We start from the raw sequence: 64731 nt of genomic DNA on the forward strand, positions 1-64731 counted from the left end.
TCAATTTAGCATTTTTACATCAACTGGCAGTTCCATCCATTATCTGAAGATATATATTTATTGTATCTACATTTTTTCACCAAATTCGTTTTAAATATTAATGATGAAATGTAATCCTGATAGTGAAACTGAAGAAACTATTTCCAGATATACATAATAGTCAGAGAAGATAAATTCTAACAATATCATGAAGATTTTATATACCACGTGTATTATTTCTTCATTAGCTTTAAAAACCCATTAGTCTGGACTCTTTTAATCTTAAATTAGTATTTTTATGTCAACTGGCAGAAGTTTACTTATGAAAATGTTCATTCATTAAGGAATTTTGTAATAACTGAGTCAAATAAGGTCAAATGTTATAATAATTTCAATAGCATCCATAGATTTAAGATGTATTTATTATATTCGTATTATATGTTCAAACTGGTCTTTTAACATTCATAAATAAATGCAATCGACGTGGCGAAACGGAATAAACTTGTTCGGATATGCATAACAGCCATGGAAGAACAAATTCAAACAATGTCATGGATGTTCCGCTCCGCCATAACAACTTGTTACAATAATATCGAATGTTGAAACGGTTTGAATTATATGTTCGTTGCACGCAAATTGCACTGGATTGCGGTGCCTCTCTTCCGTTCCCGTTTCGGTTTTGCGCGGCTCAACAAGTGGGGATGAAATTCCGGTTCGGTCGGATGCAATATAAGTTTTGTTTCGACCGTTTCTTATTTTCTGATTCCTATGAAAACACTCGGGAGGGATTGAAAACTAAAGTAGATTTCGTATGTGTTCAGGGGGGACGTATCAAATCGTCGAGAAAACGGCGAAACGGCACTCTATGTTTATATAAATATCCGGCTTATCTCGTTGAAACATACATGTTCTGTTCTATTGCCCTTTTACAATTTTATAAAAATTCAAAAGTTTTTTTTATAAAATACGTATTTTAATAATTTATTGTTTTAGTATGTCATATATTTCAAAATGTTTTAGATATTTAAATGTGTGGTGGTATGTTCTAATTACTAGTTTTGTATTTGTTAATTTATCTCTTTAAATCTTTTTTTGGAAAAACAAAACATATTCTAACCTACAATAACCATAATAATAATAATAATACAACTCAGAATGTTCTATTTCGATATTTCAGATATTTTTTTAAATTGAATCTAGCAATTTCATTTCAGAAGACTTTGTTTCCATATCTCAGGTATTTTATTAAATTTTTTCAAGTAATTCGTATTTACAAATTTATTTTTTATTATCTATAATTTATAAAACATTTACTGAATCTAACGTAACCTTCTGAAAATTTTGATTTAATTCAACTCGGACTGATTTGTTGACCCGTTTCAGTTATTTTGTTTAATTTATTCCAATATTCCTTATTTGTTGATGTATTTTTTAAATATTCTTCCTTTTAGGAATACAAATCTTTAATCTAACTCAAAGCAGAACCTTCTGTTGTTACGTTTCAATTATTTTATTAGATTTATTCCAGTATTTTCCATTTGATAATTTATCACTTTTAATCTTTTTCTTTTTAGGAAAACAAAGCTTTTAGCAAAACAAGATTTATTCCAGTTTTTCATATTTGCTAGTTAATCTTCTTGTCCTCAGAAAAATAAGACTTTATTTACCTCAGTTTAACCTAATCTAATCTATCGTGACTCTTGATTGAACACAATTAAGAGTGCTCTCAAGTTATTTAGTTAGATTTATTTCAGTATTTCATTTTATTCCAATATTTTATATTACTAATTTATTTTCTTGATCTACTTTTTTTAAGGAAATAAGGCATTAATTTAACCTTAAAAAACATAATTGATTTAAACCACCTCAGAATATAATGTTGTCAATTTAAATTTTTTTATTAAGTTATTTATTTAATATTTGCTAAGTTTGTAAAAAAGGAAACACCAACCTAACCCAACTAAAATAACCTATCGTAAACCTTGGATTCTTGATCTAACCCAATTCAGTTGTCACGTTTCAGTCATGTATAAATTTCATTTCCTTAAGATCTCTCACGTTTTCTACGAGTTGGAGTTTTTTAAAAGAATGGCTAAAAAGAGTTTTGTGAATAGTGATTGCTTGATTAGCATTTAACTGGTATAAATTTAATAAAACTTTGTCTATTTACCCGCCATAATTCTTATGTATTCAGTGTAAGAGCGAAAATCGTTTTACAACATCGTCGCAGCAGTAAATTCTCTTACATTATCGTATCCATACTTTTGCTCAGAAACATTAGCATTTCAAATGCGCCCATGTGTAATGTTGTCTAGTTTATACAACAAACATTTATAAATCCCAGTGTTCTGCATCGCAAAGTAGTCGGCCTCGCTAAGAACCTGGAAAGTGGGCGAAGAGCGGAGCTGGAGGAGCCAGAGGAGGAGGAGGAGAAACTGAACTTTTATCTGGGCCCGTCTTTTTTTTTGCGCTTTTTAGTTTGTTTTTCGGACCTCGAGTGCGTGCTGGAACGAGATTTATTAATGGCTATGCAGGTTGGATTCTGTGACAACTAAATGGGAACCATAAAACACACATAATAAAATATGACGCGCACAATGGAAATTTATTGCACCCGTTGCTCCGCATTTCAACTTCTACAACTTTTAAATTCGATGTCGCAGCGCAAAAAATAACCGAGCCCGGTTAACCGTCAAAGAGTTCGGTAAAATGGGAATTGATTCGGACGCAATAAATAACCCGTTCGGCTGTCGTTTACTTTAATTACAATTGTCTCGCTGGCACAGCGTTTTTTTACCGCCGGTGGTTAACAGCGAAAAGTTGGATGTAAAACCTGCGTGTGCTGCGGGTGTGGTACCAAACGATATTAACGTTAACTTAATCCTGCTGGAAAGTATCGGTTACGTGCAACCCGATCTCGCATTATCCCCATCAGCGAAATGTTTACTTATTTAATTAAAGCCGACTTTCAAAGCTCAAACCAGCCCGTTTTAAAGTAAACATCATAATACAAAGGCGATGTGTATTTCTGAATATAAAGTTTATATGGAGGTAAAATGGCTGGAGTGACTTTAAATAAGCAAGTTTGTCACGGACGAACTTTCTTAAGCTTCATATTTTGTAATTCAATAACGTTGTTATTTACAAAACGCACTCTGAAGAGCCATCTTGTTATTTTATGATTAGGCCTGTGCGAAATGGGGTTCTCTGAATTATGTATATAAAGTATCTTATGTACTTAAGGCCTACTTTGTATAAAAATCCTGTAATCAACGCACAACTTTTTTACATACTGTTGAAGGTTGTGTAAAATATCTCTTAGGGCTCAGCTGATGGGAAAGTATTTGCCGATGAGTTCATTTATCTATCGACCGTTTGCCAATGTCGATGGTCTCTATATTGCTGCCATTCAAACGTAAATGACGTAGAAAAGTACTAAAATATTTCAATAGGTCAGCAACCTTTTTATTTCAAACTAATACTGAAAGTTTCTAATAGATACCTATGAGATTTAGGCAATCAAATTTAATTTTTGAGATCACATCGGTTGTCGGATATTATGAGGCTGCCACATAATCATTAACATAAAACTTCCACAAATTTAGATGTCCTGATGGTGTAGGTATTGTATAAAGTACATTCTTTTGTTTTATTGTGAATAGAAATAATTTGGCTGATGTGATAATAACACTGTGCTGTTCTTCATTGGACGTTTATTTTTTTAACAATTTTCCAGTAGTACTGAAAGCTTTCTGAAGGATGGAATAGGCCTTTTTCCAGATGTGGTATAGTTCCGGATTAGAAAATGTTTATTGCGTCTATTGTCCCTTCCAAATAATTGGAGAATCTTACTAAATGGATTTTAATTTCAGATGTAAAATTAATATTTTGACCTGAAGAAATATCTTTATTTTTTTACTTATACGTTTTATCAGAATTAAATAACTAAACAACCATCTAGAGCTGTTAATATTCAAATAATATTAAGGATCAAAATAAAACATACTGAAATTAGTAACAAACTCGATGGCGGAATTTTTGGCTTCAAAAGCCTTTAAAATCAATGTGGAAAAGTTCTGATTAAGGTACAAATTAGCGATATTACAAAGACTAATAAAATTAATTTGGGCGTGGGGGTTTTCAAACTGCGTAAGTGTTAGTCAGTCAACATCATTAATCTTTAGTAAATAAGAAAGTTTGACACATTAATCCAAACCTGGTAATTTTCGGTGCGGCTGAAACTTCGTCGGCTCTAAATAAGCCCTTGAAGGCGTCACGTTAACGGTAAAAATATCGCAAACAAATTTCGCCATGGTTAATAAATTACATTGTTTCATAATTAGTAAAACCACTTCAGTATTCTGTGATGTGGAGTTGTATGTACACATGTTATAATATAGATATTATGTTAGGTATGCAACTATGTGTGCAAACTTCCAAACGGAGTTTAGCAACCTCTCAAAACTTGCGGCCAGCGAATATCATTTGCAGATATTTGATTCACTTAGTTCATATTTCGTTATATTATTATCCCAACATTCTGTGGTTGAGTTCAGCTCCATCTTTCTGTTATATTCATCAACTCTAATGTTAAATTTAATTAATACCAAATGAAGTTTCGTATAAAGTAGTTTTTATCCGAACAAATAAACTTTATTCCTTTGCATTCGATCTAATATTTAATTTAATGTGGCATTAAAACGTTTTAACGCCAAGAATAAAGTGGATAGTGGTGTAATAAATTTAGTCATAAAGAACTTCCTCTCAATTGCAATGTTGATATTTAGAGTGTTGATATTATATGGGAATTTACGATGCACTCGATGCCTTTTGTGTAGCCTATATTAAATTTTGTATTAAAATATTCGAATAAATATGCAACTTCAATAAAATTTGCAATTCAAAGTTCTGGTGAAAAGGCTAGGGAAGAAAGGAATTAGCTTATTAAAAATTATGTTTGTAACTAATAATTTTCTATGTACATACATGAAAATTATAAAATATTTATCATTTAAATTAAAAAAAAAAAAACACGAAATAAGTTTTTTTTATTTTGAATATTTATAAAATCAAATACCTATTTATTGCAAAATTAGCAGTTTAAATTTAAATTTTAAATTAATGAAAAATATTTTTATAATTATTTTTTTTCACCATTAATTAATTTAAAATTAAAAATTCATATAAATAAAGTGGAGAAATCCATATTTCAAACATAATTAATAAATAATAAAAATAAATGAATATAAATAATAAAAATAAATGAATTGTAGTGAGGTATTTTTGAAACTGCAAAATAAAAAAGTAAAAAAGCGTATTAAATATCCACTAGTTAGTATTAAAAATATTTATATGAACTGTCAGTTTAATCATTTCTTCAAATGAACTAATTAAGTTAAGTTTTTAATACATTTTATTTTTAATTTTAAAAAATGTAATGGCGCAAATGACTCTATTTTTAATTACATAAATAAATAATGTAAAATAAATAAAATATATAAAATTATAATAAAGGCATAATTTATAAAAAGTGAGTAATATTAAATTATCCTATAATAATAAAATATGTACACACAACAAATACACATTTGCACGAATTCAGCAAATTTGCATAAAACTTTATTGAATATAAATGGAAATTTTACGTTTAAAAAACTTTTGTAATATTTAATTGAAACGTTGACAATATTTTATGCAGGTGTAGCTTAAGTGCAAATTCATTTCCACCAAACCGCCGTTAAACCGATATCATTAATGTAGCTGACATAATTGAAATAGTTTACGGAAGGAAATGAGTAGCAATTTCAAACTTTCATGTCGTGATTGCTGCACTGAATTTTATACTAAAAACCACAACATCAACGAACAAACAAACAAAAAATATTAATTACGGCAACATTTTTAATCTACCATTAACTTTCGTGCCAAAAAAAGCGCCAGACTTTTTCCATAAACATTAGAATGCAAAAGGAAAAAAATGGAACTTCATCAAAAGCCGCCGTTAAATCGCTATATAGGAAATCGATTTGCCTTTTTTTTTCGTCCCTCCGCGTTTTTAAAACACACCCTAATATTCGGCATCGCATTTTCCTATTTAAATCGGGATACTTTTTTTATATTAATCCGGATTTAATACGGACTCGTTATACTTTAAACGCTTTTAATGGGATTTTATTATTTTTTATGGATTGCGGTTAATTAATTAATTAGTTCACTTTTAAGGATTCACCCTGTTCGTTTGGTTTTTTTGCTGGTATATTTATTTTCGATATAAGCTGAAAAGGGCGGTTTAATAAATGTGCTTTTTTATTGTATTTGTAAAACTTCGGCATTTTGAGTTTTAATCTTTATTGACTGAATGCGCAGTTTTACTTATTTTACAGTTGTCGACTTACCATTTTGTTCAATATTTTTAAGTGCCACCCCCACTATTTTAAAAAATGGCACATATTCTAAAGATATCCACTATTTGGCCAAAACATTAAACATTATTTAAATAAGAAGTTAAGAATTTTTTTTTTAATTTATCAATAAAGGTAACATGATTTACCAATCAGATTCAACTAAACTAAAAACTTTTGTAGTCAGTATTAATATATATTTCATTTCCACTGGTAGTTAATAATTAATTCATTTTAATTAACGGTAATTCTTAATTTGATTTTAAATCTCACATAATAATAGATTAATTCAACATTTAATTTTTATAAATAAATATTCAATTTAGAAATTATCATTAAATTTTCTATTGAAAATGCTATTATCTTGATCGTTAAAAATTATATTAAGCCTATTGACTTTCGTTAAACCAATGTGGTAAATAGTTTGATCTGTTTGGTCAAAACGCATTAAATTCTTTTTAATTAAGATTTATTTTTTTTTTTATTTTTTCAATATAAAATAAATATCATATATGGTTTATTGTCCTTCAGTCAGTCAAAACTCAACTGAGAACTTTTGTAATGAGAATTAATTTCATATTTCGTTTCCACTGTAGTTAATAATTCATTTTAATTAAAAGTAACAACTATTTCTATATTAATTGTTACATATTATGTATAATACATTTCATTTAATTTCAGTTTTATAATTGAAAATCCTGTTTAAAGTTATATTAAATTTTCTATTCCAATTTTTTAATTTATTTCGTAATTTCATTTTATAATTGTAACTTTATTTCATTTGAGCTAAACATAATGCAGTATTAATTTCAATTTTATTTATTTATTACTTTAGTCTCATGGTGAATTATTTATTATTAAAAGATTGTGGTTAAATGATTCATACATTGAATATGATAATTTATAACATCTGGCTAATGTAAAAAAAATCTATGTAAGATAAAGTAAACAAACTCTCTTACAAAACCAATGTGGCATTTTACCTTTTTTATTATGTTGGAACTACTTTAATTTAAGATATATTATTTTAAAAGGATTTTAATAAAAATATATTCTGAAGATAACTAAATTTCTTAAATGCACGTTTAAGTTGATATATTAAAATGAAAAATTTAAGCCCTTTAGACATTTTCAGAAGCATTTTCCACATTTTTTCAGCATCACATTTTTTTATAATATATTTTTCTATAATTATTCGACTAGTCGTTTCTAAGTCGTTTCTGAGAGATAACTTCACTATATGGCCAGACACATTAAATTTTATTTTTAATAATAAATAATAAAAATTCCTGAAATAATGATTGTAACATAAATATAAATCATTTGAACTAAATTTAGCACAGTATTAATTACAATTTTATACATTTATTGCCGTCTCAAGGTGAATTATTGCTAAAAGATTGCTAGTTAATAATTTATATCGTCAACATTATCCACATCAGTCTGCCCCGCAGCAGTTTTTTATCATTCATATGAATTTATCAAGATTGGAGGGAGAACCGCAGGAACATCTCCACATAAACCATCTCGTACCTTCATTATGTTTCACGACTTTTAATAAAGCGAGAAGATAATGGTTTATGAAACATTCAAAAGTCGAGACATTAAAAAAAAATTCTTAATGAACAAAAACGAAATTCACTGTTTAACATACAAAAGGGGTTTTCGACGGCAAAAAAATGTTGTAATGGCCGTATCCATTTTCGCATAAAATAAGGAACGTCCTTCGAATTCAATTTTGGACCTGTCGTAAATGCGCGTTTACTTGGAGAATATTAGATACAAGATAACGTGGTTGTACGGCTCTAATTACAGTTACAAGGCTTTATGCTATCGTAAATAATTCGCATTGCATCAAATATTAAATCCGATGTCTGTTATTAATCTAGACTGTCTAAAGTTTACAGTTATATTGTTTTATTTACTTTTTTATTTGTTGTTTTATACAAGAAGCATTTAATATTTCTAAAATTTAATAAAATCAGAATGATCACCATGGTTGATCTTTCGATATATTAAAGGTAACATCTACAAAAGATTACATTATTTTTTGAAATTTTAAAGGCAAAATTAATTACAGTTTCTAACTGAAAAAAATGCACATATTATCTTGAAATTTAAAGGAGATGTATATTTTATTTTTTGAGGTATATCTTATTTTTTGAGGTATACCTATGAAAAAAGTGCCTTTAGAAAGATTTTACAGTTTATCAAAAAAAAAAAAAAAAAATTAAATAAAAAATTACTTTCGTAATTTACAAAATATTAGAGTCTTATAAGTTAACGTTGGTTAAAACTGAGTTATGAACAGAAAAGTTAAAGAGATTTTTCCATGTTGAATGTAACACAAAGAATAAATGATAACAGAGTTTCAACTCCACAGTTAAATTGTCTTAATTTACATCTTTTTAATACACAAATTGATTCAATGTTTGGAGTTTTACGGTGTAATTTTTCATAAAAACGGCCGGAGCATTTCAATACAAGAAAAATAACGGCTGCGTTTCACGAACATTTTTACGATACCATAAAGCGCACGGAATACATCTATTCAGAGGCATGAAATTATATTTGCAGGATAATTCTGATATAAACGGTGTATGTAAATTTTTAAGTAGTACTAAAGGCTGTAACATCATACACAAGTAAGTAGGTAAAATTTGCTACATTCGTAAATTTTATTTTGAAACAGTGTAGGCGATAAAATGGAATTTCACGAAAGCCACTTATTTTGAAGGGGGGCGCGGTGTGGTTAGCAATCGAATAACATCCGTCTATGGCAAAAACATTGTGTGTGATGTGTGATGCGGCGCTTTCATTCCTGACTTAATTAAATTGGAAAACGAGTCTCCAAAGTGCACCGCGATATTTTGTGAATATTTTAGTGAGCTCTTGACATATTTTCATTAGTGCCTGTGTATATCAAGAATTCAGTAACTCTGCGACGTGATAAATTGGTTAAATAAATCTGGGCAATGTTGCATACCCGCCATAAATTTGATAAGCTATCAGAACAATTTATTTACCTCCGATGTTCCTACCGATAAATAGTTTGAATTTTACAGGTGCATGATAAGTTATATGGTTTATTGTGTTTTACGAAATTTATGCAGGTTACAAAGTTTAGTTAACACACGGATTTTGGTTGTAAAAGTTTCTAATCTACTCTAAACAATATCGGTGTAAATGAAGCACGTGCAAAAATTATTATGGACAAATTGTAGCAAAATTATTGATTTGCACCTAATTACTTTATATTTATCTTTTATTGTTGTCTATTTTTTAACCTTATAATTATAAATATGAAATTAATAAATAAAAATTAATTACAAGAGGATTTTTATTCTAGAACAGAACAGTAGAAAAAATTAAAATATCAGTCACGATGTTAAAAATATAGTATCCAAATTTTTTGATTTCCATATTTTTAAAGGAAATTTATAGTCAAAATTAATAATCCTTGGCAAATATGTTAATTAAATAATTAATTTTGGTTGAAATTTTTTTCCAAAATAATCAAAATTATAATTTACATCTCAGAATTTTTTTGTGAAAAGTCTTTCAAAAATGTATATATCAGAAATTTTGAGATTTTTAATAAAAATTGAGAAATTAAAACTAAATTCTTCAATAAATTTATCAATTTTAGAAAATTCTTTCAAAGATGTGTAATTACTGAAAATTTATGTAAATATATTGATAATTCTTTTTATCATAAAATATCTAATTTTTGGAAGTTTAAAGTAAGTAAGTAAGTTTTTTAAAGTAAAAATTAACGAAATTCTCAAACATTATTAATTAAGGAACTAATTTGAATTTTTCTTTATGTTTAGCCTAAAATTTTGTAATTTGTCAATTTTAACGAAAATTTATCATAATATTTTATGGTTTTTAAATAATATAAATAAATTTTGAAAATTGAATCGTTTTAAGTAAAAATTAAAATTCTATTTGTCCTTCTCAAACTGGTAAATCTTTTCGAAAATTTCTAAATTCCTTTTTTTTAATGGAAATTGAGTGTTTTCAATTGAATTTTTCGTTAAATTTATCATAAAATTGTTTTATGAATTTTTGAATAAAAACTTTCATAAAAAATTTCAAAAAAATTCTCGAAAATTTTCAATTTTATATCATGTTTAAGAAAAAATTAAACAGTTTAGAATAATCAGAAGAAATATGTTGTAAATTAGTCTAATTTCTGAAATTTTTTTTTTTTATTTTAAGTAAATTTAACTGATAAACTGAAATTGACCTTAAAATGTAAATATTTTCCAAAATGTTTAATTTCTGCTTATTTTTAAATGAAAATTGAATTTGCCATTAAATTATCGTAACATTTTTCAATTTTGGAGGAAACTAATAAGAAACTAGTTTCATTTCTGGAATTTATTTGATTTTTGAATAAAATTTTAGATGAATTTTTGCTTAATCTTCTGAATTTTTGTCTAAATCTCTCTTAAAAATGTATATTTTCTGAAATTTATCATTTTTTATTATTTCTAAATAAAAATTGACCATTTTGAGCTAATTGGATAAAATATATCGTTAAATTATCCAGTTTCTGAAAGTTGTATTAATTTTTAGTAAAAATTGACAAACTTTAGCTGAATTTTTTTTTGACTGGCAATTTAAAAAATGAAAAATTAAGTTTCAGTTTGGTTTTAAAAGTTTCTAATCCGCACTAAACAATGCCCGTTCAAATGAACCACGTTCAAAAATTATTACGGCCCAAATCGTCGCATCGATAATTATTTATTTATAATTTAATTAAATGCGTAACGCCATTTGTTTTCCAAAACCGTAAATCAAGTCAACGCTCGTACGGACCTCGATAATTATGAACGTGATGGACAGTCATTACATTTCAAAATGATGGAGTGGTGTGAGTGTTTGTAGCACAACTGGAACGCGATACGCCAGTGAAAAATTGTGTAATGGCAAAAATTTAAATTGAATCGTGATTTGTGCGCGTCCATTAACCCAATAAGATCTTAAATAATTCGTCGGTTCGGTCGAAGAGTTTATTACCAGTTTATCGATCGACGACGAAATATATTGTCGGTGGGGGAGAGTGGGAGAAAAATAAACAAAATTTCCTGCTAATTTCCTGTTCATCCCCCGCGCCATTTTCACACGTTCATTATCGCAGTATTAAAATCACATTATTGCGAAATGTAAAATAATTAACAGAGATAAAATGCAACGCGTTAACAATATTTGCAGCGCTATTCCAGCTATAATTAAATGCGAGTTAATGATTGATGTAATTTTCATCTTTAGTCCTTATTATGCTTAATTACTACAGGGTCACAATTAATCTATGAAAGCTTCACCACTATAGCCATTTTGTTTAGCGTTGAAACAATAGAAGTTGAATTAATCACATTTCTATTGGCTTTGTAAAAAGTTTTATTTCACAATGGTTGAAAAGCTTCATTATGATTTTTTTTTATAACTTAATACACTTTGTATAATTAAGCTAGTTTTGTTTTAATATTTAATATAAAGCTAAATTTATTTATGAGTAGAAAATTTTATTGTGTTTTCACAAACTTAACTGTAACATTTGATTTGTTAACACACAATGAATAAATTATGATTACTAAAATTTTGGTTCATAATATTTATTTTATTTTTTGGATATCCTTACTATGTAAATTTCAATTTTTTATTTTTTTTTTTTTCAAACAAACAAAATAAACTTAATTTTAATATTTATCCTTAGACAAACTGAATCTAGAATTGATTAAATTTAATTTAATTTAATAATCATTTTTTGTATAAACATGTATAACAATATCACACATTAAAAATCAAATAATAATTAATTATTCATTAATTTAATTAATTAATTAATTTATTATTTTTTAATAGAAAGTTATCATATTAACTTTTACAAATTTTTTATAATCTGTCCAAATTTTTAAAAATGATTCCTGTTATTTTAATGATACCTAATAATTATAACCGTTTTTTAAATAAAGATGCATATTGATAATGATTAGCAAGATTTTTTATTTTTACACAAATTTTTTTAATATGTCTTCACATACAACCTGAATGAACGTGATGTGATTTTTTAATTTATTAACTAATTTTTCTTTATGTTTATCCTAAATTTTGTCTTTTGTCGATTTTAGGGAAAATTTATCATATTTTATGGTTTTTAAATAGTAACTGGTAATGCCTTGATTAAATTTTTCCTTGAATCAGTCTATTTCCTAAAATATTCAATATTACATTATTTTTAATTATAAATTTTGAAAATTGACTCATTTTATGTAAAAAAATTTGTCCTTAAAATTCTCAAACTTGTAAATCTTTTCCAAAATTTCTAAATTCATTTTTTTAATGGAAATTGGCAATTTTCAATTGAATTTTTCATTAAATTTATCAAAAAATTATTTTATTTTTGAATATTTCATGTTTTGTGAATAAAAACTTTCATAAGAATTTCTATGTTTAGAAATTTTAAATTTTTATCATCATTATCAAGTCATTTTTTAAGAAAAAATTAAACACTTTAGAATAATCGGATAAAATATATAGTTAATTTCTAAAAATTTGATTGAAAAAACAAACTGATTCTTAAGTTTTATAAATAAAAATGCCTATTGATAATAATTAGCATAATATACTGAAAAAGTTTGAAATACAAAAATCGATTGACTTAATTTATTTTATTCTAAAGAATTAATTTCTAAAGAAATATTCCTATTAATTAATCAACTAATTTCAACATATTTTTTCTATATAATTTGAATAACTTTCATTCATTTATTATTTCGTTTATTATTTCAATAAAAATGATATTTTTAAAATATTTTAAATTTATAATAATTAAATATAAAGTTAATCAATTAATTATTTTATGTTTAATTAGTTTTTTAAATAATAAATATCATTTTTATTACATATAAAATTTAAAATAATAATAATAATAAGCTTTAAATAAGAACAATTTATTTACATAAAATAAAATAATTTTAATTTATTCGGAGTAAATCATTTGTTATTAAGGAATTATTCATCTGTTATAAATATATAATTCGATGTAAACACCAGCACCAAATTATTCAAATTATTGTTGGCGCAAATTTGATTTAAACTCAAACACGGACAAATTGAATCATTAAACAAGTAAATATCGTTCATCCATGCATTATATAATATAATATAAATTCAATACAACATAATAGATGTATTGATGATGATACACCAAACGAAATTCTTTTGCCCGGAAATGATAATTAATCAACCCCCTAAATGAATGCGAACAAAAGTGCCCAACCAAAAGCGTTTTAGTCCCCATTAAAAAAAAAAAAACGAAAAAAACACAAAACGACCGGTACAATGTATCTAATTGCGATTGCTTCTATTTAAAATGCTACAAAATATTTAAGCGACCAACTGGGCTTTCCAATCGCATCCGGTCTTTCATCCGCGATTTACAAAAGCCGGTTTTAATTTATAATCGGCGCGGGTCTCTCGTTAATTTAATCATATGGTAGTTAATTCTCGTTCGGAAAGTTACAATTGCCGAATTCAATCGATGGCCGACATCGATTACGGCATTACGTAATGGAATCAGTCGAAATAAATTCGTACTCGCAAACGGCCACCGCATTATTCGATGTTAATTACTTTGCGCCAGCCGTATAAATATATCAAATGGTCGAAAGATTTTTTTTAGTTGTGCGACTTGTGGAATAAATTAGCGACGGAATATGAAATATTCATGCGGTTAACTGGATGGATTTGTGATTTTCCGGCACCAGAGGATAAACTAACTGATCGATCAATGGAGTTCGTGTATACGATAAACTCTCAAAGCTTTGGGATTTAAATCAGCTTGAGCCGTTGGTCCTGACCTATCTCGGTCAACGCCGTATATCTGTGCGGGATGTATTTATTTCAAATATTGATTCCATTTCGGGTACAGATTATTAAATTGTCCACCGACAATCTGGGACGTTTCACATGTGGTCTCAGACACCGATGCGAGATTAAATTTCCATCGTGCAAAATATCGGGCTCAATCGTGACCGTATTGAAGATGAATTACGGTCGCAATTAGGAACAAAAAGGAGATAAATCATTGTTGAAAATGGCGCAAAAGATTTCACAGAGCGAGGCGTTTCCTTTGAGGCTATTTTGAAATTACTGGCGACACTGGAAGATATCCGTGGAGAGATTTTTACTTTTTACAATCACGTACAATGGTGGTCAAATGATTGAACAATTTTGAGAAATTCATTAATTATTGTTAATATTGTCACCGCTTTAATATATCACAATAAAATAGATTTAATCATGAATTTAGAAACAGCTAGAATTTTGACCACTGGACCCATTTTTTACGTTATCGAGTATAATTTAAAAGTTTATTTTTTAATTCGTTTACGTTGAAACCGTTACGAGGCAGTTCCTAAATAAATAATCATTTCATGGCCGGTTTATCGGAATCCATTATTTTCGAAAAATTATTAAAAATGCAACAAGCGTAAAATTTTATTGGTGCCGTTTTTTTTTCGATGTTGCAACAAGAGTGCCGGACAACGCTATAAATTTAATTTATTTATCAGATTTGATAATCATTATGCCGTAGTTTTTCGCCGATTCAATTAAAAAATGTGAAACAATCCAACTTATTCCTGAACATGAATTTAATTTTTGTTTCAGCTAGAAATGGTCAAAAATTGAATTACACGTAATTATACCATTTTTTTTGTGCAATCGAAAATGGGTTTTGCATGATTTTATTCAAAGTTAAATTGCTGTAAATTTACAATTGTTTCACGAATCATGTAAAATAGAATCACAAAAAATTTCAGTGCAATAGATATTCATAAAATGATTTTTTTGTGCATTATCAAATACCGAAGAATTTTTATTTTAATTGCCATTTATTGTGCAATAAATAAAATTCTCTATTTACATCTAAATTAACAAGTATGTAGCGGATGGATTTTAAAAATTTGTAATAATAAAAAAATAAATGTTTTATTAAATATTTCAATTACAAAATATAAAACAATAACAAAATTCGTTATCTGAAAAAATACGTAAAACTTTTTTTACTTTTCGTATTTAATTATTGAAATATTTTTTAGACAGAAAATCAATTGTGTTAAATTGGTTTAATATATTTTAGGTTCATTTTAGTAAAATTACAAAATAAAATAAAATAAAAATTATAGAGTAGAAAATAGTATCAAAAAATATATTTTTTTAAATATTTAAATTATAAAATATATAATTAAATAGAACTTGTAGAGCTTTTTATGTTTTTCATCTTTCACTGAATTAATTTAATTACTGAAATATTTTTTACTTTGATTTGAAGAAAATAAAATTAAATGAAAATATGATGCCATAAAAAAAAATTTCTGCAGAACATTTTGTTGAATTATTTTTCACCTTGGTTAAAAACATTTGAAACTACTCTTATAATACATATTTTAACTTTATTATTCACCTGTAACATTAAAATTAAACCAACTTTTTGCAGTCAAAATATATTAATATTAATTTTTAGTTAAGGGACTAATTCTTTTATTAAGGCACTGTATGTTGGAGTGAATAATTATTTGTTTTTATTACAATATTCAATTAAGTACTGGAAGGTTTTTTAATCATATGAATAAGTCGCAATTAACTATAATTTTTTATTTTTTTATTCTATATTTCTACACTAGTTAAAAAGAACTTAAATTTTATTAAAAATATATTATTTTTATGAATTAAACAAACAATTTTCATTTATGTTTAACATATTTTTAATTACAATTGATTTACATTTATAAATAAAATATCTTTTTATTAAAATTATTTAGATTGATTATATTTAAATTATTTATTAATTATCATTATATACTAATTAACTTTAATATTCTGCTTTTATAAATATATTTAAACATTAATAATTAATTAATTTTGAATTATTTATTTGGAACTATTGAATTAATAAATACTTAATTTGAAACATTTTCGGAAATACTGTTTTATACTGATTAATAATATATAAAAAATGACTTTTTCAAATAGAGATTTCGACGGATTTAACAGTGATTACTTCGTTTTGTAAAAAACAAATCAAAATGCGATTCGTGAAATTAAATTGTGGTCAGATGAATGTTTTGATTAATTGTTTTTATTTTTAAACTGGGCTACATTAATTACTTGTAATTTACGATTCTAATTTGAGGTTTAATATTATTCATGAATTCCTTTTGGTATCATATTTACATTCAATTTTATTTTGAGTAAATAAAAAAAAATTATTAATTTAAAACTATTTATTTAGGACAATTAAATTAATATTCAATTTAAAAAAATAAAACATCTTATTTTCTAATAAGCTAATGAAAATTAAATTATTTAATTTTTAATTATAAATATTTTATAATTATAAGAGATCATTTAAAAATCAATAATAAATAAAATTATTATTCTTTAAGTTGTAAATATATTTAAACAATATTTATTTAATTATAATTTAATATAAAACAAACGTTCGTTCCATTTGTTTAACGAAACAAAATTAATAAAAACGTTGCAGTCACACAAGAATTTTTGGACGTCTGTTAAAAGGGTGCGAGACCAAATAAATTTCGCGTCATCGTTGCGCCACCCCATTTAAATATTATTCATGAGTATTGGAAAACTGGAAAGAAAACATTTTCGATGAAACACAAAAGCGTTTTATCGGATATGTCAATGGCAGAAAAACATATTTTAGTTGGTTGTTGTTCGCGTCAAACCTACCCGAAATTTGTGTAAAAAAGCCAAATCTAAATTGAAACACCGCAAAACTTTTTCCGGATGTCTGACATCTGCTTTTATCGTACCGTTCATACTGTTGCATACATTAAAAAACCGGTTAACATTTAATTGCTTACTTAATTTCGTTGGTACCACCAATAAATGTTATCAGTTTAATTAAAAAATGTTTTGCTTTGAAATATGGGAATATTGATTCTTCAATTAAAGTGGAGCGCCATTTCCGGATAATAATGGACAACGGATGCGGATCGCTTGATAAATGGAATAAATCCATCTCTATAATTCTCCGTGTTTGTTAAAGCTTTGTGGGTAAAACTTGAGGCAAAACATTTGGTCCAATAATGGCTTCCATCGTGTTCCCATCTTGGAAACGCAATTTGGTGCTGGAATACCGTAACACTATCTGTATGCAAATGATAATCATTGAAATGCCTATCTTACTAACAATTTCCTGTTCAAATCTCCATAACTGTATCGATATATCCAGCCGGATCATAATTAATAACGACCATTTTCCAAGCCTCGCAATATATTTATGCTTCTATTATTCACCGGATTAGCTAATCAATTTTTGATTGCAACAAGGTGTTCGCATAATTGGGACCAGCGTCGATCATCAAAGGATTAACGGCCACGTGACACATTCAATTTTCGTTAAATATCAATTTGGTCACGACCACGAGTTTACGGTAAATTTTGTGCATTGTTTATGATCGAAACAAACAATCGACCGTCGAAGGGCGCTTCGGAATGTGCTAAACGTCAGAAGCACACAATCGAATGAAAGAAGACGCCGGCGAATTTGGTCCTCGACGTCTCTGTCTCTTTTATGGCACGGACGTTGAGATTTTATTGTTTACGCGCCGTTATTTATTTTTTACGGCCGGCTTGGCTGTAATTCTTTAATATGAATGGAAACCACTTGATGAAGTTTGGATTGTGTGCCATAAAAGATATTTTGTTTTTTTTTTTTTACTTTTTCCGCAGCTCATCACCGAAACTGACTTTTTCAAATGGCGGATTTCGACGGATTTTACTGTGATTACTTCGAGCTGTAAAAAACAAATCAAAATGCGATTCGTGGAATTAAATTCTGGTCAGATGAATGTTTTGAAAAAATTAATTGTTTTTTATTTTTAAACTGGGCTAATTACATTCATTACTTTAATATTAATTGGGGTTCCAATTTGGAGCTTAATGTTATTCATGAATTTCTTTCGGAATTATGTTTTCATTTAATTTTATTTTGTGAACTTTAAACCCTACTAATCAATGCTTATTTGGGACTACTGAATTAATTCTCAATTTAAAATATTTTTGGAAATCAATGTTTTATACTGATTAATAATATACATATAAAAATAAATTAATAAATTAAAAAGTAAGTTATTAATTATGTACTAAAAATATATTTAAAAAATAGTTTAATTAATAAAAATATATTTTCTAATAAATTTTAAACAATAGAAATTCATTTTCTATTATATTAAAAAATAAAATTAAATTAAATAAGTTTTTTGTAAGAATATTTTTTAAAATTTAAATATATAAAAAACTATTCGTTATTTTTTTTTAGACATTATTTTAATAATAATTAATAATACAGAGCAAGCAGTACAAATAAAAAATAGAAGAAAATTTTTGAAAAGATTTTATTTAGAATATTATTTTTATTTAATTTTTATATATATATATATATATATATATATATATATATATATATATATATATATATATATATATATATTAAAAAATATTCCTTTTTTAAACATATTATTTTAATATTAATTGATTGAATGGCAAGAAAATTATTTTAAATTTGTTGAAAATAACTATTTTAATTACATTAAGGGTTCAATAAGTAATATTTATTTAAAAATGTAAGGTATCAATTTTTTAAAGTTTTTTTTTATATTTATTATATAATTTATATAATATGCAAAGTAAAAAAAACAGTTAAAATATGAAATTAACGATAATTATATTAATTAATTTATTTATTCAATGTTAATTTCATAATATAAATTGTACAAATAAAAGAGGAAGTAAAAATTTCGAAACGATTTGAAAATCCACTTCATTTTAGTTTTGATCTATTTCCAACCCAGAAACGATATCGAAAATTCAATAAAATACGAATAAATACAAAAGAAAATTCGTTTTATTTAATCGTGAGGCAAAATAAAATTCGAACATTTAACTTTTAAAACTGCACGTTGCAAAATTTCGACAACGAATAATCCAGCGCCATTCGAACATTTTACAACCGGACTTTTTATCCATATTTTCCGGACGAATTTCATTTTGCCCGGTTGTTTACGCCGCTGCAAAAGTATGATGGATTCGGACAAATTCGATTTGAATCTGAAAACTATGTCGAACGCTGATATATTATTGCTAAAGAAGCTGGACTTTTTGTTTGTACGAATGATGACAGTGTCTTCTTAATGGGGGCAACGAATTTATTTACAGTAATTGGTCTGTGTCCTGTCTGGTTGAATTTATCGGTCAATTTGTGATGAACACAAGATTTGTGGGGTGGTCAAAAAATTTGAACAAAAGCCCCGGTCAAATAAATTACACTGACACGTTGCTGAGTTCAAAACTAACGTCTCGTAAGTTAAAGTTTTCCCAATTCATGCATCTCTTAAAATCGTGTGGGAAATCTGCCGGAAGACGTTTGAATACACACCCATAAATTTTATGTTCTTTTTAAATAAGACGCAACGTTCGTACGTACGTAGTACGTGTTAAAGTCGACTCTATTTGTGTCTTCGATCTGCAACTCCCAAACGGTGGGTAGTTCATCTTCCTCGGACTGCTCCGAATGCCTTTTTAACATAAACAAATCCTCTCTACGGATTTGGTGCGCATTAACTTTAACAAACTCGTCGAGCACGAACATTAAAAATGCGAACGTTCGTTTCGGGCTTTATGCGAAACGGTAATATTTCATAGTTTGGTTAAAAAAACAGGCGCTATTGTCATGTCGACATGCTGCATCAATGAATAGCCTACAAGACAAACTGACAGCTCTATATAACACCTGACAGGCACTCCGTGCAAACAAATGTGCATTTTTGCGTGCTGAATCGTTTCTGCGTTCCATTTCGCATTGATCAGGCCACCAGAGGGTGGAAACGAGTCGAAACTAACCGCCGATAGCGTGTAATCTTTGCGGAATCTCGTCTTTAAGCGAAACGAAACTGCACGGGAGTAGAGGACAATAAGCAGGAGTATATAATTTCCTCGAGTGGCTTAATTGAGTTATAACACAACAAAGCGGCTTCCATTCGGCAACTTGTTTGTGTTTCGGTTAATTTGACAAATAAACTATAACTAGGTTAAATCTGGGGTGGCTTCCCGAAACGGGGAATTGTCTAATGTACACGCACGTCTCGCGATTTAAGCGGGTTTATCAACTAGTTTCGGGATCGGAAATAACGCGCCCGACAATTTATTGGTTGTGCAAACGGCCGATCCGATTTGGGCACGCGATGCCGCTCCCAAAAACCCTTAATTGTGTTCATCGCGATAGAAACAAATTTAAATGGAGTTGCGACCGAACACAAAATGGGTACAAACCTGTAAATTTGGATTTTTTTATTGGTAATTTTATTTGACTATGAATATGGTAATAGCCTAAATTTGCATGATATTTTAACGTTAATTATGATGAACTCCCAAAAACTGATTATCTTTTTTAAAATTCACAATCCACTTTATAAGTATACAGAGAAAACAAAAGCTTTTTACGCTCGTTGTATCTATGCAATTATTTTTTTCCCACGTTGTATTTAAAAGAAATTTTGGGCTAAAATGGAGTATTCAACGGTAATTTGTGTAACATTTTTGGACACTAAATAAATGTCAATGAATTAATTAGAAGCTTCATGCAATATTACGACAATTCTCGCTAGTATGGACAATGAGATAAAGTTAGTGAACCCAATGAAACAGTACTTAATAAAATAAACCAATTTATTAAAAAACTTACTCAAAGATGAACTTCTTTAGTTGTAGAAGAGTCATTCTGCTTGTTCATGATAATGCAAGTCCACATGGCACATTGGGGACTCAAAGAAAATGTCAAATGGAAAGTTATATCTCTTTCACCACACACTTCAGATATTTCTCCACACAATTTTTTTATTTTAATATATTTAATATTTTTCTAAATTTATGGCAATAAATGAATTATTGAATGAATTTTGAAAATTTGTACACATTTAATTTTTATTAAAATTTATAAAAGTAAATGGATTATATTTTTTAAAAATAATTGAATAAAGCAACAAATTTTATTTTTTTTACATATTTTAAACAAAGAAAACTAGATAATATTTATTATATTATACATATTTTAACATTTAATTTTTATTAAAAGTTTTAAGAGTTTATTTAAAAATCTTTGAAAATTTTTAATTAAAAAGAACTAGATAATATGTATTAGAAATTAAAAAGAAAAATGCTGTTCCAAACATAAAAATAGAAAAGGGTAATACTCTAAACGATATAGATATTTTATGTACTAAAAATTTCAAAATCAGGAAAAAATGAACAAAAAAGTTATGACAAAAAAATAAAAAACTTATCACTTTAAAATATTTTTATTTTATAATATTTTATATTTTTAAATATTTAATTAAAAAAAATATGGTAGAAAATGAATTAATCTTTTATAAAAAATATTTAAATATATTGTACTTAAAACTTGAAGATCTTACTTTGTAGAATATTTAAGTAATATGTAATTTTATTTTAAGTTTGTGTTATAGAATAATATATAAGTCGAAATAATTTATACAAATTTAATTTAAAGTAATGAATAAAGGAAACGCTTGAAAACAGCAATATAAAATAAAAAACGACGATGAAAACATTTAAATCCCATAATATTATTAAAACTTAATTAAAAATTCCAATTGCTGCAGCTAACTAAACTACATAAACCATTTTTTATTTTATTAAAACTTTTAATTCATGGAGCACGTTAATGGATACAATGCGTTTGAAACAGTTTAAAAATATCGTGAAAAAATTATTATTAAATATTTTGATTAAATAGTTTCGACTTTATCGTTTCAGGATATTATCTGAAATTTAATTAAAAACCTGTAATTATCAGTTTAAGTTAATAGAACAGATTGAAGTAAAAATTCATTTTAGTATAAAATTTAATAACTAATGTATGGAAAAAATTTACTAAAGTTGGCCAAGACGTCTTCCACCCCCCAGGGGAAATAAATGTTTCGAATATAATCAGCGGTTTTTTCGGTGATGTTCTGATTTAAGTAAGTGGCTCGTACATTTCGCGTTTATGGCGCACGGTATTAATTTATTAGTGTTTCGCGGAATGAAAGGGTAGAGGGTGGGCGCCGAAAGTCATCTTTAATGGAACGCAACGGAGTAAGAGCGGGGGGATTTAAGAATCTCACTTATATCAAAAGATATTCCTTCGCGTTGAAACAGCCCAGTTTCCACTTGTCAAAAGCACCGCCATTAAATTCCGTCCAGGGGTTTGCTTTTCATATTCCAAGATCTGCGACACAGTAGTAAACCTTCCATCTCTTCCCAGCCCCCACTTTTCCCAACCAGTTTTATAACTGTGAAAGGGAAAATGTCGCACAACGGCGCCGTTTAAATTCCACGTACATTTCTTACATGCTCTCCCAGTTATTAGCGTCCTACTTTTAGGCATTCAACAAATCATCATCAAATTATTTTGGTTCGAGTGAGCGTAAACTTCGAAATTACAAATTTGTCAGCCATTTAATTTTGATGGCGCTCATATTAAAATTTTTTTATCGTGGACGTGAAACTTAATATTCTTTTATTAAAGTTGCAAATGTAGTCTGTAGTAGATTTTATGAAGGTTTACAATTATTTACGGCAATTTCCCGGCTTTATTTTTATTAACATTCTTAATTAAACAGCGTGATTAGATTATAATTTACAATTTACTTTAACCCCCGAATAAATAATGAAGTTCCCACTAACAAGATTATTAAATATTGAATAGCCTTACGTCCCGAAAATAAAACCCCACTCTCGTGCATACATCAAATGGGGAATAACACAGCAGAACAAACACGGTTCGGATTCAGTACATATTGAAAATTTGATGGGGGCGGTTGCAGGGAGGCAAAAATACAGTGAGAATGGCGAAAGAAAGTAAATGCGAGTGAAAGAGTTCACGTACCGTAATTTGGCAAGATGTCTGCTGCAGGCAAAGTTTGCAGCCTGCATTCCAAATGTCTACAATAAAACACAATTTGAATAATTGCTGACTTTAAAATGTTTTTTAAAAATATTCCGCAAGTTCAGCGGTGACGCTATCGCAAACTTATCGAGTTTCCCTTCCGTCGATGATTGTGAAAAAAGTTAACGCGATCGGAATATATGCATATGTATGCGGACGTCTTTGAAATTATTAATCAGTTACTTCAGTGTTGGGGAATAATTCGATTTATGTATATTACGTCTTGAGTTACTACAAAGTATGCTTCCATTACAATGTGGAAGTTTGATGTTATTGTCCTATTATGCAGTTCCTGCTCAGAATTTGGGTCGATGTCTTTGTTTTTTCGCTATGAATCGGAAATGATATTGACAAAGATCTATAACAAGTTAATGTACAATATTTTAAAATACTTAACTAGAAAATAATATTAAAATGTGGTACATATAATTTTCTATTAAAAAGTGGTTGAATTTACTATTGGTGTTCAGTCAATTCGTTGACGGTATTGTCTTATAATCCATTTCCTACTCAGAAATTGAGTTGACATATTTTTTTTCGTTTGTTTATGAATTAAAAGTGTAACTGACAAGATTTTTTTAGAAGTTAATTTTCAGTATCTTAAACTAAACTAAGAAATATTTTTAAAAAGGAATAAATATAATTATCTATTAAAAACGGATTGAATATATAATATATAATTGCTTTTAGTTAATTCGTTGATAAACTTAAATTAAAGTTAATTTTCCTTAATACTTCACTAAATAGTGTCTCGAAATAGATAAAAACTGATTAATTTATTACTGGCGTTAATCAATTCGTAGATATCTATATTAAAATGTTTGTGTACATTACAAAGTAGAAATTTAATATAAAAAGTTAATTTTCATTAGTTGCACAAATTGCAAGTAATATTTCTGAAAAGATACAAAACGATTTCCTAGTACAAACTGATTGAATTTATTGTTGGCGTTAGCCAATTCGTCGATACCCATAAAAAGTAAGAAAATAAAACTTCCGAGTATTGAGAGAAAATAAAGATATTTTGTTCGAGATCCGCGAAGACAAAAGGTGCATTTCAGTGCCTTTATCACTTCACATGTAACTTTCCTTCCAATTTCCTCTTGCCTTTCGATTTAACCATTATCCAAACAAAACTGGAACACCGAATTGAAAATTCTTATATTCTAAAATCCGACCAGAGTAAAATAGACAAAATAAACAAACAGTTAATCAGCCTAAACTGAAATAAATCCACGTTGTACACGTTGTATGCCTTTTTTAAAATGTATGTTAACACGGGGAGTTTTAAATTGTTAAGTTCACTTTCAACCTGCCATTCAGTCCAGACAAATGGTAATTCAAGTCGAACATCGAACGTTTGTTAAAACGGGTGCTTAAAGTAGTGTTTTAATGAATGTAAATACAAATAATATTGTTCTTCGCATTTCCCTTTAGTTCCATTCAATCTCGTAACCCGGGGGCTATCCAACCATTTTACGCCTGTCATTTGTTTCATTAACTCACAATCGGGATGAATTGTGGCATTGTTTTATTTTAGTTAATTGAGCACGACAGAAATTTTCACCGAAGAATAACAATTGTATTTATCAAAGGGTCTTTTGAATTCTTGCAAAACCGACGACGATTCGGTACAATAAAAAGGTATTTCCCCCCCCATGGAAAACAGTTTGCATTACATCAACCCCATATAATTTAAGCGTGTTGCCGTTCACTATCGTGGCCTAGATTGACTTGTTTTGCGAGCACCGTTCCCAATATAAAAACGGTTAAAATTGTGTAAATCAAAAAATATAGGACAAGCGAGAGAAGTTGCACTACACACACAGACATCAAGGCAGCGATAAAGAATGAAATACGGCAAGTGCTCACAACATCTCACTTCCTTAAGTCTTTATTACAGTGGCTAATTTCTTCTTCGCCACTGAGTTCTAACATAAAGAGTCGTGAAATATTTATGTCGGAACATACAATTTTTCGCATTATACCGAATGTTTATCGCCGCTTTAAATTCGCATCTGTAAGATGGTACGTTTTAAAATGTATGTCCCATGAATGTTTCATCTTAGGAACATTGTTTCCGCGGAGTTTAAACGATTTATTAATGGGGGCTTGGTCAACGGGCATACTAATACAAACACGACGGCTTTTAAGGGCTGGGGGGAGGCGACAAACTAAATAGTAAAATGGGCAACTCAAGCACAAACTTCGACTTCCACCACGACCGCACAACTAACCATATACCCATGATATTCCAAGCCGAGATAACTCGCGGCATTAATATAAATTATAAGAATTAATAAAACTAGTGTCTATGCTGCACATGGGAGACCAACTTGCGTATTTGGCAACCCACTATAAATTATTGATTCGAAACTTCACTAATTACACTAGTTACAGTTTTTAATTGACCAAGTTTCTCCCTCGAGAACGATACCATTGTCATATCTCGCCATATGTGGGGTCCTTCCGGGAGATAGTTTTCCGCTTTATTTCAAATTCACTGTCGCCCATATGTAAAGCAACACATTAAAAAATATAATCATTTTATTAAAAGAACGGTCGTTTTTGATTTAAATTAATTTTATAATGGTTGTTTTAAATTTATTAAGAATGGCTTGTTTCTCAAAGAAGGCTAAATGAACGTAAGGTTGTTTTATTTTAATATTATAAATAAATAATTATTAATAAATATGTAATAATACCCACCAATAAACAATTATATTATTAAATGTAAACGCACATTTTTATCCAGACAAATGGAAATATCCAAAATTGCTCTACATATGAGCGATGTCTCTGATACGAATTTTAAATTAAACACTAAATTTTGCTTTCGTCTTTATTTAAAAATCAACGTACACAATCTAGAAAATTTTGTGCCACATCTTCGAAAAGAATCCGGACTCAGCTTGCTCAGCATTCGGGTTCACAACACCTGGAAGGATCGGTTTTGTTTCATTTTCCTCTTGTGCTTCCGGGGTTTCAACTCCTGGAAGTATTGGCTTAGCTTCAGTTTCTTTGTCAGCATTGGGGTTAGGTACTCCTGGAAGTACTTCTGGAGTCTCAGAGCCGGAGCCCTCTAACTCTTCGTCGCCGTTCGGGTTGGGAACTCCTGGAAGATTTGGCTTCGATTCCTTCTCTTCTTCTACTTCTGGAGTCTCAACTCCGGGCAGCACTGGTTTGGCTTCGGACTCTTGGTCGGGGTTGGGGTTTGGCACTCCTGGAAGTATTGGCTTAGCTTCGGATTCTTGGTCGCCGTTAGGGTTTGGAACTCCTGGAAGAACTGGTTTCGTTTCAGCTTGTTCGTCTCCGTTTGGGTTTGGAACACCTGGAAGCACAGGTTTAGTTTCCTTTTGTTCTTCGTCGCAGTCGGGATTTACGACTCCTGGAAGTATTGGTTTAGTTTCCTTATCCTCTTCTACTTCAGGTGTTTCTACACCTGGGATAATGGGTTTGGCTTCGGACTCTTGGTCGGGGTTTGGGTTTGGCACACCTGGAAGTATTGGCTTAGCTTCGGATTCTTCGTTCGGATTTGGTACACCTGGAAGTATTGGCTTAATTTCGGATTCTTCATTAGGATTTGGAACGCCTGGAAGGTTTGGTTTGATGGATTCTTCTCCTTCAACCGGATTGATTACTCCAGGTAAAATCGGTTTACCTTCTGGGTCACAGTCTACTGGAGAGTTTGGGTTAATTACGCCGGGGAGAATTGAAGGCTTAGAGTTGGGGTTTGGTACTCCAGAAATGAATCCATCGTCAGTGTTTGGATTTATTACACCGGGGAGAATTGAAGGCTTGGAGTTAGGGTTTGGTACTCCAGAAATGAATCCGTTGTCAGTGTTTGGGTTAATTACACCGGGGAGATTGGAAGGCTTGGTGTTGGGGTTTGGAACTCCTGGCAAAACTTGCACATTGGCCTGACCTATTGACAAATAATGTTAAAAATATTGATGTAAGTTAGTCGATGTGACATACCTACGGCCAAAACCAGACTTATTACTAATACTACTTTCATTATTCTGTTTGATAAACTATTGATTGATAAAGTATTGAAAATATTTTATATAAAGCGATATCAAAGATAAAATAATGTATAATCATACATGCCATAAACTAATAAAACACAATTTATTTCTAATATTCAATATATAAATCTTTAAAAATATATATATTAGACATCTATTGTTAAAAAAAAATGTAATTGAGAAATAATTTAGACATGGTTATTCAAATATTTAATCACATCATTGTAAATAAAAACAAATATACATTTTATGTCCAATAAGATAGGCTATCCTAAAAAATTTATTAATTTATAATTTAATTGCAGTTTAATCGCCCTATAATATAGAAGGAAAATTTTATTAAAGTCTATAAAATTTATATTACCCGTTGTAAAATTACTGATGAAATTTATTTATTGTTTACATTCAAAGAATTTATACTTTGTTGTTTTATCATTTTTACTTAATTGTAAATTAATTATTTGTTTTATATTTGGGCCTGCTATATCTTTTTACATATTTTTTACATATATTTCTGTGTAACTTAAACTCGTTCTCCACTAACCCAATGAAAAAAAAGTTTTCTAAATTTCATTTATTTTTATTGTTCTATATTTTATTTTATTCTGAACAAAAATATGAACATATTTTTGTTGTTGTAAAATCTAAATTAAGTTTCATTTTATTTGCCGATCTAATATTCATAAACAATAATAAAAAGTTTTTAAATTTAATTTATTTTTTTTTAACCTTATTATATATTTTAAAATCCGTTGAAATATTTTTTATTGTTGTTATAAAATGTAAATTAATTCCACAGTTTTAATTTTATTTACCCAGCTATTATTCATAAACAGTAATAAAAAGTTCTTTAGTTTATTTCCGAATAAAAATTTGTTAAAATATTTTTTATTGTTATCATAACATGTAAATTATTTCTACAGATCTAATTTTATTTACCCAACTAATATTTATAAAAAGTTTTTTAAATTTCATTTAAATTTAACCTCGTTATATAATTTCTATAAATTTTTGATAAAAATATTTTAAAATAAATGTTTATTGTTGTCTAAAGTAATTCCACGGTATTAATTTTATTTATCGAGCAACTATTCATAAACAATAATAAAAATCAATAAAAAATATCATCTTAATCTTTAAGTTACTAATACCCAGATATCAATTATATATAAAAAGTGAAAACTGCAATTGCAGAACAAGTTCATCGAGATGAAGCAATCAGTAGTATTGGTCCTTGCATTGGCTCTTGGTAAGAACACTTTTATATTTACTAATTATAATCATAATATTTTTTTTCTGTATGTTTCATTATCAATATTTTAATTCAAATTCATATATGTAATTAAAAAATATATTTTTAAGGTTGCCAAGCAGCTACTTTGTACCTGCCCAACCCCGCATTTATTTCTGGTGTACCAAATCCCAATGCCAAGCCCTCAATTCTCCCCGGCGTAATAAACCCAAACTCTGACGACGGATTCATTTCTGGAGTACCAAACCCCAACTCCAAGCCCTCAATTCTTCCCGGTGTAATAAACCCAAATACTGACGAGGGATGGGTTTCTGGAGTGCCAAACCCCAGTGCCAACAAGCCATCCATCCTCCCTGGTGTACCAAACCCAAATGGTGACGCCGCCGAAGAAAGCAAACCAATCTTGCCAGGAGTCCCAAGCAATGGTTGCCAGGCCGCTTCCGAAGAGAAACCAGCCATCCTCCCAGGAGTACCAAACCCAAATGCTGATGCCGAAGCACCCAGCAAACCGTCCATCCTCCCAGGAGTACCAAACCCAAACGCTGATGCCGAAGCACCCAGCAAACCATCCATCCTTCCAGGAGTACCAAACCCAAATGCTGACGCCGAAGCACCCAGCAAACCGTCCATCCTCCCAGGAGTACCAAACCCAAACGCTGACGCCGAAGCACCCAGCAAACCATCCATCCTCCCAGGAGTACCAAACCCAAACGCTGACGCAGAAGCACCCAGCAAACCATCCATCCTCCCAGGAGTTCCAAGCAACGGTTGCCAAGCTGCCGCCGAAGAGAAACCGGCCATTCTTCCAGGTGTACCAAACCCCAACACCAAGCCCTCAATTCTTCCCGGTGTAATTAACCCAAACACTGACGACGGATTTATTTCTGGAGTACCAAACCCCAACTCCAAGCCTTCAATTCTCCCCGGTGTAATTAACCCAAACACTGACGGTGGATTTGTTTCTGGAGTACCAAACCCCAATTCTCCAGCTTTCATTTCTGGAGTACCAAACCCAAACGCCTAAATTTTTGAAAGATTATCTTAATTTGTTAAATTTGTTCACTGTATTTAGATGTTAAATAAAATGTTTTAAACGAATTTATGTTATATTATTTCTTATAATTGTTTCAATATCAAAACTATTTTTTCGACTTATTCAAACAGCTATGTTGTTAATGTTGTTGTATATTATAACAAATTCCTAAATATATATGTAAATATATATTTATATATAATATTCTAAACTAAGTAGTAAATTAATTAAATATTTAAATTAGATGATGTCTAATTGGAGGTCTAGTTTCTATGAATACCTCTGCTATATTTTGGTCTATGTCCTGCTTCCTTGTATTTACAAGTATTTCAGAAATATTAATAATCTATTAAATATGTAACTAGTATTTACTAAATATTTCAAACTAAATTGTATTTATTAAACAAAGTATTAAAATCTGTCAAAACGAACTTTAATATTAATTAATATTGTCAAACGCAGTATTAGTAATATTCAGAAGAATATTTAAATAGAAATTTAAGTACTTTAAATTATTTTATTATCATATTTGTATTAATATACAGACTGTCCCACCGAAACTGACATATGTCTTTAATAGGATAATCGTCAACTAAAATTTTAAAAACCCATTTTGGGGATTTGAATGTCGAAACAAAACGGGGCAATTTTCAACTCATCTCGATTTGTCCCGGAGGGCCACTCTGATCTCAAAATCTGTTCAAAAGGTCTCTTAACGATACTACAAAAAATATTTTTTATTTTCATAAAATGTGCATTTGAACAGAAGCAACTAGTAATTGTGATGTAAAAACAAAGACAAAAAAAAATAAAAACTTAAATTAATTGGAAGACTGTATTGATATACCATATTAGGAAACCTGTGACAGAAATCGTCTCTGAAATAATTGTATAAAATATTGAAAATATATTATATATAAATAATACAAAAATACCTAAAAATATTTGAATAAAACAAAGTAAAGAAAAATCTAGAATTTTAGATAATTATTTTTATTACCTCAATCTATTTTTATTACACTCCCTTTGAAATGATAATTATAATTGCCAACTGAGGATTTGTATTGTGTTTGTATTGCAAAATAAAACAATAAAATTAATTGGAACAGATATTCTTTCTCTTAAGGTTGCCAAGCAGCCACCTTATACCCAAGCCTCAGGCCTGGATTTATTTCTGGAGTACCAAACCCAAATGCCAAACCGGCCATCCTCCCAGGAGTCGTTAACCCCAATGCTGATCAAGAAAGCAGCAGACCAGCCATCCTCCCAGGAGTAATTAACCCAATTGCTGACCAAGAAAGCAGCAAACCATCCATCCTCCCAGGTGTAATTAACCCAAATGCTGACCAAGAAAGCAGCAAACCATCCATCCTCCCTGGAGTGCCAAACCCAATTGCTGATGCCGAAGAAAGTAGACCAATTTTGCCAGGAGTTCCAAGCAACGGTTGCCAAGCCGCTTCTGAAGAGAAACCAGCCATCCTTCCAGGTGTACCAAACCCAGATGCTGATGCTGAAGCACCTAGCAAACCATCCATCCTTCCAGGAGTGCCAAACCCAAATGCTGATGCTGATGTACCTAGCAAACCATCCATCCTTCCAGGAGTGCCAAACCCAAACCCTAAGCCATCAATCCTTCCTGGAGTGCCAAACCCAAATGCTGACGCTGAAGGAGAAAGCAAACCATCCATCCTTCCAGGTGTACCAAACCCAAATACCGACGTAGAAGGTGAGAGCAAACCATCCATCCTCCCTGGAGTACCAAACCCAAATACTGACGCTGCCGAAGAAAGCAAACCAATCTTGCCAGGAGTTCCAAGCAACGGTTGTCAAGCTGCCTCCGAAGAGAAACCAGCCATTCTGCCTGGCGTACCAAACCCAAATGGCAACGCCGGAAACACTAAGCCAGCCATTCTTCCAGGTGTTCCAAACCCCAAACCTGCCATTCTGCCTGGTGTGCCAAACCCAAATGCCAACGCCGGAAACACTAAGCCAGCCATCCTTCCAGGTGTTCCAAACCCTGACAGTGGATTTGTTTCTGGAGTTCCAAACCCCAACTCACCAACATTTGTTTCTGGAGTATTCTAATTTAAGTGCATTTAATATCTAAAAATTCTGAATCAATAAAATGTTTTAATTAAATAAATTCTTCTTTATTAATTTTAAAGAATACCTTTTTTTCTGTTTCACAATCAATCTAAACATTAGGGAGTTACATAATGAATAAAAAAAATAAATAAATAAAATTGTTTTAATTATTTCTAATTAAGTATTCTTTAATTTCTTATTAAATCATTTTTACGATTAAGAGAAAAAATAGTTTACAAAGAATTACAAAAAAATTCTATCATCGGATAGAGATACGAAGAGAAACAGATATAAACTATTTTAAATTTGTAAATAATTTAATATTTTCAGGGACTCTTTAGATAAGAAAAATACTAATTAACATTAATTAATTATTTGACCAGCATAAGAAAGGGATGTATATCATTTTACTTTTGACAATGAGTAATGTCAAGAACCACATTATAATTTAGCAATCTTGCTAATTTTGAAACAAGTCACAATTTTTTTAATTTTTCTTCAAAATAGTTATATACCAAAATTTAAATAGTATTAAAATTATTTAAATTTTTTTCGGCGTATAAATGCGACATTTCAACATTAATTTTAAAAGGTACATTTAGTCTAGATGATAATTTCATTTATAAAGCTATAACTAATGTATGTTCCATTGTGAACTAGGATCAGCACATATGATTAGAATAGATTTAATACTATTCGATACCATCGAAAAACAAATATTTCTTTCACATTGTGGTTATTATAAATAAAATCAAAATGGAGACCCGCCAAATTAAAAAAAAATCACTTAAATTGTAAACTTGTATTTTAACATAACGTAATAAATGTTTAATTAAAATAATTAGTACCATATATAGGACATGTGTTTGGGACTACTTTAATAGTGATGGACCAACTGAAGAATTTTAAAAAAGGAATTTATGTATTGCAATTCATGCAATGTATGTATTGTAGTTCGTACGCTGTACATGCTGTTTGTGTATTAACAATATACTAAGAATAATATGAGGACACTCCAGTTACATTGTAGAAACTATTATAAAATAAGTTCTGGAACTACTTGAAAATGTGGGATTAGTTCATTATTTTTAATACACATATCAATTTTTATTACATTCCCTTTAAAATGATAATTATAATTACCAACGAAGGATTTAAATTTCTATCACATGATTACTAACATAAAACAATAAAACTGATTGAAAGTAGATATCAAAAATATATAAAAGCACAATACAACAGTCAAGAAATCACAGTTCATCAACATGAAGCAAGCTGTAGTATTCATCCTTGCATTGGCTCTAGGTAATATACTATTAATTAAAATATATTATTATTTTAAGATATATAGTATAAACTTTTATTTATTTTTTAAATTTTTATTAAGGTTGCCAAGCAGCTACCTTATATCCAAGCCTCAGGCCTGGATTTATTTCTGGAGTACCTAACCCAAATGTCAAACCAGCCATCCTCCCAGGAGTAATTAACCCCAATGCTGACCAAGAAAGCAGCAGACCAGCCATCCTCCCAGGCGTAATTAACCCCAATGCTGACCAAGAAAGCAGCAGACCAACCATTCTTCCAGGAGTAATTAACCCAATTGCTGACCAAGAAAATAACAAACCATCCATCCTTCCTGGAGTACCAAACCCAAATGCTGGTGCCGAAGAAGAGAGCAGGCCAATTTTGCCAGGAGTTCCAAACAACGGTTGCCAAGCCGCTTCTGAAGAGAAACCAGCCATTCTTCCAGGTGTACCAAACCCTAAGCCATCAATTCTGCCTGGTGTGCCAAACCCAAATGCTGACGCCGATGTGCCCAGTAAACCATCTATCCTTCCAGGAGTACCAAACCCCAATGCCGACGCAGAAAGCAGCAAACCATCCATTCTTCCAGGTGTACCAAACCCTAAACCATCCATCCTGCCTGGTGTGCCAAACCCAAATGCTGACGCCGAGGTACCAAGCAAACCATCCATCCTTCCAGGAGTACCAAACCCCAACGCCGACGTAGAAGGAGAGAGCAAACCATCCATCCTCCCAGGTGTACCAAACCCAGATGCTGATGCTGAAGCACCTAGCAAACCATCCATCCTTCCAGGAGTACCAAACCCAAATGGTGATGCTGCCGAAGAAAGCAAACCAATCCTACCAGGAGTTCCAAGCAACGGCTGCCAAGCTGCCGAAGAGAAACCAGCCAATCTTCCCGGTGTACCAAACCCCAAACCTTCCATTCTGCCTGGTGTACCAAACCCAAACGCCAACGCCGGAAACACTAAACCAGCCATTCTTCCGGGTGTACCAAACCCAAATGGCAACGCCGGAAACGCTAAACCAGCCATCCTTCCAGGTGTCCCAAACCCTGACAGTGGATTTGTTTCTGGAGTACCAAACCCCAACTCACCAACATTTGTTTCCGGAGTATTCTAATTTAAATTCATTTAATATTTTAAAAAATTGAATAAATACACTGTTTTAATTAAATACATTCTTCTTTAATTCATTTCAATGAAAACCTTTTTCCTGTTTTATGATGATTTATACAATCTAAACATAAATGAGTTATGTATTTATTGTTATTGTTTTAAAAATATACCAACGGTGAATAAAACTAAACAAACTAAAATTGTTTTAATTATTTCCAACCATCGTTCTGGAGCTTTTTACTAAACCCTTTTATAATTAAAAGAAAAATAATTTGCCATCGAATTACAAAAAAATAATATTAATGCCATCATCAGAAAGAGTTGGAAATCGATACAAGCATAAATTATTTCATGTTTTATAAGCTTGTTAATATTTTGAGTGCCTATTCAGAAAAGAAAAATAATGATTAACACTAACTAATTATTTTTCTAGCGTAAGAAATAACTGCAAATTCAAGTTGTAATTATAAATATTGTACTGTACATTTGCACATTAATTTGGCAGCAATTTTAAACTTTGACAATGAAAAAATGTCACAACCACATTTTTTATAAATTGACAATCTTGCGAACCACGAATTGAGTTGCATTTTTTTATTTTCATTTTTCTTTAAAATCACTAATACCAAATTTAAAAAATATGTTAAAATTTAAATTTCCATCGGTGTATAAATGTGATATTTTGATATTTTTAAAATAATTACTAAAATTGAAAGTATATCTAGTACTAAGTGTACATCAAGTATACGGCCCGTCGTGAACCCGGATCAGAAGATATAGTTTGAATACATTCGATACAGTTCCATACCATCAAATAACAACTATTTCTTGTACATCGTGGTTTATATTTATTCAAATTATAAACAAAATTCAATTAAATTGTAATTAGTACAAGGACCATGTGTTCATGACTAATTTAATAATAACGAGACAAGCTAATAATTTACAAAAGAAGAATAAGTTTTGGAACATATGTATAGAAAATTTCAAATTTATTTGGTACATGATGTTTGAATGAAATATATTGAAAAAGTATATGAGGCCACTTCAATTACAATGTAAGGGCTTTTATAAAATCAGTTCTAGGAACACTTTAAAATGATGAAAAATGTGGAATTTAGTTCCTTATTTTTATTACCTATATCTGTTTTTATTACATCCTCATTAAAATAATAATTATAATTACCAACCAAGGATTTATATCACACAATTACTAAGATAAAACAATAAAATTAATGAGGACACTTAATCTTTTGAATTTCAGAAGTAGATATCAAAAATATATAAAAGCAGAATGCAGCAATCAAGAAATCACAGTTCATCAAGATGAAGCAAGCTGTAGTATTCATCCTTGCAATTGCTCTAGGTAATATATTATTAATTAAAACATATTATTAAAATTATATTTTAAGATAAATCAGTATAGACTTTTATATATTTTTAAATCTTTATTAAGGTTGCCAAGCAGCCACCTTATATCCAAGCCTCAGACCAGGATTTATTTCTGGAGTACCAAACCCAAATGCCAAACCGGCCATCCTCCCAGGAGTAATTAACCCCAATGCTGACCAAGACAGCAGCAGACCAGCCATCCTCCCAGGAGTAATTAACCCCAATGCTGACCAAGAAAGCAGCAGACCAGCCATCCTCCCAGGAGTAATTAATCCAATTGCTGACCAAGAAAGCAGCAGACCAGCCATCCTCCCAGGAGTAATTAACCCAATTTCTGACCAGGAAAGCAGTAAACCATCCATCCTTCCTGGAGTACCAAACCCAAATGCTGGTGCCGAAGAAGAGAGCAGACCAATTTTGCCAGGAGTTCCAAGCAACGGTTGCCAAGCCGCTGAAGAGAAACCAACCATCCTTCCAGGTGTACCAAACCCTAAGCCATCCATCTTGCCTGGTGTACCAAACCCAAATGCTGACGCCGAAGTACCAAGCAAACCATCTATCCTTCCAGGAGTACCAAACCCCAATGCCGACGCAGAAAGCAGCAAACCATCCATCCTCCCAGGAGTACCAAACCCAAATGCCGACGTCGAAGGTGAGAGCAAACCATCTATCCTCCCAGGAGTTCCAAACCCAAATGCTGGTGCCGAAGAAGAGAGCAGGCCAATTTTGCCAGGAGTTCCAAGCAACGGTTGCCAAGCTGCCGAAGACAAACCAGCCATCCTTCCTGGTGTACCAAACCCCAAACCTTCCATTCTGCCCGGTGTACCAAACCCAAATGCCAACGCAGGAAACACTAAACCAGCCATTCTTCCGGGTGTACCAAACCCAAATGGCAACGCCGGAAACACTAAACCAGCCATCCTTCCAGGTGTTCCAAACCCTGACAGTGGATTTGTTTCTGGAGTACCAAACCCCAACTCTCCAACATTTGTTTCTGGAGTCTTCTAATTTGAATAATAATTAAAAAATGTATAAATCAGCAAGTCGCGAATAATATATTTTAATTAAATAAGTAGTCATTTTATTTAACAAACCACTATTCTTTGAAGTAAGATTACAGTAAAGAGGTAAAGTATAAATAATAACACAGACCATAGAAAAATTTATTACAGGACACTGTAACGTAATAGACCATAGATTGACAAAAAATTTTTCTAACCTTAATTTTTAAGAATCAAGTAGTTGTAGCCTAACCAAAAATTTATACTACCAATTTGTTAATGTCAGTTGTCAGATACCGTTCAGCTGCTCCAATTGTTTCATATTAATTTAATAATGTCGCAACAATTTACAAGAGAAGAACTGTTTTTATTGCAAGACTTCAGCAGAAATATCTCCAAAAGAACACATATCGTGTTCTACATCCATGCGATTCTTATATCATTTGCCCCATTATGGCTTTACTGGAGGATTCAAAAGATGGACATCAATTCATATTTACTACTAACAGTATTGGTGACTATAATTTCCATAGTTTTAATAACGATGGCCTATAAAAATACCAAATTCACGGTTAAACATTACATCGCAGTGAAGAGGGCTAATGCTGTCGATAGAGAAGTGTCAATGGAACTGAAAAAGGAGAAACGAATGAGCAGAAAAGAAAAGGATGAGAGGATCTTATGGAGGAAGAACCAAGTTGCCGACTATGAGTCCACCATGTTCTCCATTTTTTACAACAACTCCCTGTTTTTGGCTATGGTATTTATTCTCAATTTTTACGTACTGAATGGGTTTTCTGTGATAGAAAACTATGTTTTGACCATGGGGCTCGCTTCAGGAGCTGTAGTATTGTTGTCTAAAACTAAGTATGGCTAATTTAATTACAAGAGAAAAACTCTTCTTGTTGTGAGACTTTTTGGTTATGTTTTCAGCCATGTGATTCTTAAATCGCTTGTTCTATTATGGCTTTATTGTAAAATTTATTAGATGGATGTCAGTTCATCTTTATTATTATTAGTTTTTGTTACTGTAATTTCCAAGTTTTTTGCATTACATTATAATAAATTATATTAAATACCAAAATCGTAGTTTAATTCCATATCGCTGTCAAGAGAATTGTGTCATCTGAAGAAAGGTGTTAATAAATATTAATCTTAATCTCGTAAATGAGAAGAGATCTTGTGGAAGAAGGTAAGTCCACCATATTTATATGTATATTTGTTCAGGTTTGTAGGTCGATGCTGATTGGAATTATTTCTTGATATGCTCATGCCAGCCTCTTCCGAGGTCTGATCTGGTTTATGTTTCTTTGATATCTGAGTGATAATTGAATGATAACTTAGACAAGTGATGTTTGAGAAATTGAGTACTGGTGAGTTTCTATGATCTGAGAAGTTTCTCTGTGATCATGGTTCCCGTTGCTGCAATAATGGTGCTATTATCGACTGGTACCAGAATGTAGCGTTACATTTTATCATATATAAAATTGTAATTTAACTCTTAATTTCATAAAAGCAGCATAATAAATATATGAAAATTACTCATGGTAGTTTGTTTACCTCCTCATTTATTTAGTTGTATTTGTATAATGAAGAAGTAACTTTGCACAACGGTAATTATTCATCATGATTAACATAGGGAAACATCATTAATTTCAGCTCTAATTTGACGCATGTCTGAGTGCAATGTCCCCAGTAAATGGGTATGAAACAAGCTTGTTACAGAAAAAGCAGACATGAAGTGCAGCTCGAAAATAGACAAAATAACCCTCCGCATGCCATTAACCGACACAAAAGTGCATATTTAGGATTATGCGCGAAAATATAAAGGGTTAGTTTTTATGAATGTGCACGAGATGAAAAACACCTTTGTCATGTTGCGAACTGACGAGACACTCCGTTCACCAATGATGTTGCCGTTTTAATAACTGTCCGTTAATTGGATTAAATGATTGAATAACGGCCCCGGTTGTGACATTTAAACCAGACAATCAGACAGAGTGCGTTATTATTAGGAGGACCAGAAAGTAATCTCGTTTCTGCGCATGTCGATATTTCATTGTCTGTGGTAAGTTCATTGTCTATCTGGAAGGCGTGCTAAAGATATTTTTATGTTATTACTAGCTGACCCGGCAAACGTTACAACAAACATGATTCATGGTCCATGTGGTACACTTAATAGTTCATCGCCTTGCATGGCAAATGGAAAATGTACCAAAAATTTCCCTAAAGATTTTACCAATGATACGGTCACAAATGTCGACGGATACCCAATATATCGTCGAAGAAATCTTGACAATGGTTGATCGTAGAAAGGTGAAAATTTAGGATTGTATGTATTTTTGTATGTTGTATCATAAAAAAATAGAAACTAAAAATTTTGTCTACAAAATAAAAAAAAAAAATTAGGGGTGGACTACCCCTAACATTTAGGGGGATGAAAAATAGATGTTGGCCGATTCTCAGACCTACTCAATACGCTCACAAAATTTCATGAGAATCAGTCAAGCCGTTTCGGAGGAGTATGGGAACGAAAACTGTGACACGAGAATTTTATATATAAGATGAAGATTTTTTCTAGCATTTCCTAATTATACTTTTCAATCGAAATTCAATTAAACAATACTCGTTATGAATTCAATTAGTAACCATAAAGTACAATGCAAATCAAGCTAGAAAATTTCAATTAAATTCCAAAAGACAGTCCATGTAAAACGGGTAAATATGAAGGTACATTATTGCCGAAACAATTAACCATCACAGAAAGTAATTAACAAGGAAACTATTAGAGAGTTTTTGTTGTTGGCACACTTTAAAATATTCTAAATTATGTCGTTGAACTATCTTCTAATTAATAGTCTGACGAAACTTAATTTGAAGCTGCTCACGTTTCGGACAGGACCACAAATTTAGTTTTGAACAGAAATTTACATATACTATCACTTGGTGGCTTAATAATAAAGATAATTACATTTTAGGCAATTTTTTACCGGAAAAAGTAACATAATTTACATTTTTAACGTTAAAACGTTAAATAAATAAAGTCCTTTAAACTAATTTTTATTCAACAAAAAAGTTACTATTATAATCAATTTTTGCCGAAGTTCTACGAGCAAATTCTTGCCAACCTCAATTTTGAGCTCCTCTTCATAAATAGTTTATTTAAGATATTGGTATATTGAGAAAAGTATACACAGTCAAAGTGACTAGGGATCAACCAGAAAAATCGAATTAAATTAAATTAAAAAATAATTTAACTTATAAATTATAAAATAACATATCTAATAATCATCAAATTTTTATAAAAGTACCTTTATTATTATGGAAAGGCATTATCTAAGTGACAAACAAAAATTAAGAGCAACTGGGATAACTGAGGGTGGATTACCACAACGTGAAGTGGTTCGTCAAATGGACACACCTGTGAGTGTTATAAGCAGATTGTGAAGACTTTTGAATCGTCAAAACCTGATAACACTGGTTTTTATTAAATCATTATATTTTCACACCAGTTTTTTTGGTCTTATTGCAATAATTTAAAAATATTGCGAGTGTTCTCTAGACAATTTGACTGTGTTTATATAAAAAACAACTTTTCATTTTTTTTAATTAAGTTATTGTTAAAAAATAAAGAAATAAAATTGATTGACTGGAAAAATATTGAGTAAAAATATACACGATTACATAAATTAATAATTTTTATTTTTGGTCAAATTTATTCATACATATAATTTAGTAACTTGTAATTTTCTTTGCATGTCTTCTATGAGATTATTCAATTATTCTTAAGTTATATTGGCGACACCATAGCTCGAAGATCTGGAAGAGTATTAGGTTGGTAAAGGATCCAACACGACCCATCCTAGCGTAGCCCAAAAATATTTTTTAAATATCGTTACATAAAGAATTTAACCCAGACAAAAATGAAAAAACATCCCCTAACACATTAAATAGACAAACGACCACCCTCAGACCGTTATGCCACCACAAGACAAACAACTCCGGAGATCATTTGTCCGGGAACAATCGTCCGGCATTTGTCTTAATGGAATAGCATTGACAAAGTTTGAAATCTCCGGGGTGCAGTCCGCTATTGCCGGATGAAAATAATCGGACTGTGGGCGGGGGGTAAGTTGGAAGATGTGACCTAATGCGGTGTGTGCGTGACAAAGGCGGTTAAAAAAAAATAATGCACAAGGACCGGGGGATCCGTGGCCCGTAATGTGTTCGGCTTGTCGTCCTCGTGGCCTGCGGATCCTTTTGTAACTTTTGTGCGACGTCGAGAACCTTATTTATCCGTGTGCGGGAACGGCGGCGAAACTTAAAAAGGGTCTCGGGATTAGCGGGGCCGCACACAACCGGGGGATTATATTTATTTAGACACTCACTTGTTGAAAACGGGAGAATTTCAAAAGCGCTGCACACTAGTTCACCAAGAGCGTAGTTTATTTTCCTCGTGCAGAGGATTACGGTAGTCGCGGACCCTCGGGGATTTTCCTTCCTCAAATCTACTTATTCTGGTTTATATGCATTTTATAAGTAATAAGACCTCCGTTTGTTATTTAACGTTATCGGAATAAAAATACGGATTATAAAATGCGCAACAATTCATTAGCGCTAATAGGATTTACCTTGTCATTGTTTCTGGGACAATTGTCTCGTTGATCCTGTTACAGAAGAGAAGTAGAATGGAAAATGATTTCTGTCGTTGAACTTTACAGTCATACACGAATCCATTAACAAGATTGGCTTGTTTGCTTAATTCACTTATTCAGTGTTCGTCAGGATTTATTATATGGAATTTTACTGCTTTCAAAACTCTATGAAAAGTTTGCGTCAATCATCATAATCGCTTTACAGTTAACTAACTGTTTGATTAATCCCCTTTTGGATTAATGGAGCCGAAATTTTGGAAAGTTCCCGTACATATAAATTATTTTTCTATAATTGGAAAGCATTTGCATATGTATGTGTGGGGAATTAAAAAGTTGATTTTTACTGAATTTAATATTTTTTATTTATAGAAACAAATGTTCATTTTTTCTTCGCTAGTGAGTATAATTTATTTTAATTATATAACGAAATCATAAAATTTTCAGTGTTTCCGATACGTGTAATTGGAAAGCTTTTGAATATGTACGTATTTTGTTAGAATATAAAGACCTAATGTTTTAGGGAAGTGACATTTTTTTTATAAACAATTCTATGTTTTCTCGTTATTAATTAATTTTAATTTATCATCTCACATTATCAGCCTAACGTAATGTAACATTAGCTAAGAAATTTTGGAAAGTCTTCTCTGCTTACAAATCATTTTTATTTAACTAGGAAACTTTTCGTATATATGCATATTTTGTTAAGAAATTAAAAAACTATTATTTTAGGAAATCAATTTGGATATTCTAAAAATAATGACTCATTTTTATTATCTAGTAAATTTAATTTGTTTTAATTTTATCACAATATCAGTCTGATATAATTACATCATAATTCTAAGAAACTTTGTGTATTTATAAATTATTTTTGTTTAATTATAAAGCATTTTGTTAGAAACTTAAGAAGCTAATGTTTTAGAGAGTTAATTTGATTTTTTTTTAAAGAGTGTTCATTCTTTTTTTTTTCTGAGAAAATTAATTTATTTTAATTTTATCACATTATCCATATTCTATAATTTAACATAAACTTAGAGTCTTCGGAGAATTTTCGATACGTACAAACTATGTTCATCTAATTGGAAATCTTCTCGTATATGGTGTATTGTTAAAAATTAAGAAATGTTTTAGGGAATTTATTTGAATTTAAAAAAGTGCTTATTTTTTATTTTCTAGTAAATTTAATTTATTTTAATTTTATCACATCAGTCTAATGTAATTTAATATAAGCTAAGAAACTTTGGAGAATTTTTGGTACCTACAAATTATTTTTATCAAATTGAAAAGTTTTTCGTATATGTGTATATTTGGTAGAAAGTTAAAGACTTATTTATTGTATTAGGAAATAAATTTTAATTTAAAAAAACTGCTCATTCTTTTTTCTCTAGGAAGTTTAATTTATTTTAATTTTATCATATTATGGATTAAAGTTACTAACATAAGCTAAAAAATGTGGAACATTTTTCGACATCTACATATTAGTTTTTACATTTTTTTGTTGCTAGCAAGTTTGATTTATTATAACTTTATCACATTATCAATTTTTTATAAACTAAATAAATGTACGTGCCTATCTTTGAACATGCAAAGTGAATAAGGAAATTTTCCAATTTAAAAATAGGCCAGACAGTATTGTAAATATATAATAGTACTGAGATTAATCAGGATGAACTCATCAAATACGATAATTATTTTCACCCCACATCAATTATATTGCTTTTAGGAACCATAAAACATAATTATCATCTTAAATAGTATTGTGTCATTTTGTTTATGATTTTATCTAAATCGTAATTTAATCCTTCCAGTATCACAAAAAATAAACAAAGTAAATATTTATCAAAGTGTATTTCCTAACGTCTCCACTGATTCCGAATTCCCATTCGACCCACGTAAGATTTACATTCGTGTTTGATCCAAGGTCAAGGAGGTCCCGCCTGTCCACGGGGCAATCGAGCCCGCATCCAGAACTTGCGACTCGTCTGCCAGAAAATCGAACGTAACGATGTTATGCCTAACTTCGTTGTAAGTCTATCAAAATGTTCGTTTACTATTAAGCTCAGGTGTATGGCCCCGAGTGTTTATCCTATTTAACAATTATTATACGTAGTGGCCCATCGTTGCCGTTAACGTTATCCGTTATTTCTCCCCAGCGGAACCAGGGAATGGATCGGGGAAACAATTATGTTTAATAAACGCCCGGGATCGGTAATATTATTATAATTATTCGTGTCGTTGTTGTCGGCGATTAATAGGTCTTGCCCTGGGGGCCATTCTTAACCGTTCGGCGGCCTAAACCGCAGATTTACCCCCCACCGACGGCAACACGGGGAAAATATTAATTGTCGTGTTATAATTTAAAACAACAATTAATAATAACTTAATGCGAAAACTTTAAAAATTAATGCCCCCGGATATAAATAATTCTCAGTCAATTAGGGACGCCATAATTGAAGAAATTTACGTCCCAACTTCGGGTTGGAAGTTTCGCAATAAATAGTAAACGGATAAATACCGCTGTACAATTAATTATTTTGAACGGCCAAGTAACGAACATTAAATCATAAAAGTACATAATTTTTGTCGACATTAAACTAAACTCGACTAGACCAAATACGAATTCCCCAGGCCGATTCGTATAATTTAAGTTATTTTCTGACGTCTTTGTCTCCGCGATTTAATCACGGACACGGAAATGGAAAAAAAATTAATTGCCTGCTCCAATAACACCCGTTTAAAATCCAATAACAGAGATAATTAATCGTTAATTTAAAGTCAGAGTTTGTAAATTAGGACGGGGCAATCTCTCAACATCAGGTAAAACGTGATCGATATCATATTAATCATAAAACTTCCCCAAGGAACGAATCGAACTTCGAAACGGGGCTACGACATCCACTTTTGTCAACCTTGTCTTACCGTTTAACGTTCACTCAACAAAAGAAATGAGATTATGGTTTTTTGACACGTTTGATAAACATTTTTAATTAAAAATTACGGAAAGTAGGGAGTATCAATCAAAAGGTTGTTAAAAAAATATTTGACATAAAAATATATAAATATATATTTTCAACCAGTAAAGTTATTATTTTATATTGATAATATTTCTGTATTTTTCAATGCTGCTAATTGTGTTGCTCCGCAATTAGAGGATTCCCCTTTGTGCAAATATTCTTATTACTATTATCCAATATTTAATTTAGGTTACAGTAAATGTTAGAAAATGTTTCTTTTAAATATTTTTATTATTACAAATTCATATTTTATATGAGAATTGAATATTCTGTTTAATTTTATATATAAATTAATATACAATTTTTCACTACTTTAAATTTAGAAAAGTATACTTCAAATACGTTCAGTCGTTTTCAATTTTATTTTCATTTAAATTCTTATATTACAGAAATGTTTAAAATAAGTTTTAAAATTAAAAAAAATTTCTTAATTTCTAAAACACTTGTAACATTTGTTAATAAAAAATTACTAAGTCCAATTTAAGGTAAACATTAAAAAAGTTTGTCTTATTTAAAATAGTATTTTTTTAAACCCTACATATTTTAAGTATATTTTTCATCTTATGTTTATGTACTATTAAAAAAATATATATAATCATTTCAAATGTTGTTGTTAGAATGATATATTTAACAGATACACTAAAAAAAGTTTGTTTCACTCAAAATATATATGTTTTTTAATTCCTAATTTAAGTATATTGTACTAAGTACTTGATTTAATAAAAAAATAATAATAGTTTTTGTATATTCTATATTTTTGTAATTTTGTGTTATCCTACAATTGGGGAATCCCCGTTTTGTACAAAAATTATTATTTATTAATATTTAGTTAACTTAAATTAAATGTAAAAAAAAATTTTAAATATTTTTAGCATTACAAATTCGTATTTTATAGGAAAACTCAGTAATTTACTAATTTTGAAAATTAAGAAAATATGTTTATTGCTGAAATTAATTTTTAAAAGGTAATTTAATAGAATAATGGTAATATAAAATTAGAAGTTTATAAAATTGTATTTTAATCACGTACTTTCTATCTAAGTCAATTTAATTCCAAAATTTTGAATGTGGAAAATGGATTTCAAAATTTTGAATTTTTAATTATTTGTAAACTTGAGACAATCAATAAAAAAACCGGCGATTTACTTAAAATAAATATATATTTTAAATACATAAAATGTTTTACATTAAATATATTTACGATTTAAATAAATAAAAATAGTTAAGATATTTAAAAAAAATATATAAATAATGTTATTTTTGCCTTTTTTGTATTTAAATGAAAATAAAACGTATATATATATATATATATATATATATATATATATATATATATATATATATATATATTGCTTTGCATTTTGTTATATTCAAAAATCTCAATGGGTATTTCATTTTGTAGAAAGTAAATACATTTGTTTACTTAAAACGAAAATTAACCAAACAATATTGCTATAATATTAAATTCAACCCCAAAAGGAAACTTATTGACGCTATGCACAATCTCAATGTTCAACCCTACAGAAGATGTCTTTGTGATTTCCTTCTCTCCCCTATTTATATTTTAATTCGTTATAAGAATTTACAAAGAAGCGTAATACCCTCGAGTATTATAAATTTTCTTATATGGCGAAAAAATCGCTAAAGCCACTTAAATATAAAAAGCGACTATTAAAACGATGTTGCCAGAAGATAAATTCCTCCTTTTTAAGGCGAGATTCCATGCAGAACTGCTGATAAAGTATCATCTCCCTTTAATGATTATTTTTTTAAATATATTTAGAAATTTTTCCATTTTACTGCCCCTGCAAAATCGAAAAGGACACTTTCAACTCCAAAAAAAGCGGTAACCTAATAAAACCCACATATGCTCAATTACCGCGTAGTCTAATCTCATTTATCGGGCGCGCCGCGGCGTATCGAACCCAAAACACACACGTCGAAAATGACGTTCCGGTGCAGCCGTCCGCGTTTCGAAAGTCGTTCACGTTTTGCGAAAGGCGAAATCACTAAGACGGAGGGGCCCCCTCGAACTCCACTTTAACGGCGCCCACCAAATTCCGAGCTTGTTATCGCTCGCCAGATGCCTGCGAGGCATCCCTAAATATGCACTCCGGTGCCAGTTAACCGGAACGAACGCCGGTTTTATGCCTCTATTTGCAGCTGCACTTCATATCTGGCTTTTTTACGTGCCGCGATGGTTTCACGGCCGTTTACGTTGCACGTAAGGTACGTTGACTGACGCCTCTGTGAGGTCCAGGAACAATGTTCGTCTGTTTCTGAATTACTCGCTATTAGGGGGACCGGAGTCTATATTTTTAATCAGTAATATAATCGCCCTCGTTATCAACAATCTTTTGCCAATTTTCAATGAAGAGTCGATAAAAATCAATTATTTCTTGAGTGAAATATCTCGAGATGGCAATTTGGACATAATTAAAATTTGAATTCAATGCAAAAAAATATTGTAGTTTTTTTCTTTTCTTCTCTTCATATATCAAACAAGCGTCTTTGAGTTTTTCCCAAAGTTTGGTTTATTCAGTAATTTATACTAATCGTTTAACATGTCTAGAGTACGAAGAAGAAATAATAAAGCCAATACTGCTGCGTTTGAACAGAAATGTCATGGAGTGAAGAAAGCAGAGAGGACTGGAAGACCCAGAACTATCACAGAATCACAAGACCCACCCATCGTCTTAGATTATTGGTCTAAGGACAACATAAGCTCAACACGGGTGATTGCTGATGAATTTCTTATAATTCAATAAACTTAAAAACCTAAAATATAATGTAGATTGAATGAACAAAAATATCACAATTTTTAAAAATATTGTTTTACATTTTTTAATTAAAAATTTGAAACAATTCATTCTGTACAAAATAGAATGATTTAGTTTGGTTTATGTTTTGAATAAACTGCGAATGATATTTTTTTATATTAAATTTATAATTTAGTTTTGAATTTATCCACCAACTTCTGTACTTCACTTACATATGTCAATTCAGAAACTTCAGTTTCATCCAATTAAAATGAAACTTTTCAAATTCCGGTTTTAACTTAACCAAATAAAATTTATAAATAAAAACATCCATAATTTACAAACTTAAGGCAACCCGTCACGTAACCCGAATCCAGATGATGGAGAAATGTCCTGAATTTTTACGAAACGTGCACCACCATTAGCACAGTAAAAGCAAAGCATAAAAATCATTATTTATTTGCGTTTCGGAACCGTTGTCAGTAAAATAAAGGCGGTAAACAGGACATGGTGGTAAAGAAAGCTGGCACGATGAGTGCAGCCGAATAAAAACTGAGCAAAATTGGGTCGTTGTTGTACGTCGGTGCAGAAATTGCAATAAATATTTCATCTCGCTACCGAAACTGAAACAATGTTTGTCCGTGTGTTCCTGTTCTCGGACTCGACAAACGGCCACCTCCTGCCGATCTTCGGAGCGCAACGACGTACCGGAAACACTTTCCCGTTTTATCGGAACCGATGTTTCGCAATTAGGGCTTTATTTTGCGTGCGATTACCGGCTTTTGTTTTGCGTTTGACGGGTTTAAAATACAAATATTTATATAAAATTCGAGGGGTACCACTAATTGAAAAAGTTCCGGCCTTTTAATTATGGTTTTTGTTAACAATTTAGTCTTAAAACAAATCGAATCAGTCCGAGCGATGCATTTTAAACTAAAAAATCCAATTAATGTTATCGGATTTAATTTTATTGACGAGGCCGCAATCGTTGGAATTGGAAATTTTAATTGTCATTAGTTTCGTATTTCGAATATGGCTAGAGGGTTCTTATAGCGGTCGCAACCCTTTCATTTGCCAGGAACATTATTTATTTATTATAATCGAACTAGTAAAATAAATTCAATTAAGTTTTAACTGTGTTTAATAATTAATATTTAAAATTCCGTTTTACTTTTAGTGCTAATAATTAATTAATTGATTAAAAAACGACTTCAAATCAAATTAATCAATAATTTATTACACGTAACATATAATAATGATATTTAATAATTAAAATTTCACCTGTTGTTTCCATTAATTAAAATGAAACCTATAATTAAATTTTGTTTAATTACTATGATGAAAAATCATTATTTTTATTCTATTTTAAAGTCTGAAAATGTTGATTTGATGGAAATAAATTGGGAAATATATAATTTAAAAAACCAACTGCAATTTACTTTAATAAAATCCATTACACCAATAATTTTATTTTAAAAAAAGAGTTCACTGAATAGGCCATTAGTAATTTAAAAAATATATATCTAGCATGGTTTGAATCAGATTCGATTAATTTAAATTTATATATAATATTATTTATTATTTTTTTATTTTATTATAATGTCGAAAATTTACAAAAAAAAATTATAAACAAATTGTAAAATTTAGGACAATTACAACATAAAATATTTAGAAATGTTAATTAAATATTTGCAAAACTATAAATTGATATATTAAAATGTATAATTATTTTAGTGTTATCAAAAATGTCTATAAAAACTAAAATTAAATCATATAAAATATTGATTAATTATTACACTTGTAAATTTGTAGAAGCTAAATATTAAAAATTAATATTCTAAAATGTACAATATTATAATGGAACTAGTAAAATAAATTCAATTTCAAAAGTTTTAATTTTGTTTAATAATAATGTTAATAATTAAAATTCTGATTTACTTTCGGTGTCAAAAACTAATTAATTGATTAAAATTTAATACTGTAAAAAAATGTTATATATTAAAAATTAATATTAATTTTTTTAATATGCAAATGTGTATCGAAAATTTTGTACAATGATATTTAACAGAAATTATAAACATGTTTAATAGAGAAAAAATATAGAAGGCACATAGAAAAATGTATAAGAATTTAAATATATGAAAGTAAAATTGTTATTAAATAAATTAAAACATCTATTCATTTATAAACGTTTTATAATAAAGTTATTTTTAAATTTATAATGAAATTTCAATTAATAAAAAACCATTTTATAATATCTTCTTGTTTCCCTATGTAATTAACTAAAGTACAAACTAATTACATTTTATTTATTTAAAATGTTTAAATAATAAACCTTTTCAAAGGTTGAACAAATTGGAATGTATTTAGAGTTGTTTTCATAAAATCCTTTACACGATTAATTTTATTTTAAAAAGTAATTAACTAAATAAACTATTAGTCATTTTAAAAAGATATCTGAAGTAAAATTTAATTAATTTAAGCATACATTTACTATTTTTGTGTTATGATGCTGAATTTTGTCATCAAATTAACATTTAAAAATTTATTTATATATTATTTATTTCTAAAATATTTTTTTTTAAATCTACGATATGTAAAATCTATGATATAAAATTTCTCAATTGATGTTTAACAAAAATAGATAGAAAAAAAAGTCCATAAATTATAGTTAACTGCAAAATTACAATTTGAAATTTTAAATTATCTATTTTGAATTACTGTTTACATATGAGAAAGTAATCATTTATCTCACCGAATTTAAGTATAAGACCACATTTTAAGTACGTTCCAAAACACCTTTTAGATAATGACAAAATCCCTCTTTTAATATTTTAAAAACGTAAATCACGTTTTTGTCGACATAAGATGAATTGATAGCAGTCGAATCTTCGGTTTTGCGGCCTCGATAATTGATATTTCCAGCCCTGATTAATACTTCTTGTCATTTCGATCAAATATTAAATTAGTTTTCAATAAAAATGGTCGTTTTATGCGGGCGCAACGTTACCAAATGACAGTCATCAAAAAAAAATCCTAATGCGATTTCGGCGTAACCATTTATTTGGTCGTAACCCGGAGAGAGAGAGCCGCTGTAAACGATGTCAGGACGCGGTTATAATAAATGATATTTTTTTATAGAACTAATTATGTAGCATAATAGTCGGTGATAAATTATCAGAAAGTAAATAAATCTACCACTGTGGCAAAGTTCACATAAAACAGAATGCGTGGGTTTAATCGAACTCAATAATCTCCTTTATGGATGATAATAGGTACAAATACGCGATAAGGTTCGATTTCGCTGGTCACGGTGTTTTATTAGACGATTTTTTTTATTGCTCGTGCAAATTAAAACATTTTATAACTCTTGTGTACTTACGACGATTTAATTTGGCTCACCTGTAAATAAAAATGGTCAAAATTAGTTTATACTAAAGCATAAAACAATCGTATAAAAGTTATTCAATATAAAAACCATTAAAAGCAAACTGATTTCCATATTTAAATGCACAAAACAAATTTGTCGGTGATTCTCGAATGGCAGAATTCACATAAAATTTCACTCGATGTTTGTAAAATAAAATATATTTTAAGATCAACTATCATTAAAAGCAGTAAAAAATAGATACGCTGAAATTAATATTGTGGAATAACATGTTCCATAATAAATTTTAATGTCGGCCATTTTTGCCAAATATCTCCATTTCCGGTGATAAATACAAAATGCGTGAATGCATCAATTGCTAACGGCATCGAAACGCAATATCGAACAAATATACACGATTAAAATTGCAAAAATTTATGTAATTGTTTCACATTGTTTCTAAAAATAACAAAGAAATTATAATTTTAATAAAAAAACATTACTACAAGAATATTAAAAACATTATTATTACATACTTTAAAATTTCTGAAAAAATAATATTTAAATTTAAATACTGTTTTGCAATTTAAAATGTTTTGTTCTATAAATTTGTAAATTGAAAATTAGTTAAATCTATAAATAAATGGTGAGAATGTGTAGAACACAATAAACAATATATATATATATATATATATATATATATAATATATATATATATATATATATATATATATATATATATATATATATATTATTCTTTTACTATAGTATATAAAATGTATAAAATTAATTTCATTTTGCACAATATAAAATACAACGTAACAAAAAGAAATAATGAAAATAAAATAAAACTATTACATTTTAATATACTAAACAAATAACTGGGAAAACATAAAACGTTACAAAATAAATTTTTATTTTTAATAAATAAATATGTTTATGAAAATTCACAATGCAATGTTTTAAAAAATAATAAGAGAATTTGAATATTAAGATAAACGAGACACTTTTATTATAATTAATTAATATTGTGAGGTTTTATAAAAAATATGTTAATTTTAGAATTAGAATTTAATAATATTGTTTGTATTAAGTGTGAATTAAAACCAGAAAGAAGTTGATAATATTATTTATTTTCTTTGTAAGAGAAAAATATGAAATTAATTTAATTTTACAAAAACATCTTAAATAATTCTAGTCGATAAAATATCACGTAATGAAAAGTATTTAAATAAAATAAAATTTGTTAAAATTAATTATATTATAAAAAAATAATTATTTTAATTAATTTAATATAGAAAAATTATAAAACGATATTAATTATAAAAAAAATAATTATTTTAATTAAATTAATATCATACAATTTTTAAAGTGAGGAAAATAAATAAATAATTTAAAAACAGAATATTTTATTTTTTATATATGAATAAGTATAAAAAAATGATTTCCTACTCTTATTTAAAGAGAAGCTGAAGGAGGTGGAAAACAAAAAGTAAAATTTTTCCAAATACCATTACGTAAATAAAATTCGATAATATATTATGTAATATAAAACTGCTTATGCCAAGGAAAAGCAACATCGAACAACTAAAATTGCAAAAAATTTATATAATTGCAAACAATGTATATTTTCAAAAGTAATCCCGAATCAATATTTTTCTTCAATACAACACGGAACTTCACGGAAGTTGTTTGTTTCACGTGTTCCATCTCACGTGAACCGCCATGCTTTCTGCCACCCTCAAAAAACATCTTCGAAGCAAAAAAAAACTCTAAATAAATATAACACCCCTTGTCGGAAGTAGTTCCTCGCTTTCTGGACGGCTGAATGTCTCATCGGATATTTCACCCCCCGAGGATGAATTGTATCTATTTGACACACTTTTAATGTGTAGCTCGCGTGAGGGTAAAAAATGCAAACGTTTCCCTTCCGCCCTCGACGTCGCGGAGAAAAACGCCGGGGCGCAGCCTCCGTTATTTAATGTAAACGTGCCTCGAAGGTTTTGTAATTTTAATGCGACAATTAACTGCGTGTTTTAGTGCCGGCAACTGCAAAATAATTCAGTCGGGTGGGCACAACGAAACAACGTTGTAAATACCGTTCGGTTCCAGACGACGTTTTTCTACTTTGATCCTTGCAAGGCGGAACAAAGAGAAAAAAAAACGAAATATCGACGAGGGCGATCCTTCGAAACGTTTATTTTCTTGCCATTAGCATAAGATGATTGTTATAATTTCACTTTGCTGTAAACAGGATACCGAATAAGATAGTGGTTCCATAATTAAGGTGTCTTAATAGTATGATATACAGTTCCTTTGAGCTTACCCGGGAATTTAATACATATTTAGTGAAGATTAGCTCGCGGTCAAATAAAACAAAACTAAACTGCTTAACTCGATTTAATTAAATTGCTTGGCATTTTGCATTTAGATAGCTGTTTACGAAATTACCTGATTTTTTGTAACTTCGAATTAATTAAAAATGGATTTTTAAAGCTCAGGATTCTCCAGATAGATTAACAGATTATTTCAAAAATATTTTAACAGAATGAATTTACTGATGACAATACTATAAAAGCTGTGAAAACCTTGCTCCAATTAAACTACATTTGACCTGTGTTTTTCACTGATTGTTCAAATTTGCCACATTTTAAAATCAGGAAATTTAGATACAAGGATCCAATCTCGGGCCCCTTCTCTTCCTTCTAATCATTGATAAATTTAATGTGTTTAAGTGTGGTTATTGCTCCTTCACTTCTTCAGTATTATTCTTTTATGAAGGATTTAAGACTTTTTAACAGACATATGGAGAACTTTAGTTCTGCATATAAATCTTTTGAACCCAATTTGACAAAATGTTTATTTAACAATATTATTACTTGAAATTACTACAAATTATTACAAAATTGCATTATTGTTTATTAGTTTGAAATACATATTAAAATCCTACAGCAAACTTTGGAAAATGGATATTTTTGAAATACCGATCGTTTATAACAGATGGTTCATCCCATAAGAAGTACCTGTGATCAATACTGGTGCAACAGGTTTGGCCTTCCCTCATTGGAACTAGGGAGAATTACAATGGGATTAATTTTCCTATATAAACTGTTACATAACAAGGTGAATTGTCCCAGTTTATTGGAACAGCTTAATTGTTTAATCCTACGACAGAATCTCTATCAACAATCAGGAAAAAATTTAATCAAATCTGTTCCTAGTATGATATAAATGATTGTCCAGTTAATTTGTGTGTTGGAGTAACTACTTTTCAATTTAATGTAATTGTTTATATATGTTTTAACATTTATTTGCCAATTTCATATTATTAACTAATATTTTAATTTCAATTAGTATTTTCCTTCTGTTGGGCAAATAAATGCTTATTACATTTATTAACTTTAATCCAGTAGCAAGACGGAAGTTTCTGTGTACTCAGAATCAACACCAATTCAGTTTGTATTACTTGCACGAGATCAAATTCTTGAGGTCACATTAATATTGTGCAGACACGTTAAGGGGGGAACTTGTCGTTGTATTGCCGAATAAATATTCGTTTTCCTTAATCGTATTTACACAGTATCGATTTCGAATTAGTCTTATGCAAATTTACATAAAAAAATAAATCTGTCGTCGCCTTTCGAAATTTCTGTGGATAAAATTTTTATACATAAATTCTCAATATTTTTTTAAAATTATAGTCACAATTATGAAGAAAATAAAAATTAAATAGATATTAATAAATCTAAATAAATTATCAGTGAAAATTAATACAAAATGAAAATATTTAGAATTAACATAATATAATCACTTATTCATTTTTAACTGATCCATCAAATATTTCAAATAAATATACACATTCTTTCAAGATAACTTATTTGTGGAAACAAAATTACATGCTTATATATTATAATTTTATATTTTGCAAAAATAATTACTAAACATTACTCTACATAAAACAGGAAATTTTAATGGTGATTTATTTTCAAGTTGTATTATAATATTATTATAAATGAATAACTGGGAAAACATAAAATACTACAAAATAATATTGTAATTTTTAATAAATGGATATATTTAGGAATGTTTACAATGTAATGAGGATTTGGAGTTATGTGTATGTAATAAGAGAATTAAATCACAAGAGAAAGGATCTTTAAGGGCTATTTACTTAGAAAAAAAATATAATGTTGTCTTTTTTAAAATTTAATTATATGTAAAATTAGAAAATATATTTGTTTTTAATTTTGATAATAATGGAGTTAATAAAAGGCAAAATAAGGCATTTAATATATTAATCTAACATTGATTTCTAAGATTATAAATGATTATTCCATTTAATTTAATTTTCTAAAAAATACATATAAAATAATAAGAATAAAAAAGAACATTGGTAATTTTAAAATTAAGAGAACGTAAATAATTTAATATATAAAATTATTTCCTTTCTAATTTAATAAAAATTTGAAAATAAAAATTAAATAGATATTAATAAATCTAAATAAATTATCAGTGAAAATTAATACAAAATGAAAATATTTAGAATTAACATAATATAATCACTTATTCATTTTTAACTGATCCATCAAATATTTCAAATAAATATACACATTTTTTCAAGATAACTTATTTGTGGAAACAAAATTACATGCTTATATATTATAATTTTATATTTTGCAAAAATAATTACTAAACATTACTCTACATAAAACAGGAAATTTTAATGGTGATTTATTTTCAAGTTGTATTATAATATTATTATAAATGAATAACTGGGAAAACATAAAATACTACAAAATAATATTATAATTTTTAATAAATGGATATATTTAGGAATGTTTACAATGTAATGAGGATTTGGAGTTATGTGTATGTAATAAGAGAATTAAATCACAAGAGAAAGGATCTTTAAGGGCTATTTACTTAGAAAAAAAATATAATGTTGTCTTTTTTAAAATTTAATTATATGTAAAATTAGAAAATATATTTGTTTTTAATTTTGATAATACTGGAGTTAATAAAAGGCAAAATAAGGCATTTAATATATTAATCTAACATTGATTTCTAAGATTATAAATGATTATTCCATTTAATTTAATTTTCTAAAAAATACATATAAAATAATAAGAATAAAAAAGAACATTGGTAATTTTAAAATTAAGAGAACGTAAATAATTTAATATATAAAATTATTTCCTTTCTAATTTAATAAAAATTTGTGTGTATTTTGAATAAAATTATTAATAATTTATTAAAAGTGGAATTACAAAACGTCCATATTATTAAATAAAGAATTAAAATATACGTTAATTTTTAACATGCAAATATATAGGACATTTTACAAAGTGATATTTAAGAAATATATTCTAGAGAAATTGTAGATAGAAGATGTAATAAGAGAATTAAATCACAAGAGAAACAGGAAACGTTCAAGATGACTTCCTTTCCAGTCTTATTTAAAGGACAATTGAGAAACGTAGAAAACATAAAGTTCCATTTTTTAAAATGCAATTACCTAAAGAATTGTAATTGTAATTTTTAATAAATGGATATATTTAGGAATGTTTACAATGTAATGAGGATTTGGAGTTATGTGTATGTAATAAGAGAATTAAATCACAAGAGAAAGGATCTTTAAGGGCTATTTACTTAGAAAAAAAATATAATGTTGTCTTTTTTAAAATTTAATTATATGTAAAATTAGAAAATATATTTGTTTTTAATTTTGATAATAATGGAGTTAATAAAAGGCAAAATAAGGCATTTAATATATTAATCTAACATTGATTTCTAAGATTATAAATGATTATTCCATTTAATTTAATTTTCTAAAAAATACATATAAAATAATAAGAATAAAAAAGAACATTGGTAATTTTAAAATTAAGAGAACGTAAATAATTTAATATATAAAATTATTTCCTTTCTAATTTAATAAAAATTTGAAAATAAAAATTAAATAGATATTAATAAATCTAAATAAATTATCAGTGAAAATTAATACAAAATGAAAATATTTAGAATTAACATAATATAATCACTTATTCATTTTTAACTGATCCATCAAATATTTCAAATAAATATACACATTTTTTCAAGATAACTTATTTGTGGAAACAAAATTACATGCTTATATATTATAATTTTATATTTTGCAAAAATAATTACTAAACATTACTCTACATAAAACAGGAAATTTTAATGGTGATTTATTTTCAAGTTGTATTATAATATTATTATAAATGAATAACTGGGAAAACATAAAATACTACAAAATAATATTATAATTTTTAATAAATGGATATATTTAGGAATGTTTACAATGTAATGAGGATTTGGAGTTATGTGTATGTAATAAGAGAATTAAATCACAAGAGAAAGGATCTTTAAGGGCTATTTACTTAGAAAAAAAATATAATGTTGTCTTTTTTAAAATTTAATTATATGTAAAATTAGAAAATATATTTGTTTTTAATTTTGATAATACTGGAGTTAATAAAAGGCAAAATAAGGCATTTAATATATTAATCTAACATTGATTTCTAAGATTATAAATGATTATTCCATTTAATTTAATTTTCTAAAAAATACATATAAAATAATAAGAATAAAAAAGAACATTGGTAATTTTAAAATTAAGAGAACGTAAATAATTTAATATATAAAATTATTTCCTTTCTAATTTAATAAAAATTTGTGTGTATTTTGAATAAAATTATTAATAATTTATTAAAAGTGGAATTACAAAACGTCCATATTATTAAATAAAGAATTAAAATATACGTTAATTTTTAACATGCAAATATATAGGACATTTTACAAAGTGATATTTAAGAAATATATTCTAGAGAAATTGTAGATAGAAGATGTAATAAGAGAATTAAATCACAAGAGAAACAGGAAACGTTCAAGATGACTTCCTTTCCAGTCTTATTTAAAGGACAATTGAGAAACGTAGAAAACATAAAGTTCCATTTTTTAAAATGCAATTACCTAAAGAAAATTGAAGAATTTAATATGCAATATTATTATTTATACCTTAACTAAATTACAAGAGCAGATGCCAAAATTTTATTTCAATGTCGTTCGTTAATTTAAAAAAGAAAACTAGATTTGATCAACGATAAAAGCCCCCACAAACTATAATTTTGCGTCCGCAACATTAATATTACATAAAACCGAAGCCGCCGTTTCGGAAGATACTTTCGATAAACAAAATAATTTTCAACATTTCCCCATAAAACATTTTATCGTTTCCTTCGATTGCATTCGTTTCGGCATCGATTTCGAATTAGCGGTTTCGCACACAAGTGCTTCGGGGTGTTTAAGTGAAATTTGTTTGCAATTTGGCCGCTCTATTTTGTGCGGACGCTGGAAAATAATTTATTTTTAATTATTTTAGGGGAGGATGCTAAGCGGAATGTGTCTCACATTATGTGTTTTCTCGTTAGGTGCAAAAATTGTTGAATACATTGTGTTGTGGCAATAAGTTAATTAATAGAAATTGCCACCCTGATGTATTATATAATTAACATACAAATTAATGTATTTAAACATTTGATCATGATCATGTAGAGTTTATGGTATATTTCCAAAAATTTGTATTAAATTATTAGGTAAAAAAATTGTTGAATATATATTATATTATATACTGATGTGAAAAATAATAAGGAGAATTTATATTACACAAAAAATTTTGTGTATTTTAAAATTTTATCAATATTATTATGTGAAGTTTATGCTTAGGGAAGTAATATAAAAATTCAAGTACGTATCAGCATAAATGAATTAAATTTTCAATCATAACCACTAAAAAGCTATATCTATAAACCTGCTTCGTAAAAACTAAATTATTTAGAGCGCCGTCACGGTCCTTTGTATGCCATTCCGGCCCCATCCAAGGATTTTATTTCTTATTTCGGTGTTTTTGAATTTTTCATTCGCCCCCGAACATAAAATTTTTACAGCGCACGCATGTCTTGTAAGGTTTCTGGATATTGTACTCGTCTTTTTTTCCCCGTCGTCGATAATCAAATATTTTTTTGTTAATGAAAATATGTAAACGTGTAGATCGGTAATATTTCCAGCTGAAGAGTGGAAACAATAAAAATCGGGGATGGAATTACGAAGCGGCAGCCGTTAAATCAAGGGAAAATATTTTCTCTGGCAGGCAGTTAAAAGAGTGGCAATCGGTACGTGAAAACGTTTACGGCAATTTATTGTATTTAATTAAGTTTAGGATGTAATTCATACTGGCGCGCAAAATTCTTGATTAGTGGCCTTATAAACACTTTATGTTTCCCACTAGACTACATAAAATGTTACGGCCCCACTATTCACCAAAACTTGGATATGTAGTGGACTGAAGTTCGGCTTACAGACACCCTTGTTCTCATTGAATGTTGAAACTAATTATGCAACTAATTTTGTTATTATCCCTTCCGGTTCATATATAATTTTGGGCACTGAATTATGATTCAAAATATGAAATATAAATAAAAAAATACTCACACATTAAGTTTTTTAGAACATTTCAACAAACTTAGTTTAAAAGAAGAAACATTTATATTAATTATCACTCTTTTTGGTCGCTTATTACAGCAATAATAGATGTATAAATTGCTGTTTATGGCAAATAAGTAGAATAATATAGAAATAAAACTAAACCTGAAAAGAAATTGCAGAAATAATGTAAAGAATTTTGTTATTAAATTGAGTAAATCGACTTCCATTTCAGTCGTCTTTCTGTTAACCTATTTATGACTTCTATTCAACATACCATTTCTAATAATTGGAAAGATAATTGGAAAGTCTGAATGAACTGAAATTATTATTTTAAATTCACGTTCATATTTTTTCAATTAAAAATATACAGCGTAAAATATAAAAACTTTTGTTAAACATCCTTAAGGCGTTTATGGTATTACATTTAAAAGAAAACTTAATGTAAAAAGTATAAAACATAACTGGAATAAAAATGTTTTATTTAATATTCCCTCTAATTAGTTTTCATTAAAAATTGAAAAAGTATCTAAGTCTAGACAACGTATAAATAAATGTAACATTAAACATAATTAAAGAAAAAAAAATGCTTTCATTAATAACAGAAAATGTTATAAAACATTATTCAGATATTAAAGATTTCTTGTAAACTATTATGGTGATATTTTTTTATAAATTTTAATGGGACATGAAAAATAATATAAATGCAGAAGTTTTAAATTGGAATTGCATACTGTATAAGCTGTTGTTTATGACAAATATATTGAATAAAGTAGGGTATAAAACTAAACCTGAAAAGAGGTTCTCCAGAAATAAAGTAACATTAAGGGTCTAAGAACTGTTATTAAATTGAGTAAATCGACTTCCGTTTCAGTCGGTTTTTTATTAAACAATTTATGACTTCTATTCAAGATACCTTTTCTAATAACTGGAAAAATAATTGGAAAACCTAAATGGACTGGAATTGGTTTTGTAAATTCACAAGTTTTTTCAATTAAAAATTACTTTATTATTGAGGATACGAATACTTTTACATCATTAAGGTGGTAAGAATAACTTCATATAAAAATTTTAAAATATAAGAGAAAAATTTTATTTAATATTCCCTCAAAATAATTAATTAAGAAATCTGAATAGTGAATTTAAAAATATTATCCCTTCATTTAAAATGCTTTTTTTCGTTAACGACTAATTCATTACTAACAGGTACTTATTTTCTGTAAATTGTTAATCATATTAAAATTTAATAATATTTTGTGTAATATTGTCTGATGAATGTGTCAGCCTGAAAAAACTGGAAGAATTTTTGTGAGAAAAATAATTCCAGTTTGGTAATTCCAAAATTATATTTTTTTTGTTAACAATTAGAACATCATTTTTTTTTAATTTAGACAAAAGTAGTAGTGAGTAAATATCTAGAAATTTCAAAATAATAATTAAAAAAAAATTTAAAGTTATTTAAAAATTAAAAAAATACATTCAAAATGTGTTTTCTTTTTCTTGTAAAAAATTAGAATATTATTTTTTAATCTTTTAAAAAGATAAAAGTGTAATATTTTTTGTGAAAAAGATATTTATAAAATCCAAAATACTAATTCAAAAAATTTTTTACAAATTACAAAATATATTAAAAATATTTTTTATTGAAAAAAATTAGAATATTATTTTTTAAATGAAAAACAGAAAAATTTTAAAGTTATTATTTTTGAATTTTTTTGAATAAAATATATAGAAATTCCAAAACAATAATTAAATAAAAAGTTATTTAAAAATTTAAATATTAAATATTTTTACAACTGAAATTAAATATGTTTAAAAAGATGTTTAATGGAAGAAATATATATTTAGAAAATTGTTCATAAATAGGAAAATATAATTAAAACTTAAAAAATTACAATTAAAAATAGTTAGCATGGCTTGATTGTTATATTATATTAAATCATATTATATTTAATAATTAAATATATATATATATATATATATATATATATATATATATATATATATATATAATCGTTTTAAGAAAAGTTGTTAAAATAATTATAAATAATATTATTAATCCATATTAATTTTTAAATGTTTATTGTCTCTATAACAAATTTTATTAAATAATAATTTAATAATCGTTATATAAAATAATTTTCAAAATATTTCAAACTTTTGTTTGGTACTTTTACCGATAGGCACAAAATACCGCAGCACAACAAAAAGCATTTCCAACTTAAAAATTCGTCGAGCCCTTTAGAAATGAGCAGCCCCGTTCATAATCGTTAAAGCATTTAGTCCCGACAAAGTTAAAGGACTACTAACAAGAAGTGGGAGTGCCATTCCGCAGTCTATACTGAAGCAGGGATTGTAGGGCCGTTACAGACTGTTAGCTCTCCGCTATCTACAGCGGAATGCGAATTGTGATAACCCTCGTCATATAAATCCGAGTGTAATATTTGCATTGATATACGAGTGGAATCCAGAGAGTCGGAGAGTTCGGCTCCGGAACGATAAATCCACCGTTAAACAACTTATGCCTCGCGCCGTCCCGAAGACCGATATGCTAATGTCCCACCGCCATCCGGGGCCGGGACGAACCGAAATTAAGAACGTCGCCTAAGATGTCCCCGTCAAAGGGGCAAAGATGTTGGCGGGTAATTGCGTATTGCTTTTTGGGGTGGGTGTCGTATTAAAGTCGTGTGTACATGCAAAATTGGGGGCGGCCGGGTGGTCGGTAATTACGTATAAAATTGGATGACGAACTGGGGGGCTAAAAGAACGGGGACGAAATGTGAAGACGATGAGACGGTTAATACAAAGTATCGGGAATAAGATAATTCTGTAGCTGATCGTTAAATCCAATAACTCCGACAGACACTAATAAGTTTGATTACGTCGTTACGATACGAGTTTATTTCATCTCTCGCAGCGGGGAAAAACTTTCTCAATGTTTTCAGATATCTATTAGCAGGAAATCGATATGGAAGTTGCGAGCTTATAAAATGTTACAAAATTAAAATGACCTAACCCAATTTATCGGTGAAATCCGAGTTTCAAATGCGACTTGTGTATAATATTGTTAGGAAAGTTTTCTTGGAACGTATGACAAAAACTACTCGTGAGTTTTCGACGTACGCGAAGTTTTGCGGCCAATTAAACTAATTGATGTTACAACGTTTTAGTTACTGTTTTAACATTGGAATAGTTGTTTGAGTGAATTTTTAAACGGGTCTCCCACATTGTTCATTCTTGTTACAAATTACGTTTAACGTTAAGGTTTGTAATTTCAGTATTTTTTTTTAAATATTAATCTAATTAATATATAATTAATAATTTTAGTAATTTAAAAATATTTATGTTAAATTTTATCAACTAGAATTATTAAAATGTATATTCATACAAATACTAATTGAGTTATGTGTAATTTTTTAAGAAAACTTAATAGTAATATTATTATTATATTTTTTATTACATATACACATATTTAATTTTAAATATTTTGAACCATATTTAATTAAAAAATTGTTTATTTTTCAAGATGTTTAGATAACAATAAATTTAAAACTTACTTATCGTGTAGAAAGTTTACATTTATATTCATACATAGTAAATATAAAAAATAGTTAATTGTATTATTTATCTTTGGAAAAAAAAACAAGAAATTCCTATTACTATTTATTATTTAAAATTAAATAATTTATTAAGCCCTACTTATTCTTTTAAAACAAATCTTTAATTAAGTATAAATAACATCACCCATTCATAAAATTTTTTAATGTTTGATAATTAAATAATAATAAGTTATATTTATGTTCTATAAACCCTGCAAATAACCATAAGAAGTTTATTTAGGTATTTCATATTTTTAATAATCGTTAATCTTTATTTTATAAGAAAAGTTGATTGAAAATGGTAAAAATATGATGTTTAATTAATAAATATAAATAATATTATATACACATTAAATATTTTATATTTCTTATAACAAAATTTTGATTGTTTCATAAACTTGTAAACAACTATCAAATATTTATTTAAATTTATATTATTTAGATTTATTTACATACTTAAAAATATCAATGATGAATTTTGCAAATAAAATTTGATTGTATATTCCTTTAAATGTAAAAAAAAATTTATTTAGCTTCAACATTGTGAATACAAGCAAATTAACATTTTTGTAATCCTTATATTTCACTTAAAAAATGATAAAAACTCTCTTTTTAATAAATAAATATAAAAATATGTATGTATATATTTTATACATTACATACATTTATTATAATAAATATCATTATCAGCTTACATCAGCTAAAAAACCTAAGTTCTTTTTATATTCATAAATCTCAGCGAAAAAGTTTCATATTTTAAATTTTGAAGTTTGAATCTGAAAAACTTTAATGAGTCAAAAATTAAAATTTGTATTCATGTAAATATCAAATCACGTAAAATTTTATTATGTTTCTTTGCAACGTAAAATATAAATTATTTAAATTGCAGTTTCCTTTTCCATATTTCAGAATAGTTTCCTCAAACAAAAAATTAATGATAATTATTTTCCAGTAATACTGAAGCAAATAAATTTTCGTTGCATTTCCCCAAAAGTAAATTAAAAACGTCAAAGAAAAACCACATGAGCTTTATCGTGAAAGCTCGAAGTTCGTTAAGAACCAAGATGACTGAAATTAGAAAAATTATTTAATCCGTCCGACTCCCGGCGTCATTAGGAACGATTTCGAGTGACGGACTCTAAAAAAAAAAGGAAAACTAACCAGAAACAAGTTTTCCGCAACCGCATTCGTAACTCTGGGTGTGTTTCATTTGTCGACGACCGTTTATTTTATATCTGGCCCCGACTTAAATATGCGGGCACCCGAGGAATTACCTGATTTCATCCCGCGGGCGACGAGATGAACGTTGAAATATTAAATTTTATCTACGAATTTAAGTTGCGTGTCTCTTACATCTGACTTTTCTAATTTCGACTCAACAGTATGTAATTTCGGTCCATTGTTGGTTTAAATTGCTTTAGCGTAATTTCGTTTTAGTCTAAATTTGATTTGGGCGCAAATCACGACGAATCCAATTTCGACTATAGGTGGACCAATTTGGGGACCAGTTCATACATATTCCGTTCGTGTTTTGTCTCTTTACAAAGATGCCGGTCTGGTGGCTAAATTTTTAAATTTATCTGTTGCCCTTTTTGGTTCGGGTGTTTTGATTATTTTCTTAGTTTTGGGTGTGTTCCGAAGTGGAAGATAGATTATATGGAAATTTCAGGTACGTTTCCCCATCGAATATTATGTTATTAGGCAAATTTACACTGTAACGAAATTCATGATTTAAAGGGATGTAATTGAAATGTTAAATTCAACCTGCAAACCGTCCCGGTCACCTTTATGCAAATTTGCTGATGTAAACCTAAACCTACTGGACACTAGAGCTGTGCATAAATATTGCGGTTGCGTCAAAGTATCTTGTCAATACTTTGAAACATAGTAATTTTCTTCGGCTTCCATAATTTATTAAATTGAAAAATATGCAAATTTTATACTCTACTGTGTACTAGATGTTAATATTAACTCATAGTAAAAAAATTAATTTTTATAGTATTTACAGTTGTGGTCAAAAGTACGGAATAAATTTTAATTTATTCTTCATTTCAATAAGGCTATTTCTCAATGTTTTGCTACTAACACCTAGATTAAATTGTGTCAAAATTTCGTCCACCGTTACAACAGATATGAAAAAGTTCAAAGTAAAAAATCCAATTTTTAAAAGTTTCCATACTTTTTTCCACCACTGTAT

The 64731-nt window shown here is 28.7% G+C and overlaps 2 protein-coding genes across 4 annotated transcripts; one reads left to right on the forward strand and one right to left on the reverse strand.

Annotated features, from left to right (window-relative positions):
• Positions 1-26294: 26294 nt before the first annotated feature.
• On the reverse strand, positions 26295-27445 carry LOC109600343 (collagen alpha-1(VIII) chain-like). The gene is made up of 2 exons (XM_020016483.2): positions 27406-27445; positions 26295-27352 (listed from the first exon to the last, which is right to left on the reverse strand). The coding sequence occupies exons 1-2, from the start codon at positions 27443-27445 to the stop codon at positions 26295-26297; spliced, it is 1098 nt and encodes a 365-aa protein (XP_019872042.2).
• A 1193-nt stretch (positions 27446-28638) lies between these two features.
• Positions 28639-36712, forward strand: LOC109600347 (uncharacterized). 3 transcript variants are annotated; one of them, XM_049966904.1, is made up of 3 exons: positions 28639-28704; positions 28818-29516; positions 36209-36712. In XM_049966904.1, the coding sequence occupies exons 1-3, from the start codon at positions 28665-28667 to the stop codon at positions 36646-36648; spliced, it is 1179 nt and encodes a 392-aa protein (XP_049822861.1). In that variant the 5' UTR covers positions 28639-28664; the 3' UTR covers positions 36649-36712. The 3 variants fall into 3 exon arrangements, with proteins under 3 accessions (XP_049822861.1, XP_049822862.1, XP_049822863.1); XM_049966905.1 differs by having other exon boundaries at positions 36263-36712; XM_049966906.1 differs by lacking the exon at positions 36209-36712 and adding an exon at positions 33924-34306.
• The last annotated feature ends 28019 nt before the right edge of the window (positions 36713-64731 follow it).

Source organism: Aethina tumida, chromosome 4 (assembly GCF_024364675.1).
Source record: "Aethina tumida isolate Nest 87 chromosome 4, icAetTumi1.1, whole genome shotgun sequence".
NCBI lineage: Eukaryota > Metazoa > Arthropoda > Insecta > Coleoptera > Nitidulidae > Aethina > Aethina tumida.

Excerpts from the sequence above, each read along its gene's own strand:
- LOC109600343 (XM_020016483.2), bottom strand. The coding sequence starts at position 27,445 with ATGAAAGTAGTATTAGTAATAAGTCTGGTTTTGGCCGTAG. Across the intron at positions 27,353-27,405 it reads AAGTCTGGTTTTGGCCGTAG|GTCAGGCCAATGTGCAAGTT; the intron begins GTATGTCACATC and ends ATTTGTCAATAG.
- LOC109600347 (XM_049966904.1), top strand. The coding sequence starts at position 28,665 with ATGAAGCAATCAGTAGTATTGGTCCTTGCATTGGCTCTTG. Across the intron at positions 28,705-28,817 it reads GGTCCTTGCATTGGCTCTTG|GTTGCCAAGCAGCTACTTTG; the intron begins GTAAGAACACTT and ends TATATTTTTAAG. Across the intron at positions 29,517-36,208 it reads GAAACCGGCCATTCTTCCAG|GAGTACCAAACCCCAATGCC; the intron begins GTGTACCAAACC and ends CTATCCTTCCAG.